The 63,490-nt window shown below is 63.5% G+C and overlaps 2 protein-coding genes across 3 annotated transcripts; both read left to right on the top strand.

The window, feature by feature from the left end:
* Positions 1 to 3,480: 3,480 nt before the first annotated feature.
* Positions 3,481 to 33,995, top strand: QSOX2 (quiescin sulfhydryl oxidase 2; the record flags this gene model as incomplete). The annotated part of the gene is made up of 12 exons (XM_047093712.1): positions 3,481 to 3,880; positions 17,604 to 17,704; positions 19,605 to 19,653; positions 20,319 to 20,424; positions 20,570 to 20,660; positions 22,191 to 22,336; positions 23,631 to 23,765; positions 24,024 to 24,153; positions 25,660 to 25,782; positions 26,625 to 26,775; positions 29,312 to 29,500; positions 31,329 to 33,995. Coding segments are annotated over 12 exons (2,169 nt in total), but the record flags the coding sequence as incomplete, so codon positions are not given.
* Positions 33,996 to 35,613: 1,618 nt separating this feature from the next.
* On the top strand, positions 35,614 to 42,860 carry LHX3 (LIM homeobox 3). 2 transcript variants are annotated; one of them, XM_047093891.1, is made up of 6 exons: positions 35,614 to 35,701; positions 39,689 to 39,860; positions 40,407 to 40,609; positions 41,162 to 41,313; positions 41,403 to 41,574; positions 42,374 to 42,860. In XM_047093891.1, exons 1-6 carry the CDS (start codon positions 35,614 to 35,616, stop codon positions 42,790 to 42,792), a joined length of 1,206 nt encoding a protein of 401 aa, XP_046949847.1. In that variant the 3' UTR covers positions 42,793 to 42,860. The 2 variants fall into 2 exon arrangements, with proteins under 2 accessions (XP_046949847.1, XP_046949846.1); XM_047093890.1 differs by lacking the exon at positions 35,614 to 35,701 and adding an exon at positions 37,406 to 37,499.
* The last annotated feature ends 20,630 nt before the right edge of the window (positions 42,861 to 63,490 follow it).

Raw genomic sequence — 63,490 nt, 5'->3', positions numbered from 1 at the left:
CAGACCTGCCCACGTTGGAAGCACCGCGAAATCAGAGCGCGTCCTTTGATTGGAGGCATCTGAAGATGGCAGTGGGTTTCCTTCCTTAGTAGCATCTGCGATCGTGGTTCATCTTACGGTGGCCCAGGGCCGAGCGCCCCCTCCGTGCAGGTGGAGGAACCGATCCAGGGGGTCTCCAGGGTGGGGTCACGGGCTTTGAGCCGGCCGGGAAAGCAGTGGAAGCTTGGAAACTGCTACCGCTGCCTTGTCTCTCAGACCCTAAGATACAACCCCCTCCCCCACACCCTGTTTTAATGTTTCTGAGTCTGGCTGCATTTTACAATCAGTGGGCGCTTTTCCTAAGAACCTTCTAGTGAATCGACACGGGCTGCAGGGCCAGTGGCGCTCTGGGTTTGAGAAACGACCCGTGCTGTGTTCAGGGTGCTGAACAAAGTCCGGTGCCACGGGCCCCATGCCGCGGAGCAGGTGTGGGGTGAAGTAACACCCGGCCACGCCGACTGCACCGCGGGGTGGGCTCACGGTGTCCGTGGCGCCAGCCTTCCTCGCTTCCCGTGGGGTGGGGCTGGTCCTGGGGAGGGACACCGTGCTTCGACCCGCCTTCCCACAGCAGGAAGGGGGCACTCCTCCAGCACTCCCCGGGGGGATGGCTGGCAGAGGAGGGACCAGGAGACCCGAGTGGCCCTTCTGTGGGGCCAGCACGCACGTCCTCTGGCTGCCCCTGAGCCGCCCCTCGGGCTCCCTCAGCACGTGGATGGGGACACACAAGCCCTGGGGAACGGTTGTGACAGCATGACTTGCACCTGGGTGGGGGAGGGGCACGGTCCTTCCAGTGGCTTTGGGCGTTTGCTGTGGACTGAACTGTGTCTCCCCAGAATTCATTCATGGAAACTTGCCCCCACTGTCACGGTGCTAGGAAGCACATCAGGGTTTGATGAGGTCACGAGAGTGGGTTCCCACGATTGCCCTTGTGCCCTTATGAGAACAGACCCCAGAGAGTTCTCTGTCCCCGAGAACACACAGAGGGACGTGAGGACACCTCGAGAAGGCGGCTGGCGATCTGTGGGCCAGGCAGCGGGCCTCTGGGAGCTGACCCTGACGACCCTGATCTGGAGTTTCCAGCCTCCGGAGCTGTGAGAAACAAAGGTCTGTCGTTTAAGAAATGCCTGTGCTGGGGCGCCTGGGTGGCGCAGTCGGTTAAGCGTCCGACTTCAGCCAGGTCACGATCTCGCGGTCCGTGAGTTCGAGCCCTGCGTCGGGCTCTGGGCTGATGGCTCGGAGCCTGGAGCCTGTTTCCGATTCTGTGTCTCCCTCTCTCTCTGCCCCTCCCCCGTTCATGCTCTGTCTCTCTCTGTCCCAAAAATAAATAAACGTTGAAAAAAAAAATTTAAAAAAAAAGAAATGCCTGTGCTGTGGGGTTTTGTTACGCAGCCTGAGCCGGCTGAGACAGGGTTCAGAGTTAAACCCCTCCGGGAAGGGTGGGGAAGGGTGCCTTGGGCCTGAGTGCTCAGAACCCACCCAATAGCCCGCCCCTGACAGTCTTTCTCCACTGGATGACCAGAGCTGGTCTGGCGCGCAACAGTGGTCATGTGACTTCGTGGCCACGCCCCCGGGCCGAGGCCGACAAGTCAACCTGGTCGCAGGTGGAGGGGGGCAGGGACCGGTGAGGCTGAGATGGGCTCCACCCCGAGGGCAGCAGGGGACCCCAGGGGCACCCAGCAGAGCGGGAGGGCACCTGGAAGTATAGGCTGCCTGCGGGGGCTCCCCTCGGAGGCGGAGGCAGCACCTTCTGCGGAGAGAGGCGGAGCTGCTCAGGTGCAGGGCGCAGCGACCCCTTCCAGCCTTGTGTCCTTTGCGCCCACGCACCCAGGGGCCACCTGCCTCCTTCCCCTTGCACTCCACGAGGCACACCCTGGCTCTCCCCCACCTGTTCCCTGGCGGGCCTCTCCTTCCCGCCTGGATCTCCGCTCTCCTTCCCCCACCACCTCCCGAAAACCTCCTGGGCGGAGCCACCGAGCCTCTCCTCTTTCCCTCCACCACCCTTTCTGTAAACGCCTTGTCCCTACGCCCCCCCAGAACACCTTTGTCCAGTCGCTAGGGAGCCACGCCCCCCCCACCAGGCATCTGTCATTCTTTCCTCCCCACATCTATCCTTCACCTCCGTCTCTGCCCTCTCCTGTCCTCCTCCAACCTCCAGGTTGCTCCTCTGCCTCCCCCGCCCCACCCCATTTGCTTCAGTCCAGGGCTCGGGATGTGGCCAGTCCTCTTCTGTCCCCGTGGCCTCCTGTGGTGACCTCAAGCGGCCCAACCTACCCTCTGAGCCCAGACTCTCACAGCCAACCAGTGGCCTGGCACTTGCCTCAGATGTCACAAGGTCAACAGATCCAAAACAAGCTCGGAGTTCCACTCTCACCCCAACCTCCGTCAAGTGCAGCTTCCTGCTTGCAGCGGCTCCGGCCAAAACCCTGCGAGAAGACACGACCCCTCCGTCTACACTCGGGATTTAATCCACCGCATGTCCTACCTTCCAAACGCACCCTAAGTCTGACACTGTCACTAACATTGCCACCCAACCCTCACCTGATTCCCACCATCTCTTGGAGGGCTGTGACAGCCTGTCACAGCTTTCCCTCCTGCCCCTAACACACGGCAGCCAGAAGGGCAGAACCACATCTCTGCTCAGAATCCTCCGATGGCCACCGTGGCTTTCAGAGCCAGGGGCCCTAATCTGCAGCCTGCCTGGTGAGGCCCCTCCCTGTGTTGTTCTTGGCCGCTTCCCTGGTTCCCTCTCTTCCCCTGGCTAACTCTGCTCCAGCCACACTGGCCTCCTTGCTTTTCTTCGAACGCGCTTGTCCCTTCTACCGCAGGGCCTTTGCACACGCAGTTCCTCTGCCTGGCGTGTGTAGGAGCCAAGTGGCCCGAAACAAGAATTTGAACTTCCAGGCCAATGACTGTTGCTGACTCATATCCGCTCTGCGACGTACTTCCTTTCTTTTTTGTTTTGGTCACACAGTTCAGAGAAAATGTTGATATGCATAACAATCAAGAATAGCAATGTAAAAACCAGGTCTCCTGTTGAATTAAGCAGAAAGTCACAGGAAGCTTTACTTCCTAGGGCTGCAAAGGTCACCTGGAAAGTCCTAAACTTGGGCACCATAACACATCTGAATCTGTGTGGATGTCTTGCTAAGTTTCCCAGAGATAAAAAATCTCATATTTAAAGGTCAAGGTCAGGGGAGCAGACACTCTGAAGCCCCAGGTGGGGTTTCCAGATGAAGCGCAGGACCCCCAGTTAAATGGAAATTTCCGATAAGCGGCCAATCGTTTACGAGTCCAAGAACTTCCCGTTAAATTTGCATCTCAGACACGGGGCATTTTCGTTTGCTAAATGTGGCGACCCTGGGGTGGGGAGGGGCGGGGCCAGGCCCTCGGGGGCGGGGCCTGGAGGGCGTCTGGGAGGCGGGGCCGGGCGCTCGGGGGCGGGGCCGGGCGCGCGCGGCGCACGTGACGGCGGTTGCCAGGGTGAAAGGTCAGGCGCGCCGCGGCACTCCCAATATGGCGGCGGCCGGGGCGGCGGCGGCGGCGGCGGCGGCAGCGGCGCGCAGCCCGGGAAGCCCGGCGACGACGGCGACCCGAGCCCGGCGGCTGCCTCCGCTGCTCGTGCTGCTGGCGGCGGCGGCGGCGGCGGCGGGCCCGGGGGCGGGCGGCGCGGCGCGGCTGTACCGCGCGGGCGAGGACGCCGTGTGGGTGCTGGACAGCGGCAGCGTGCGCGGGGCCACGGCCAACAGCTCGGCCGCGTGGCTCGTGCAGTTCTACTCCTCGTGGTGCGGCCACTGCATCGGCTACGCGCCCACCTGGCGGGCCCTGGCCGGGGACGTGCGAGGTGAGGCGCGCCCGCGCGGGACCCCCGACCCCGGCCGGCCGGCCGGGCCCGGCCCCCCCCCCCTCCCCGGGCCCCGCAGCCACCCCCCCCCCCCCGGGACAGCCCGGCACGTTGGCGGCCTCGAGTCGCAACGGCGAGAAGCCCTCTTCCGGCCCGCACTCCGCAGCTGCGGACCGGGGAGCCCCCCTCCCAGGGTCTTGGGGAAGAGCGTCGGTGCCTCCCCCCAGCCTTTGTCCTAGCTGTTTTCCGACGCACACCCCGTCTCCGTGCCTCGGAGCCCCCTTCCCTTGAAGTCCTGCGCCGTCACCCTCTTCTGGCCTTATGGTGGATGCTCAGAGCGAGCCAGCAACTTAGACAGACGTCCAGATGCCCCGCAGACCTCTGTGGAGGCAAAACAGGACCTTCGGAGCCTGTCATCGGGAGGCGCCTCGTTCCTAGAGGCGCAGCCCGTGGTTGACCGGACATCCACCGAGCTACATTTTATGTTGTTGGCAGTTTCATCAAGCTGCCAAGTGCTAATCAGTCCCTCGTTACTCGCCTGCCCCGGTGGCAGAATTGGGGGTGGGGGTGGGGGGCGGGTCTGCGGCTCCCTTCGGCAGGCCGGCCGGGCTTTTACATGGCATGTGAATCGCTCTGAAGTCCGTGCTGTCCCCAGCGAGAGTGAGGTTTGGCAGGACCCTTGCTTTGCTGGTGCTCAGCTAACCTCTAATTACATATTTCCGCGGGCCAGAGGATAACAAATTGCTACACTCTCTTCCAGCACTTTTGTTTTTTAAGTCTCCTTTCCTACTCCGTTGTGATTTTCTCATAACTAAACAGGTTCCCAAACTTCTTAAAAGCCTAAGTAGGGGTTTTGTGCAGAATCGTAAAAGATTGTCTTTAAGATGCATTCTCGTATTACCTCGGGGAGTTGGGGCCTTTTGATTCTGAAGGGCCTGTTCTTTGATCTCATGTTTTCTGAAGTCCCAAGTGTTTGGCACTGTGGCCAGAACGGAGGTGGACAGACAAGTCCTTAGTGGGCTTTCTCAAAGCCTTCGCTTTGGGAACAAACAAACTTTCAGAGTGCAGAGAACTTCTCAGTTCTCGTTTGTCACTCAGTGGCAGAAACACAGATGTGCAACTATTCTGTAGTTGAACCAGCGTGTAAGGAGCCTTGAAAATGGCCCCTGGAACTTGGAAGAAAGGTTTCTTCTGGAAATGAAAGCGGCAAAACCCATACCTGATGGTGTGATTCACTCAACCCTTAGCTAAGTAAGGTTATCTTAAAAGGATTGGACGCTGCCCGCGTCGGGCAGGATGAAGGCCTGGGACGGAGGGAGATATGGCTGAAAGTGAAAAGCAGCTGTGGTCTGAAAGACAGTGGGGACAGCCGCGGGGCACCTGGGCAAAGCGTCCCGAGAGCCAAACCGCTGCTGGAGGCAGGGGCCTCAGCACTGGGGAGAGTTCCACATGGCGTCCCCAAAGAGAGGTCACCTGGGGACTTGTTAGAGACGCACCGTCGGTCCCAACCCGGGTCTGCTGGGTCTGAAACCGGGCGTGAGGCCCAGCATCCTGTCAGCACAAGCCCCACGGCTAGAGGATCACCGTTCTCAGGGACACCAGCACCCGTGGCCAGGATACGTGGCATATGGACTCCCCCTCGTGGATGTCCCAGTACACAAGGATTCCCCAGAAAAGGAGTCCCATTAACTTTTTTTAAACAATTTTTTTATGTGTGTTTATTTAAAAAAATTTTTTAATCTTTATTTGTTTTTGAGAGAGAGACAGAGTGTGAGCAGGGGAGGGGCAGAGAGAGAGGGAGACAGAATCCAAAGCCGCTCCAGGCTCTGAGCTGTCAGCACAGAACCTGACGGAGGTCTCGAACCCGCAACAGTGAGATCACGACCTGAGTTGACGTTGGATGTTTAATCGACTGAGCTGTCCAGGCGTCCCCCTTCCTTTTTTAAATGTTTATTTATTTTTGAGAGAGAGAGAGAGAGAGAGAGAGAGAGAGAGACAGAGCACAAGTGAGGGAGGGGCAGAGAGGGAGGGAGACACAGAATCCCAAGCAGGCTCCAGGCTCCGAGCGGTCAGCACAGAACCCGACGCTCGAACCCACGAACCATGAGATCATGACCTGAGCTGAAGTCAGACGCTCAACTGACTGAGCCACCCAGGCGCCCTAATGTTTGTTTGTTTTAGAGAGTGATACACAGAGCACCCGCGGGGAGGGCAGAGAGAGGGAGACACAGAATTGGAAGCAGGCTCCAGGCTCCCAGCTGTCGGCGCTGCATGGAACCTGACTCGGGGCTCCAGCTTGAGGTCGTGACACTTAACCGACTGAGCCACCCAGGTGCCCCTGGAGTTCACTAACTGAAGCCTTTGCTCCCTGAGTGATCGACCACAGGGCTCTTTTTGTGCCTAATCCTGGCCCGCTCCCAGTGGAACCGCTGAGAAGCTGCGGCCGCCCCCAAGGGAAGCAGGTCCCCACTGCCCCCCATGTCCTGTGTGAACACAGGCTTCACTCCCGTTGTCACCCCTTTGGTGCCGTCAGTCACCCGTGAATTGGGCTGTCCAGTCCCCGGGGCACGCGGACCTTGCACTGGGCCCCCATGGGTGCCCCTCCCCACCCCTCCTGAAATGGAGACCACCCAGCTGGCGCGTTTCCCCATCCACTGCTCCCCCCCCCCCCCCCCCCCCGCCTCAACACTGTCTGACTTCTAGAAGGTGGGACAGGCTCTGCTCCCCCGTGAGATCGCCTGGGGTGGGGGCAGCGCTGTTTCCCCTGCGGTCCCTCCACCATCACCTGGGGGCGGGGGGGGGGGGGCGGCTTCCATTTGCTCAGAATGGACAGAAGAAGGCCTGAGGGGTGGTCTGGAGAGGGTGAGGCTCCTCCCCCGCTCCGGAAGCGTCTTCTGCTCAGAGCTGAGGGTACTTTGCTTTCCTGAAGGACTTAGATTGAACTTTGGCAATTAACTGACATTTTCAAGATTTTGAAAATAAATGTTTTTCCTTGTAACGAGGCGGCTTAACGAACAAAAGGTCTAACGTTGGGTGTAGCCCAGAGTTCCTGCAGTGTTTGTGTGGATCTGGCTTACGCCTGTCACTTCTGAGTCCTTTGTAAGACAAAACCCTGCTGTGTTCCCGGAAATCATTTAGCCTGGAGCTGTGGTGTTAGCGGTTTGTGGTGCCACCTCCTTTTACGGACAGGAGACACCTGCGGCCCCCAGCAGCACCCCACCATCGCGCTGCCTTTGAGGTGTCTCCGTGGAGACCGTGGTCACTGGAGGAGCGCCCCTGTCGAGGGTCACCGGGGCCTCCCTCTCCCTTCTTACTGGTCTGGAGGAAACAGGGGCACATTTCCTGTAATGGGTCCTGGAATTCTAGATGAGGCAGGAAGGGGAGGGAGCCTGAGACTCGGTGGGCAGTCACCGACAGCACGCACCTTCTCTTCCCGTCCTGCAGACGTGAGCGGGTGTCGCCCTGGGGCCCAGTGAGGCCGGGTCCTTCACTTTGGGTCGCGCAGCTGAGCACCAGGCCGGGTGGCCCCGGGGCCCGTGGCTCTCTGTCCTGGCCGCTCCGGTGTCCGTGCTCTGGCTCGCCCCCCTGCAGCTCCTCACTCACTACCGGGTCTGGTCTCTCTGCCCACCTGGCTAGGCCACAGGCTCCTGGAGATGAGCTGGCGTTCCCCCACGGGCCGCGTTCGTGGGGGGGGGGGGGTGACGGCGCACCGCCAGCAGGGGTGTGTGAGGCAGGGAGCCCCAGGAGGCACCGGGAGCTCCCCGCCTGAACTCTGGAGAGGGCCGTCTGGGGGTTGGAGGCAGGCAGTGGAGATGCCCGCTCGTGATGGGCCCAGGAAAGGCCGCTGTACCCCCTGCCCCCTGCCTGGGCAGCTGTGGTTTCAGCCCAAGGGAGACGCGCCAGGGAGGCCCGGTTTCTGTGATGACCACGGCCAGAGGAGCGCCACCGGGCACCAAGGTCAGCGATGCCAGTGTGAGAACACAGGTCATCAGTGCGGCCGGGAGGACGGGCCGGGGGCTTTTCCTTTCTCCCGAGGCGGGGTCGCCAGGCTTCAGCAGTTCGCCAGGAGATGCGCTGGGCATGGGGATGGCTGTGTCCCGTCGAGCGCTCCGGACGGTGCGGGGCTAGTTTAAGGCCACTGCGCCGAGGGGCGAGGGCGCCATGGGTAGCCCGTCCCGCCTCCACTCCCAGAGGAGGCTGAGACGAGCGCCCAACTCTCCAGCCACCCCCAGTGACTTGTAGCTAACTCTTGCTGGCCTCTGCTTGTCAGTATGTGGGCTCAACTTCTACCCAGACCTCTAGACCAAACTTGCCCTTGAACTTGAGGTTTGTCTGAAAAGACCTTGCTCACCCAGGACGGGGCCTGCGCTGGGGAAAAGAGCGTCCTGTGGTGGGTGGACCGTGGGCATCCATGCACCTCCCCCCCCCCCCGCCCCGCCCCGCCCAGCCTGCACCACGACGGAGAAGCCACGGAACAGCCCTGCGCCTTCCAGACAGCCCTCCTCTCGCTCCCTCTTAGACCTTGGAGGTTAATTACTCTGTGCTGTAATCATTTTCTAGAACTAACCGATGCCGGACTGTAAATCAGGCTTCTATGGACATTTTCATGAGAACTTGACCAGTACTGGTAAAAGGCTTAATCCTGAAGGTCAAGTGATAGGGTCCCTTGATAAGTAAACTTGCAATAAATATTAGTTTGCTCTCACAGAGAAGCCTAATTATTTCTCAAGGATTTTTTAAGCCTGTGGTACTGAAAACAGGCTTGTGAGGAGAGCAGAGCAGGACTTGCGTTGCGACCCCCGCCCCCATGCCCCCAGTGGATGCCCCTGGAGGCGCGTGCCTCCCAGCTGGTGCCCTTTACCCCCGCTTTAGGACTTTGTCCCCAAAGCAGGCAATTTGCATTCAGTTTAGAGTGTTTCTCTCCTTTGTGTGGTGGGATCCAGACAGGTGGGAGAGGCAGGAGGAGGGGAGGGTACAAGTTGAATGTGGCCAACACCCTGAAGCTAGACCTTTGAGATGCTTTGCATTTTACTTGATGAAACGGACTGTGTCTTTTGTGTCGCCCTGAATGCCTCCATCTGCCCGGGCAGTCTGACTGCCGGTGTCTCTGTAACCGAAATTCTCCCTCATCTGCTTCCCTCAGGAGCCTTCCCGCCTAGCTTAGCCTAGCCTAGCGTGAGCAGCCTTCCTCCCCAAGACAAAGGCCTGGTGAGGTGTCAGCACCTCCTCCCGCCAGGACGGCCAGCCCAGCTTTGAACCGGCCGAGCGGAGTGCTGTGTCGAGGGGCGCTGTGCAGACGCGCCTGGTGGCGGGGTGCTGAGGAGCCCGGGCAGGCGGCTGCCCCTGTCCTCGGCCCGTCCGTGCTGCCTTGAGCCCCCCGCTCCCTGTGCGAGTAGAGCCTGATGTCTGCCCTGCGTTGACTCTGCACGTCGGGACCTGTCCTGAGTTGTGCGCGGCGCTGGCAGGTGCGGAGAAACCGTGAACGACCCTGGGAAGGTCCGAGTGGGGCCCGTGTTCCAGAAGAAGGGGCGCTGACGGAGACACAAACAAAATGAGGTTGACCGCAGCTCCTAAATCCTGGGAAAATAACCAGGATGATGGAATTGGCACGGGGCTGCGGGGGAAGGCCTCGGCTGGCATTCGACACTCAGCAGATGAGGGGCGAGGGGCACGGCCAGTGCCAAGGCCCTGAGACAGGCAGGACGGCAGGTGTCCAGAGGACTGTGCACGTGGCTGTTGTGGCTCCAGGGTGGGGAGGTGGGGAGGTGCCCGCGGGTGGAAGCCGGCGGCTCCGGGTCCAGAGGCTGGGCGAACCGCGTCCTCATTCCTGAGCAGCGGGAAAGCAGAGTGGCTTCAAGTAGGGGGTCATTTGCTCTGGTGTCTACGTTAAGAAATCTGCGCCTGCTCCCTGGAGAACCAGGGCCAGCGGCCGATGGGGGTGGCGGTTGGGATGGGACGATGCGGGCCAGACTTGGGGTGGTGGGTCTGGGCGGGAAGGAGGACCGTGGTGTTTCGGCGGGGGGGGGGGGGGGGGGGGGGCGGCGTCTCGGAGCGGGCCCTTCAGCGTTGTAACCAGGTGGTGGTCCGGTTCTGGTCAGACGTGCCGAGTGAGGTGTCTTTCCTTCTGGGAGCAGGGCGGGCACGGGGACTCGTGGCCGCTGTTCCCGCGCTCGGCGGATGCCAGTCGCTTTTCCACAGTGAGCTAGTTTTCTTCTAAGTCCTGTCATCAAGGAACGTCTAAAACCTAGAAATGTGAGAAGAAGGTGGGTCTCGCGTCCTCAGTGTCACCGGGGCCTCGCCTCACAGGCTCCCCCGAGGGCTGGCTTTCCGGGGGAACGTGTCTGGGTTTGACCTTGCGTGATGGCCGTGATTAAGGGCTTTGCCTCTGAGGCTACGCGTTGGCTCACAGACCTTCTCGGTAGAGGAACGGACAGCTTCTGTCCGGAAGAGGAACCCCAAACGCTAGGGTTTTCCTGCCCTGTCGGGCGCTGGAGGGCCTGTCTCGTAGGCTGTTCCTGGTGGCCCTGGGCCCGGTCCGCGCACCCTGACGGGGCCCTTCGGTACCTGTTCATCCTGCGCTTTTCCGAGTCATGCCTTTAGCTCTTTGAAAACTATGCCCTGACACTGGCCGCGGGTGGGTTCGCTGTCTAGAGCCCTCACGCTGGTGAATTTACCGAGTGCCTTTATCAGCGATGTCGGAGCAGAGGTTCCCGCAGCCTTACGCTCTCTTGGAGGCCCTGCAAGGCATTTCAGAAGCACCGGGCTTGCCAAGCACCCTGCTTCTCCGGGCGACACTGCGACTCTGGCCTTTCGCTGTTGTGATGAGAAGAAGCAGTGGGTTGAAAACCCGGCGAAACCAAGGTTTCTCTTTATCTTTTTCATCTTGAAGCCCCCAGCGGTTGTGCCCTATTTCAAAGGGCAGGGTCCACCCCCCGGGTGCCTGGGAAAGTCGAAGGCGCTTGGGAGGCTGAAAAACCAGCGTTGGTGACCTCCGTCTGCACCGCCTCGTTTCTCTGTGGCGGCATCTGCGGCCCAGACCGAGCGTTTCCCACCTGTCTCCCCCTCACCGGGAGAGCAGCCGGCGCCCCCCCCCCCCCCCCCCCCGCCTTCCCAGGACACAGCGGGTGGAGGACCCAGGGGCCTCTTTCAGTCACGTTCCGGGAGGTCGAGCCTGGGGCGCCAAGTGGAGACAGCAAGTGGGCAGGGGTTGCCCGCAGCCTGGGCTGGGTGAGGCCCGCGGGCAGGGGTCCGGGGGGCTTGACCTGCTGAGTCAGAGCCCTCCACCCTCGCCCTCACCCTCGGCGCCTTTGACGGAGAATGTGGCTACTCTGCCCGTGACCTGTGCCCGGTTCCTCCAGAGTCTCTGAGGCCAGAGGTGGTGGCCGAAAGTGAACATCCGACTGGCCGTGGGTCTCGGGCTGGGCGGGGGCGCCCCGTCTACCCAGAATCCGTGTGCTGGGCTGCGGACAGACCGCAGAGGAGCCGTCTCGACCTCTCTCGCTGGAGCTGCCGGAGCCCCAAGGAAGGCTGCCTCCCTGATGTCACGAGACACCGAGAGGGGGGAGGCACGCACTCTGTGGCCTCTCTGACACCGGGACCCTGTGCTGCTGCCATGGTGACGCCGTCGGTCACTCACCACCTGCAGGGGTTTCTGGGTTCCCTGTGCGCGTCAGTGCCACCTGGGACAAAGGACAGGCCCCCAACACCTGCAGCTTCTCAGGGACTGGCCCCACCGCTGACTCTGGAGCTGTTTGCATGGCCGCCCTCCCTGCCACCTGCTGCTCTCCACCCAGAGCTGTCTCCCCCCCCCCTCCCCTCCCCTCCCAGGCGGTCCCCAGTGTCCCCTAGGATGGCAGTGCCTGGGGTCGTCGGGAGTTCGCCGCTGCTCTGCTGGCCGTGGTGAGCGCTCGGAGCACATTCTAGTAGCAGACGCTTCCCAGCTGCGAGCGGGGTGTGGCCGTTAGCCCGTCTGTCCTCGCGGCCCCCTTAGCGGGTCATTCCCTGGCCTCTGTCTTACAGGTGCGGCAGCTGAGTTACAGACACTGGTAAGTTGTCCAGAGTCTCCAAACCTGGTAAGAGGCAGGGCAGCACGTGGGCTGCGCATCTGCCTCCGGACGGGGTCCCCATGTCACGTGGCACGCCGCTGCTGAGACAGGCCAGGCCTCTCGGGGGCACCCGGAGGGCCAATGGGAACGAGCTCAGTAAAGGGCGCAGAGGCCAGGACCCGCCGGGACGCGACTGACTGGGAACCTGGGCGCCTGTGCAGTGCGGCTGCTGGGGGCAGGTGGCGGTGAGGTGCACCGGGGCGACGGGACCGGCAGAAAGCGCTCGTCTGGACTGTGGCTGGTTGAGAAGGGCCCCGCTCCCGGGACCCTGGGGGCCGTTGGGGGCCGTTCAGGGCCGTGGCCCGGCCCCGGCTGGCTGCCACCCTCGGAGCCCTGACAGGGGCGGGCTGCCCGAGCCTGGATGGCTCCCGGGGTGCTTCTGCATGCCGCTCCCGCCCCGGCGCAGCCGGCCCCGGCCTGCCCTGACGCCCTCGCCTGCTTCTCCCTCCACCCCGGTGTCTCCCCCCACCCCCCGTCAGGCAGGAAAGATTCCCCGCCTTCGCGGGATGGGGCGTCGTCAGCGCCGAGCCGGGAGAGTTGGTCTGCCAGTCGTGCGTGGCTCGCCCTGCGTGGAGCTCGTTGGAAAAGCAGAGCTCGGGGGAAACGTGTCACGAGTGTCCTGGAGAGGAAGGGGCCTGGGAGGTGAGGACCGTTAGCCGCCTGGTACTTGCTGTGCCTCCCTAGTTACTTACTACCTCGAGGTCAAAGGATGGCTCCGCTCAGGCGCAGAGGGCTCCTCGTGGCCGGGGCAGCCAGGAGGCCAGGGCGAGGGGGGCAGACGCCGGGCACCCCTCACTTACCCCTGGGGCCTTTGAGCTTGGTTCCGTCACCTGTGGAGGGGGAGTGGTGACAGTCTCATCCCAGGCTGGGATGTGAGGCTTAGCTGGGACGGCAGGGACCAGAGCGCTTTTAGAGCACTGAGTGCGGGACGAGGCGCCAGAGGTGATCCGGCCTCCTCGGGCTGGGGCTCCGCACCCTCCCGACACGGTTCCTGCCCGTGGGGATACGGCCACCGTTGGAGGGAGAGGCCGTGGGAAATATGCTGGGAATGCGAGGAGAGGTCGTTTTTCCAAAGAATGGGTTTTCTGTGCATTTAAGAAGGAAGCACGCCGGGGCGCCTGGGTGGCGCAGTCGGTTAAGCGTCCGACTTCAGCCAGGTCGCGATCTTGCGGTCCGGGAGTTCGAGCCCCGCGTCGGGCTCTGGGCTGATGGCTCGGAGCCTGGAGCCTGTTTCCGATTCTGTGTCTCCCTTTCTCTCTGCCCCTCCCCCGTTCATGCTCTGTCTCTCTCTGTCCCAAAAATAAATAAAAACGTTGAAAAAAAATTTAAAAAAAAGAAGGAAGCACGCCGTGTGCAGGGGCTCCCTGAAGAGGTGGGTGCCGTTGGTTTCTCCCACGCGTGAATGTGTGGGGTCAGAGGAGTGGGAGGGGCGGGTGGGAACGGGGAATGTCTCCTGTCTGTGGGCGGTAGGGTAGAGGGAGGAGACTGTTGTGGGAAGACACCCACAGCACGTTGAGGAACTTGCCGGTCGGTGGACACCTGTCTCATGCGCTCTACGTGCCTGTGACAGTGGGTGACGGGCAGCTGGTTCTGAACCCTGGGCGGATTCCTCAGCCTCTCTGACCCCCAGCCGCCTCTTCTGTGACGTCCTGCCTGTTTCACAGAGAGACTTCCGTGGTGGATGACGTGGTAAGAGAGCATGAGGCTCTGTGTAGTTTACTTTGTTCTGGAAGCAAGGCTGGTAGGGAGCTTTTCTTGTCATGTTGACTGTGCTTGGGCAGGGAATCAGGGAAGGCCTCTCTGTGGAGGTGACGTTTGTGTTGAAGTTGACAATAAAGCAGCAAGTGCAGATCAGAGGCAAGTGTGCTGCACCCAAGGAAGAGCGGGTGCAAAGGTCCTGGGGCAGGAGTGTGCTCAGACCCGTCTGTGGCTTGAGGGGAGGAGCGAATGAGGGAGAGGAGGGTACAGGTCAGCTGATGAAATGTGCCACGAAGTGCTCCCTCGGGAAGGTCCCGGGGACACACAGGAAGTGGTCTCACCTGCAGACCCCATGCCTTGCTGGGGGCTGGGCACCCTCCGGGCCCCTTCCAGCCAAGGTTGGAATTGAAGGAGTCACGTAGTTCAGTGCTAAGAAAGGACGTGCTCCTCCTTACGGCGGAACAACCAGCAGATGCCGGGGTGGGGGAGCGTGAAGTCTACTGGAAGGGTCGGTAGCACAGGAGGCCTGGTGGGGACGCCGCCCAGGAACACGGGCTGTATCCTTCGTGCTGAGAGCCGGCCGTGCGCACGTGACGGGGCCAGGGTCCTCCCGGCCGGCTGCTGCGTCCCAGGGTCCCAGGGTCCCAGGGCTGGGGGGCTGTGGAGGCGGGCAAGGGACCGGGGGCAGTTCCGAGGCCTCGCTCTGGTCTGGGCCAGCGGACTGAGCCTGGGAGCAGGTGCTGCGAGCCTGACGGGCCCGTGTTCCCCAGGGTTCAGTGCCCGGAGTCTTGCCTTCGGGGTTACAGAGTTGTTGGGTGCGGGGCTCACAGCCGTTCCTACCAGCCCCGCGTGAAGTCTGCGTGTTCGCGTGGTCTCTTGGTCTCTCGTGCCGTGGGACACTCAGGAGGGTTGTGAAAATGTGGTCGGCACCACCGTGGCCTTGGGTCCGATTTTGCTTCGCGTCATTGTCACCTGCCGCGTCGTGACCCGTGGCGGCTGCTCTGTGGGGTGCCGTGTGCAGCCTCTTCACGCCGAGGACTCCAGGAGGGTGGGAGCTGAGCAGGGGTCACAGAGCCAGCAGATCTCGGGTGCACGGGACACAGTCTCCGCATCCTGGAGGCTCGACTGTGGGTGTGTTTGCTTTTGCCCACAAGACGTACCTAGTGGGGAAAATGTGAAGAACGAGGAAGTCGGACCGAGTCCCGCCGTGAAACCAGACCGTAGTGAGCGTCTCGGAGCGCATTCTTAGCGTCGTTTTTCTGTTTCTGGTCCGGCTTGATTATTCGTCGGGATTATATCCAATGCTCAGTGCTGGCCCTCAGGGCAGTTTTTCATTTTCCTACATACCTTTTCTGGGTAGCGGGTGCTTTTCCTTTTTTTAAACATGAAATGAAAGCACGTCATGGAAATTGCGTTTGTGAGGCAAGAAAGAGGCAGCAAATAGGAGGCGCTTTGGCAAGATGGATGGGAACAGAAGCAAAGATGACAGGCGGGGAAGGGCTCCCCCCACAGGGCCGCTGGAGGGCGGGGGGCCTCGTGGGCGGTGGGGGGCCACGCGTGGAGGGAGCCCGCGCTGAGCCCCGCGCGTTGGGCCATCTGCCGCACTAATTGGATGAGAGTATTAACTGTTCGTCCTGAGTTCCATGTAATTCGAGACTCCGGAAAGATGTGGCCTGTGATTCGGGAAGGTCCCGTGACTCCCGTTCCCATCCACGGCCTCGGGACCGGAGTTGGTTTCAGGGGAGCCACGTAAGCGGAACAGGACTTGGCCATCGATTGCGAAAGACGGCTGTGGTTTTTTCCACTCTGTCCTCTGCGTCGTGTCAATACTGGTAAACCTTGGGCACCTGGGGGGCTCGGTCGGGTGAGTGTCCGACTCTTGACTTCGGCTCAGGTCGTGGTCTGAAGGTTCACGGGTTTGAGCTCCGAGTCGGGCTCTGTGCTGACTGCGCGGAGCCTGCTTGGGGTTCGCTCTCGCCCTCTCTCTGCCCCTCCGCCACCCCCCACACGTGCGCGCTGTCTCTCTCTCTGTCAAAGTAAAGAAACTAAAAAAATACGTACTGGTAAATCTTTTTTATAACTGTGGGGGAGACAGGCGTGTATTTTTTAAAGTCGAGGAGAGTTTTAATCCTCTGCCACTTCTTTTTTTTGTTTGTTTGTTTATTTCTGAGACAGAGCATGAGCGGAGGAGGGGCAGAGAGAGAGGGAGACACAGAATCTGAAGCAGGCTCCAGGCTCTGAGCCGTGAGCACAGAGCCCGACGCGGGGCTCGAACTCACAAGCCGCGAGATTGTGACCTGAGCCCAAGTCGGTCACTCCACCGACTGAGCCCCCCAGGAGCCCCGAAAGGTGTGTATTTTTAAGCACAAGTGGCATTCTCGCTCCTTCCGGGCATATTGCTGATGTAACCTCTGAGGTTTAGGGTCATAGTTAGAATCCAGAACAAACCTGTGACGTGATTTGTAACCAGGTCACTGGTTCAGGCCAGTGGTGTCACATCCGAACACGAGGCAGCAAAGAGCCCGGTCGGTGTCTCGGGGACGGCCGTGCGTCCCCACTGAGAAGTCATTGGACTGCAGGACACCGTGAGGGGGACCGGCCCATCCCCCAGGGCAGCCAGTGTGTGGGGCGCCTGGGTCTCCACCTGGGCTTTGTCTCCCCGCGACCTACGTGCAGTCCCCTCAGGAGCCAGTGTGCGGGTGCTTGGCTGTATAACCGGAACCCTAGGGAAAGGGATCAGATGTTTGTGTTTTTTCTTTTCTTTTAATTTTTTTAAAAGTTTATTTATTTTGAGAGAGAGAGAGCAAGTGAGCACTGGGGAGGGGCAGAGAAAGAGGGAGAAAGGGAGAGCCCCAAGCAGGCTCTGCACTTTCAGGACAGAGCCTGATGTGGGGCTCGAACTCACGAACCGCAAGATTGTGACCTGAGCTGAAACCAAGAGTCAGATGCTTAACCAACTGAGCCGCCCAGGTGCCCCAGGATCAAATGTCTCAAAGAGAGAACCTCACTTTTTGGAGGATGTCAAAGTTGTGCCTTTGAGGCTGGTGACCACTGGGCCCAGCCGAGCACCTGTCTCCCTTGTGTGTACCTTGCCTCAGGGTCGCCGTGAGCTAGGTTCCTCTGTACAGCCGTGTCCCGCCCATAAGCGAAGCAGGGATGAGATGGGGCACCCCGTCTAGCTGCAGCCCTCAGGAGTTCGTGCGTTCAGCGGGCCATCAGTAGGAAGGAGGGCGGCCAGGGGTCCCCCGCCTCCTGGTGGGAGCGCGCATCGCCACCTAGGAAGCCGTCTCCCCAAAGGTGTGCAGGTTTCAGAAGATCCGGGGGGAGGGGGTGCAGCCACACAGCCCGATGGTCGGAGCCGCAGGACAGAGGACCCGGGGTCTTCAACGAGGGTGTGCGGGGTTCGCGGAGCAGTGGGTGAGACACCTGCCGCTCGGAGGCGCCCCGTCAGACTCTCACGGGGCAAAGGGAGCAGTTAGGGAGCCGTGAGCCCGGAGTAGAGCGCGTGTCTGTGTGACTCGGGGTGGCCGGGGCCGCTGCTGGCCATGACCCGGCAGCGGGGCCTGGCGGGAGCAGATGGCCGTCGATGCTGAGCTGAGGGTCGTGGCGTTGCCGTGGCGTCACCTCGGTGGCATGCACGTGCAGGACTTTTCCGTAACAGACGGGAAAGGGGGAAGCACTTCCTAGAGAGACGGCCGGTCCCGCGCTGGGGGCCTGTCTCTCACTGGAGCGCGTGCCTGGGAGTGTTGGCACGAAACGTCCCGGACCCGGTCTGCGTCCTCCGCGGGTGCACCTGCTGCCTCTGTGCGTCTGGGATGTGCCCGGTTAGGAGCGGGAGCAGTTTGCCGCGTGGTCGGGGACGGTGGCCGCGCGGATGCGGGCCAGACCGCCACACCGAAGGTCACGTTCCTGCCTTTCAGACTGGGCTGCTGCCATCCGGGTCGCCGCCCTGGACTGCGCGGAGGAGGAGAATCACGAGGTGTGCCGAGCCTACGACGTCCACTTCTATCCCACCTTCCGGGTGAGCACCGCCCTGCCTTCCGTGGGCGGGCCGGCTCCCCGCCCGCCCTCTGTCCTCCCTCCCTCCCTGCGATCACGGGGGGGGGGGGGGGGGGGGGGGGGGGGGGGAGCCGCGGCACTCTGGCAGGCGCGGGCCTGTGGCTTCAGCTGAGAGGAGCTCGTTGGCCCGGGGCCCCCTCTTGTGCTCCGCCCCTTGTGGGCTGTGCACACGCACGCACGCCCCGGGCCCCCACTGGCGCCCCGCGGGAACGGGGGAGGCGGGGTCTGCCGACCCGGCGGGCACGGGGGTGCTCGGGAGCTGCCGTCGCAGCTCGGGGGGCAGGTCTCTCCACCCCCTCGCGTCCGTGTCCGGCCGGGCCTTTCCCGCCTGCACGGGGCCGGGCCAGGTTGTCCCAGTGACGCCTGGAGACCCACAGGCGGGTCTTACCCGTTTCTTCCACTGGGGGCGGAGGGTGAAGGGATCCCTTCCAGGTGTGAAGGGGCGTGGCCCTTGCCGGCACGCGAGTGGGAGTGCGTGGGGAGGTATTCACTGCCCAGAACACTCGCGGTGCCTTCAGAAGTCCCCTCCGAGGGAGCTTTGTGTCCCCTCCACTCCCGCTCGGCGCTCGAGCCCTGTGCCCTGTGTGGCCTGGCGCCCCCGCCCCGTCGCGTCTCGTGAGCCCTGCGGAGCACGTCCCCTGCGCTCTCGCCTGTTTCGTTTTGTTCTCGCTGCACACGTGCAGCGTCGCGCTGGGTGTGAGCTGGGCCTTGTCTCTTGTGAACAGGGTGCGGCCCGGAGCACCCCCACTGCAGGGTGTGGCGGAGGCTCGTCGGCCTTAGTCACCTGGGAACCTGCCCACCCCCACCCCGGGTGCCGGTGGCACCGCTGGCACTCGGCCTGTTCCGGGCGAGGCTGCTGGGAGCGCTCGCTCGAGTCTGACCCATGACCACGGCCACGTCTTTTGTTCATGGGCCCGGTGTCCCCCCTTCTTCTTCTTCTTTTTTATTTATTTTTTATTTTTTTAATATTTATTTTTGAGAGAGCACGAGCAGGGGAGGGAGAGAGAGAGGATCCCAAGCTGGCTGCCCGCTGTGAGTGCAGAGCCCGATGTGGGGCTCGAACCCATGAAACCGTGAGATCGTGACCTGAGCCGAAACGGAGTCGGACACTCAGCTGACTGAGCCACCCAGGCGCCCCGATACTAACATTTTTGTTCCAGTTGTGAGAACTGGAAATGTCTTCACCCGGTTTGTGACGGTCTTCTCACTGTCTTTGATGTCTCTTTTAGTAAAAAAGCTTTTCTTCTGCTCAGAGACATAGCACCTGGCACTCTCCTGTAAGTCCTTTGTGTCTTAGAGCGTTAGAGCCAACTCTTAGGATGCGCGTTTGATTCCACGAGTCAGGGAAAGTGCCTGTTGAGCCCTCTGGCCTCTAGCCCCGTTGGGTCAGAGAATGTAAACAGCAGAACTGTGGTCAGTCCTCACCCCACACAGGGTGAGTCTGGTCGGAAACACTGACATCCACAGACACACATAGAAACGCGTGGTTCGCTATCGCTTAACGTCATCTCAAGCAGATGAACTAAATAAAGCTTTCTTTAAGATGACGGTCGCTCTCCAGGGATGCCTGGGTGGCTCAGTCGGTTAGGCGTCCGACTTCGCCTCAGGTCACGATCTCACGGTCCGTGGGTTCGAGCCCCGCGTCGGGCCCTGTGCTGTCAGCGCAGAGCCTGGAGCCTGTTTCCGGTTCTGTGTCTCCCTCTCTCTCTGCCCCCACCCTGCTCTCGTTCTGTCTCTCTCAAAAATGAATAAATGTTAAAAAAGAAGATTTTTTTTTTAAAGCTGATGGTCATTCCCTTGCTTAAATATTTGCACAGACACCAGATGAGGCTCTTTCTTACTTGTCCTGTTTTTCCTCTTAGTATTTCAAGGCATTTACAAAGGAGTTTATAACTGGAGAAAATTTTAAAGGTAAGGACATAAGCTTTCTATTTCACTCTCTCAGCATCGCTGCCTAAAGCCATTAAAGCGGGGGTGGTTTCAGGGCACAGCGAGCCCCTGCTGGGGTCTGTCTGCCCGTCCCCCCTCCCCCCACTCCGACACCCCCCCCCCCCCCGACACACCCGCATCAGTCCTGTCCGACCTGCCTTTCCTTGGAGGGTTCCAACGTGCATCCTGTCAGCGAGAATTTTATGCTTTGCCTTGGCCCATTCGGTGGTGGAATTTTTGTTTTTAAGTGAACTTTTTTATTCACAAGGCATTTGGAGAAGTGCACAGATCACACACAAATGCTCACCTCACGTGTTTTATGAGACAGCCACCCAGGTAGCCAGCGCCCACCCAGGTCAGGCTCCAGCACATGACCGGCCCGTCCCCGGGCGGCAGCGGCTCACGTCAGAGGTCACTGTGCCCGTTGGGAGCGTGGCGTAGGTGGGGCTGAGGCACGCCCGGCCGCTTCGCCTCCACGCTGTGGGTGGGGGATTCGCCCCTGTTGCCCATCGGCTCCCACACGGGTCTCCGTGCCGTCTCCTGATGTGCGAGCCCACCGCGGTCTCTGGGCGGCCACCGGCGAGCCCCTCTGCGCGCCCTGGGGGGCCCTGGGGTGGGCGGCAGTGATGCGGTGTGGTTCCCCACAGGGCCCGACCGAGAGCTACAGACGGTGAGGCGGACGATGATCGACTTCCTGCAGAACCACACGGACGGACACAGGCCCCCTGCCTGCCCGCCTCTGGGCCCCGTCCGGTGCGTACTTGTGCGTAAACGGGGGCGTTGGGGGTCGAGAGTAATTGTGCAGAGTGCGGGTCTGCACGAGTGACGCGGGCCCTGGCACACGACAGCCCGCTCACTGCTCTTGAAGGCACTGAAAGCCACTTTTTTCCCCTAAAAGGCCCAGTGACATCCTTTCGCTCCTGGACAGCCGCGATGGCCGTTACGTGGCCATCCTGTTCGAGAACAACAGCTCCTATGTTGGACGGGAGGTAACTGCGTCTGTTGCGTCTGTCTTTCCCCGTGGCACCTCGTGCTGTGATCCGGCCGCTCTGTGGGAATGCCCGTGGCCTCTGCTCGGTGCTGTTCCCGTTCGTCCTTGTTGATTCCTGGAATGCAGGCGCGGCGTTGCTCAGCACGGTGGCGGATTTACGGGCCGTCGGGAGGGCGGCCCCTCCGCACCCGTTCCCAGGACACGCTGCCTTTTTCCTTGAGGCCCTTTATTTCTTATGCGCTGCCATCAAGATTTTTTCTTGGCTGTGTCGTGCACGCCCACTTGTTTTCCCAAATCCAAGACTCTAAAACGTCATTCCCGTCGTGGACCTTTTCTGCTCTGGTCTCTCACGTGCGGCTCTGAAGCCTTCGCCGCCGGCCCCAGACACACCGGGGGGGGGGGGGGGGACAGGAAACCCTCACCTCCCAGCCGCGCCACCCCCCTCCGCGGGCTCTGGAAACGGGGCGGGAGACCACGTGCTCCCCGCGGGAGCTCCCGTTGACATGCACTCGGGCCAAGGCTGCGGACGTTAGCGATCGCCCGCCTCGCCGCCCCTCCTCCCCGTGCCCTCCGAGTCTGGTGGCGACACGACTCGGTGCCACCTTCTCTGGGCCGGCTGGGACTCCCGGTGGGGGGGCCGGCGCAGCCACTGGCCACCGCACGGCATCCTCGTGTGCCGCCCCCACGCCGTCCCCAGGCTGCCTCTCTCACCGGCGCTCTTAGGCTCCCCCACATCCCGCACGCAGGCCCGAGCGGGGACCACTCCCCCTGGGGCAGGCGGCCCGACCTCTCCCCGGAGGGCCGCCCGCCGCTGGGCTCGAGCGTGGCCAGCTCCAGCAGATGCACTCAGCTCACCGGAGTCCGGTGACTGCCGCACTGCGTGAAGCGCCCCGTTCAGGACACGCTGGTTCTGTGGCTGAGAGGCCAGGGATGCCGCTTCTGCACCTGATTGTGGCGGCACATGCCAGGCCCGAGGGGCGCCTTTCACGCCGTCCGGCCCCCGACTTGCCCTCCTGGGGTCCTTCTGCTGCCACATCCCCGTCGCCGTGCCTTCGGCCTGAGCAGGATGGGACAGGGGCAGGTCGAGGGAGGCACCGGCCCGCCGGAAGCCTGCCGGCACTTCAGGGGGCCGCCGTCCCGGGATGAGGTTGGCCTCCTGGTGCGCGGCCCCCTGTGTCGAGGGAAGCTCCGGGCCGGGGCCGCGGCCCCGTCTCCCTAAGTGGGGGTGAGTGTGCTCGTCCCCTGGACGCCACTCCTGTGGAGGACGTGCTGGCCCAGGAGGCCCAGGGCGAGTTCTCGGGCAGACACTTTCTTTAGAGTCCGTGAGCTTGCTGAGTGGGGCTGCCCTGCCCTGAGAGCGCAGTGAAAATGAAGATGAGCCTGGCTCAGAGAGCAGATAAATACGGATTTATTCTGAATGACGTTGTTGGTGATTTCTGCGCTCACGCTGCCTTCGTACTTGGTCAAGGCGGCGTTTCCTGAGACGCGGCCGTCCACAGCCCGGTGACGCTATCTCCTCCTTGCCCAGGTGATCCTAGACCTGCTTCCGTACGAGAACATCGTGGTGAAGAGAGCGCTGGACACAGACAAAGCCTTCCTGGAGAAACTTGGGGTCTCTTCCGTTCCCGCCTGTTACTTGATTTACCCAAACGGGTCACACGGATTAATTAACATGTAAGTGTAGTCTGGCCTCAGGAGCGTTTGTGACGCCGGGTGGGATCTGGGGAACGCTTCCAAGCGTGGGGGCCTCCCCAGGGCGAGTTGCCACGCACTCCTCGCGGCTGCGACCACGGAGCCCATCCGCACGCCGTCTGCCTGCACCGGGCCCACTGAGCCGCAGACGGCCTCAGGCGGGGTCGGGAAGGTCACAGGTGAGCAGCCGAGCCGACTCCAGGGGCCTGTGGTGGCCTCCCCGGCCCCAGCCTCCTGTGGGTGTGGGTGCCGAGGACCTGCCGGACCCCACCCAGCCTGTGCGGACCGAGCGGTTCCCGCGGGGTCTCCGTGGGCCGCTTCCTCCGCCCTGGGGCTCCGGGTTCAGCTTCTGAGAGGTGGCCTCCCCGGAGCCTCAAACCCCAGGCCCTTGGGTGTGCTTCTGTTCTCAATAACCGGAAGTCAGGGAGGGATGGCGGCCTCCGTGGAGCGGGTCATCTGCTGTCAGGCTCCGTGAGCGAGGTCCTCGGGCCGCTCCAAGCACCCGGGCCCACACACTGGGGGCTCCGGCCTGCGGCGGGGGCGGCCAGGGCCAGGCCCACAGCAGATGTCGCCCTCGACGGGCTTTCCCTCAACAAAATGCCATTTTTTTTTTGAAGAAAAACGCTCGTTTTGTATGAAAGCGTCGCCTGTACGACTCGTTCGTGTCGAATGACTTGAGAGTTTTACCTTCTCTCTTTGGGAACGAGAATGAGCCCTCGATGCTGTTGATGACCCACAGCCACTGTGGAGATGTCCTAACGGCCGTGACGCGTCCCCAGAGCGCATGCTCCTCCCCGTCCGTCGAGGGGCCCCACGGCCCCTGCCGCCCCCCGCCGCCCTGACTCCCGGGTGCCCCACTCGGAGGGCGTGCGGAAAACCCTCCCAGCTGGAGTCCAGCTGGTGCTGGCCGCTGCTCAGACCAGCCTTGCATACTGTCCAGATGTCCCCACTGAACAGAAACGAATCGTCACACTGCAGCTACAACCCGGTCATCTGTGGCTCTGTCTTCTCCGGGAGGGCCAGCTCCCCGACACCCTGGCATAGCCACCATCCCGGCCCTCCCCCCTCAGTCCCTGCTTCAGATGCCCAGAGAGCGGGCGGGCTGGGAGGTCCAGGCCACATGCCTGCATCTCGGAAGGAGAGCCCTTCTCGAGGCGCAGGGGAGGGGGGCCGCACAGGGGACTGGGTGCCCTAGTGCACAGCTCAGACACCTGCGGGTTGGCCAGGCCGGGAGGCACCCTGGCTCCGAGCCCACACCTTTTCCCCTTTCTCGCAGCGGAAAGCCTCTCCGGTCATTTTTTTCTTCTTACTTGAAGTCGTTGCCAGATGTGAGGAAAAAAGTGCTTTCGGTGCCTGAAAGACCCAGCAAAGCAGAAACTCCTGAAATCGTGGTTTGGAGAGAATTTGACAGGCAGGTATTTCTCTCGGACGTGAGCTGCCCAGGGGCGCGCGTGGGCGCGGGCCCGGTGCAGACGCGGAGGGCTGCGGGCTGCGGGGCTCCTTTGCAGGCGGGATTCAGCGGAAGCACCCCGCCCTGAGCCGTCAGCTGTGCGGGAACGACCAACATCGGCCTGTGGGGAGCGGGGGTCCCCGTGGGCTGGGAGCGAGGAGGGGGAGCGTTGGGCACGAGGGACGTGTCCTGACCCGACCGAACGCTGTCTCCCCTCAGGTCGAAGCTGTACACGGCTGACCTAGAGTCAGGGCTACACTACTTGCTGAGGGTCGAGCTGGCCGCCCACAAGTCCCTGGCGGGAGCCGAGCTACAGACGCTCAAGGACTTCGTCACTGTCCTCGCCAAGGTGCATGGTGCCTGACCCGGGCTGTGAGGGGCCGGGCTCCGTGCCCTGGGATCCGCGGGGAGTGACACTGGCCTCAGCTGGGGGACTGCTCTTTCCTCCCGCTGCACGCGCCTGCCGGGTGCCCACCCAGTTCTGGGCCCCCAGACGTGACAGGGCCTCAGAAGGGGCCGGGACCGTGACGCGCCCGACAGGAGGCACTTTCGGGGGGCCGGTGGTGCTCGGGCGGGGAGGCAGGGCGGGCTGAGAGGAGAGAGGCTGCGGGGCCTGGGCGGGGAGGCCGCTCAGGAGCCATCCCTGTGTGCGGAGTGGGCCCCGGCGGCCGGGACCCGGAGCCGTGGTGGTGCACGTGTCAGTGGCCGCTGGGAGGTGAGGGGCCGTGCTGCCGGGACTCTTCGCTCCGGGGCAGAGAATCCAGGCCTCCTGTCTCTTCCTTGGGTCAGAGCCTCGGGAAGCGGGAGGGCATCCCTCTCCCCTGGGGGGCGCCTGGGGCCCCTCTGCTCTCTCACCTTGGGAGGGCTTCTGTCACAGTGGCCTGGGGACAGAGCCCTTTGCTCCCGCATCTGGTGCCCAGCTCGCCTGTTGTCTAGAAGGTCAGGAAGCTTAGTTTTGAAGGACTTCTCTCGGGGTGCCCGGCTGGCTCGGTGGAGCACGTGACCCTGAGTTCGAGCCCTGTGCTGGGCGTAGAGATGACTGAAAAACGAAATCTTTAAAAATAAAAAAAATCAAGGACTCTTCCTGCTAAACGTCAGGTGCTCGGTACCGTGGTTCCTGGTCAACACTGTCGTAGAGGCGGTTTGCTTGTGTCGTACTTCTGGGGTAAAGCGTAGGAGGCGGAGTTGATGGCGGACGGGACGGTGAGCCGCACAGCGTGTCTCCAAGGAAGAGACGGAGGCTGTATAGACGGGCGTGTGCCCCGCTGTGCCCATCAGAGTTCAGAGGCCGCGCCGGCCTCCTTCGCTTTCAGTGAGTCACAGACTGGCTGACTCCTCGCCCGCCACCTCCTCTGTGTCCTCGGCGTCAGGGAGGGGTAGAGCTCCGCAGCCCAGGAGGATCACAGATTACCCGGGCCGGTTCCTCTAAAGCTCGCCGAAAGCGGCAGTCCGGCGCTGGCGAGTTGGGAGCGGCACGTTGTCACCGGCGCAGGAAGTGGGGTTTTGCAGCCTGGACTGTCCTGTCCCTGCTGCAGCAAGTTTCCGCTCAGGTTTCTGAGCCAGTGGCCGCCTTTGTTTCGCACACTTAGCAGGCGACACGTAGGGCAGGGCTGCACCACGGGGGTGGCCGAGCCGGTGGGCGAGGTGCAGGAGTCCAGGCGGGTGGGCCTGTGGGCCAGAAGCCTCTGCCTGTGATCCCTCCCGTCCCCTGCTCTGTGTTCTGGGAGCCCCCCACCCCAGTACCGGGAGAAACCCGTGTCAGGCAGACGCCACCTGGTCCAGGTCCCCAGGGACGGCGCTGCCGTGGGAGGCGTCTTCCCGGACGACCTCTGAGCGCGGGTCCTTCCTTGCTCAGCTGTTCCCCGGCCGGGCGCCAGTCAGGAAGCTGCTGGAGACGCTGCAGGAGTGGCTGGCCAGCCTTCCCCTGGACAGGATCCCCTACAACGCCGTCCTCGACCTGGCCAACAACAAGATGCGGGTGAGCCCGGCCAGAGCTCAGGGCCCGCCCACTGCCGCCACCGTCTGGGTAGCCACCCCCCCACCCCGCGCTCTCCTCCCTCCGGGGCCCCACGCCCAGCCCCCAGCCCGGCGCGTGGGGAAGGAGGGAGCTGGGCTCGGGTGCCATGGCACAACGCCTCCCCGCACCGCGTGGGAACGCCGTGTCCCTCCGCGGTTTGCCGTGGTTCGTCCTGTTGCTGGGACGCTTTCTGTGCACCCCCCCACCCCCGCCCCCTGCCTGTGGCGCTGTCAGCTCACGGGTTGGCGGGAGGCAGGCCGCGACGGAACGGGCAGCTTGCTCGGGTGGCGCGGTGGTCGGGCTGGTGTGTTATTTCAGTTTTCAGCAAACTCCTAACTCCCGGCCAGAAGACACAAGGCCCGCGTGGACGTGGGGTGAATGCTTGAAGCTCCCGCTCGCTGCGGGCACGTGCCTCCCTATCCGTGGTGGCTGAGAATGTTCCACAGCTGGGCTTCTTAGTAGTCTTGGTGGGGGGGGCGGGGAGGGGCATCCTTCAGGCTTTTCTAGTGTTCTCGTTTGTCCGGACACAGAGGAGCCCTTCCCCCCTCCCCGAAGGCAGGGAGGAACAGGCCACACCGCCCTGTTTGGAGACCTCCTTTCTTGGTGTGGACACTGTGCTGTCTCACGTGTTTGCTGCTGAATTTAAACACACAACGTGGTCAGATGTGCAGTTGGTGAAGTTTTAATAAACATACAGTCTGTGTAACCACCACCCGCTCAAAGCAGAGGACGCTCACCAACGGTCTTAATTTTTTAACTATTCAATTATCTCTTATTCTATCCGCCTCCCCCCCCCCCCCCAGATTTCTGGAATATTCCTTATTAATCACATAAAGTGGGTTGGATGTCAAGGAAGCCGACCAGAGTCCAGGGGTTACACGTGTGCTCTCTGGAAACTGTTCCACACGTTGACCGTCCAAGCTGGGGCCCATCCAGAAGCTCTGGATGGCACAGGTAAGCCGTCCCCGTGCCGGTGCCTGCCTGGCATCGTGAGAGGCTGTATGCAAGGCCACACGTCACCGGGGCTGTCCGGGGGTCCCCTGCTCCAGAGGGGGGTTGGGGAGCTTCTCTCCACATCTTCTGCCCAGTCCCCGGGTGGGTGCTCGTTGCCCCAGAGACCAGCCTGTGCACGGCTGAGCCGCAGGAAATAAATCCGAGAGCGAGAGCACGCTGGCCAGGAATTCCTCTGCAGGGCAGACCCCTCATTTTTCTGCTTCAAAGAGGATGAGCGTCAGCGAAACCTATTTGGAGACGTGTGTTTGTTGTCTCTTGCTGGGTAACGACCCTGCCGCTTAGCAGCTTAGTTTCATCTCAGAGCGTCTGTGGGTCAGGAGCTCAGACGTGGTTTGGCCGGGGTCCTCTCCCTGGCCTGTGGGCCCAGTGTCGGCTCAGGCTGGGGTCTCACCTGAAGTCTCCACTCGGAAGGGACCCTTCCCCAGCTCGCTGGAGGGGTGGTGGCCGGTCCGGGGCCTCGCTCGTTCCTCACCGTGTGGCAGCTGGCCTCGTGGGCCGGCCAGGGGGAGAGGGCGCCCTCCTCGGCGTGGTGTCCGTCCCGTCTGTGTTCCCTGGGTGGGCGGTGAGGCGCCAGCCCAGCCTGCCTGGGGGTGGGGGGCTGTGACGCCGCCCTGAGGCCGCCTGCACAAGAGGTTAGAAACCACAAAAGACTGACTTGGCTTGAATAACTTTGATTATCAGGAAAGCATGGTCGTGTTTTGTGCCCTGCACAAGACACCGAAAACTGGGCTGGGCTGTTTTATCCACCTTGGGCTGGGCTGCGTGTGCCCTTCCCCTGCGAAGCGGGCCGCTGGCGGCCATGGGGTCGATGGCCTGCCCTCTCTCTAGCTGTTGGTTCAGTGAGGCGGCTTCGCTGTTTGTATCGAGCAAAGGCTGTGACTCACACGCCCGACACTCTTTCCAATGAGGCCGTAAACTTCTGGTTCTCTTTTGCTGCGTGACAACCTAAAGCAAACGCTGGGGCTCGGAAGAAACACCCTTTTGTTTGCTTGGGCTCCTGTGGCTCGGCAGCGTGGGCGGCCCCAGCTCCCGCGTGGGCCCCGCTCAGGAAGGACCTCGGGGCCCAGGCGAGCCGGCACAGGGCATCGCTTCTGTCGCATCCTGTTGTCCCGCCCAGATCCACGGGGGGTGGGGGGAGTCCGCCCGGCGCCAGGGAGGCGGCAAAGTCAGGTTGCGGGGGGCGTGTGCGGTCTTTGCGAACCCCTGCCACCCTGGCGCTCCTCGCGGTGACCTTGGACCTTGCTGGGGGAGGTGGGGAGTGTGCCTGCTGACGGGCCGTCCAGGGTGCTACGCGGGGGCTCCCGGCACCGGCCCCAGTGCCGCGGCGGAACGGCGGCCGAGCGACAGCGCACGTGGTCAGAAAGATCTCCGGGGCGCAAACAGGCCGTACCCGAGGAGCGGGCCTCATGCCACACGCAAAGAACTGGGTCAGATGGACCCCACCGGATTAGGTCTTGGAAGGTTTTTCCTCTCCTTCGTGCCTGTTTAAACCCCATCGACTAAAAAGCCGCCGCGCTCTCTAATCCCCCACAGGTAGGGTTTATGGTCCTCGTCCACTCTGAAGATTAGGGTGGCCGGCCGCGCAGCAGTCCGGCGGGGAGAGGGAAGGAGGATTACCCAGTGATGGGCGGCAGCTGGCGGCCGGGGAGAGGCGGGCAGGCGAGCCGACCATCGGGGGTCCTCCCCGCGTGCCCACCGTCCCACCCTGCACGCCATCCGCCGCCCTCGGGGACACGCCGAGCGGAGGAGAAAGTGGCCGTGCGCTCAGTGGGGGCCTTCTCTCGGTGAGGCCGGCGAGGCTGACGACAGATGTGGGGACCTGGGCCGAGGCCGGGCCCTCCCACCCAGAACCACAACTAGCAGCGAAGGAAGGGCTCACGTGAGCCGCGAGGGGCTGCTGTTGATTAAGACGGATTCCGTCTCAGAAGCGCGTCTTTTTTTTTTTTTTTCCAATTATTTTGCTGCATTTCTTTTAATGCCGACGTTTAATCTGTTCTAATCTCAGTCTTGTTTGTTGGCTCAATCCCCGTATTAGTTGTCTGAAGGGAACCGCGGGCGCCAGCCTCATGCCCGCCCCCCTCTCGCTGACGTGAGGGGTCCTCATTTCAGTGAGGTGCGGCTGTTTCCTTCTGCTGTCGGGTGGGGGGGGGGCGGTTGTTTCCTGGAGCGAGCGTGGTGTTCCCGGAACGTCTTTAGGGCAATGCCGGGGCGCCCCTCGCCGGCGGGCTCAGCCAGCCCGCGGCCCCCGGAAGGTCTGACTCGTTGTCCTGGGTGCCGGGGCGCGTCCCGGGGCGCGTCCTGCGTGTTCGGGCCAGCCCCCCCCCCCACCCCCCCCCGCCCCGGGCGCAGGGCCGCTCCTTCTGGCTCGGAAGGCGTCTGGGCTCAGGCTCCCCGCCCGCCCGAGCCCGGGGTTCCAGCGGAAGCCCTGGGACGCACCCCACAGGGCTGCCGGTGTGTGTCCCCTCTCTCGCTGCAGGTTTCGAGGGGGACCCACAGGCAGTGCTGCAGAACATCAGGAGGTACGTTCGCACCTTCTTCGGCTGTAAGGAGTGCGCCGAGCACTTTGAGGAGATGGCGAAAGAGTCCATGGATTCCGTCAGAAGCGCAGACCAGGCGATCCTCTGGCTTTGGAAGAAACATAACTTCGTAAACAACCGCCTGGCGGGTGAGCAGAAGCCACAGCGGCGTGGCCGGTGTGAGTGTGGCTGCGCGCATGGGCCCCCCAGAGCGCGTCCTGCCGCACACGCACTGATGACACCTGACCTCTGCCACCATGCTGGCTGCCCCGGGGATTGCCAAGGGTGACCCCGCCCCTCCAGGCTGCCAGCGTCCTTGGCTTTCCAGACGGTTCTCCCCCTTCTGGGGCTCCTGGGCTGCGTGGAAACGGACACGCCGCCTCCCCCTGGGGTCACCGCCAGGCCCCCGAGGACGTTTGGTGCTGGCAGTCGTGGATCGTGATCACTTGTCAGTAAACGGTTTTTGTGCGATTACAATCTGCTCTCAGACTGGGAGCAAACCCCTTGAAGCAGTTTTGTTCCAAGACCAAATAGGGTGCATATATTTTCTCAGAGTTAAGTAATTCAAACTGTTCCCAAATCAGTGGCAGATTAAAATTAGGCTTAAAAATAATTCCACTGACAAATAAATCTTAATAGAGATGAAGAGAAAATTCCACTAAACTATTGGTTTTTGTTTAATCCACCGCATTATAAAACATATTATAACTAAAGCACTAAAGAAAATTGGTTTTTCTTTGCGCTCAGAGCTGACCGCTGTGGCTCCGGTCGTGCGGCCACAGCGCCTCTGTGTTTGCCGGGGGTTTGCCCGTGGCCGTCAGCTGCAGGGCAAGGCGTGTCCCCCGCGGCCCGGGTTCAGAGCCCCCACGCCTCTGCGTGTCGGGCCCGCCCCGCTCCAGGCGCCCTGCGCGCCCCCTGAGTCATCGCGTCCCTCCTGGATTCTGTAGCCACCCTCCCCCCCCCCCCCCCCCCGCCCATGCTCCCCGGTCCCACCTCTGGCCTCCGGATTGGGACCCGGGCTCCCTGGAGGCCCCGAGACCTGCCCGGACCTCCCCGGGTCTGTAACGTGAGTGTGTGTCGGTCCCAGGCAGGGCGGCTGGGCCCCCGTGGTCCGCACGCCCTCCCGCCCGTGCCTGCGGGCAGAGGAGAGGGTCTCCGTGGCTTCAGACCCATCAGACGGAGGCATTTCGTCCACGTTTACTTGCAGAAGCACCGGCAGGGCCGCAGGGCGGGGGAGTCCGGGAGCCGAGGGCCACTCTTGCTGTGCTCGCGGCCCGTGTGGTCCTCGTGTCCGTCTGGCAGAGGCCCGGGGCCGGCCGACCCGCGGCCTTGCGCGCACGTGTGGCGCTGACACGCGTCCGGGCACCACGCAGGCATCGGCACGCGGGGCGGGTTCATGTTTATTTACCGTGTGGAGCCCGTGCCGGCCAGAGGGCGCATGCACGTAAAGCCGTGCTGCGTGGTTCCGTTTTGTGACCGCACGTTTGCACGTGTGGAGGGGAAGGGCTCGTCCCACTGGTGTTGCGTCTGGAGCAGAACCGGGAGCGGGCTCTGCCAGGTTTTCTGCACACAGGCAGCCAGGTTTCCCTGTCGCGGGCGGGCCTCACGCCCAGAGTCGTTTTTGGAGATCCTCTTGGGGTTTGGGGAGGGTCGGGGGTGGGGGGGGGGCTGCACACGCCTGAAGCGCCTTGGAGCCGTCTGCACCGCCGGCATCCGGGGCAGGCGTACGGGTGCGGGTGGGACATGCACCGGATCACGTGGGGGCCTCGGGGTCTCGGGGGGACAGAGTAGCTGCGGGCGGGGGCAGGCCTGGCCAGGCGTGGAGCCTTCCCACCATCGTGGGTACCGGGGGGGCCAGGCGCCCGTGCAGGAGTGATGGGAGGTCACGGTGGATGTGGGGGGACGGGGGAAGGGTTCACGGGGCACGGGTCAGGTCATCAGGAGGCACCTCGACTGTCGCTCTCTTTCCCCTCCTAGGCCATCTGAGCGAGGACCCCAAGTTTCCGAAGGTTCCGTGGCCCAGCCCGGACCTCTGCCCAGCCTGCCACGAGGAAGTTAAGGGCCTGCACAGCTGGAACGAGGGTCAGGTGCTCCTGTTTCTGAAGCAGCACTACGGCAGCGGCAACCTCGTGGACACGTACGCCGAGGACCAGGGAGACGCCAGCGACGGAGGCGGCCCGCCCGGGGGCGGGGAGCGCGAGAGGGGCCACGCTTCCCCAGAGAAGCCTCGGGGGGACCAGCGTGCCGAGAGTGCCCGTCCACCCAGCGTGCTGCCTCCCAGAGCCCGCCTGTCCGAGGGGTCACAGCTCGGCCTGGACGGGAGACTCCAGAGCGTGAGCTGGGCTGAGGGCCGCAGGGAGGCAGAGGCGGTCGTGCCCTTCCTCGGGATGGGCTTCTCCAGCCTGGACATGAGCCTCTGCGTCGTGCTGTACGTGGCCTCGTCCCTGTTTCTGATGATGATGTACTTCTTCTTCCGGGTGCGCTCCAAGCGATGGAAGGTCAGGCATCACCGCCCGTCCGTGTAGAACCGAGCGGGACCACAGAAGCGCCTTGAGAAACAGCCCCACCGCGCCCCTGCAGCTTTAACGATGACGATCAGGGATTTTATAAACACATCAGACCTGGTTTCATACCAGATAGCGTCTCGGGCCCCAAGTCCTCGTTTAATGAACGGTTTTCCTGCCGAGGACGAGCCGCTGTTTGTGGGGCTGACTGCTGTCCGGGGGTCCTCCCTGGACGCCTCTACAGATCCGACCGCAAAAAGACATCTGTATTTTTACCCTTCTAGATCTGAAAACACGAGTGGGCGTCCAGGCCAAACGGACAGAATTCTTCCCGCCTGCCTTCACCCTGGGTTTCTAGACGCACGTCGCGTTCTGCACCCTGGCTTGGGGTTTGGAGCACAGCCAAGCCCTTCCCTGCACCGGGAGGCCACCGGGCAGTGTCTTGCCACCAGCCGCGGCCGGAGCAGAGAGGGAGCTCGGCCGCCAGCGCACCCCACCCCCGGCCGCCTCTCGAAGCCAGTCGGGTCCTCGGAGATTCGCTTGTGTCTGCGCTTTTCAGCTGCTTGGTTGTTTGTGCCGAAGCCGCTCACAGCCAAAGGGACGACTTCTTCGTCACCCTCGTGCTCTGCAGGCACCTTTTGCTGCAGATGCAGAGTCTGGAGAAAGAGGGAAGGGAAGAGGAGGGTTCGCGGTGTTGCTGCATTGCAAGAAACACCCCCCCAGGCCGCTTGGAGCGGAGGCTGGGGACAGGATGGTCGCAGAGGCAGGGCCTGTGTTAATCTGGTGGCAGGACAGCAAACGGCCCGTCCCATGGCGCCAAGGGCGGAGGGCGTGGGGGACACACTCCTCCGGAGGGGAGTCCGCAGGGGGACGAGCCCCTCACCCTCTGTATCACATGGGGCGGCGCCTGCAGGATCTGCCGGTGACCTGAGAGGGTAGGACCTGAGGGCCCGGCGAGACGGTGACGCCGGTGGCCCCCCGGGGGTGGCCTGTCCTGTCCTCAGCATCTTTAAGGCCAAATTTCATCCCCCTGAAGCTGTTTTATGAAGGGTCCTGGCACAGGGCCCCGGTGCCCCAGGTTTTGGTGATTGGCTTTTTTACCGTTTGATGATTTTAGCACATTATTCGTCAAACCCAAGTGATTTAGAGGTAAGTTTGCCTCTGAAGACGTCAGCGGACAGAACGGACTGTGCCGTTCTCGTCGAGATCCTTTGTGACTGTCGGTCTGTCCCACAAACTCAGATGTGTCTGTGCTCTCGTGTCCGTGAGGTTCTAGTCTTTCCCACTCTGCCTAGTGTGTGCTCTGTGTTTACTGACCACAGTTGGCCACCGGCCTGTACGTGTTCGGGTACCGCAGGCTGGGGGCGGTGGGCTCTCACGGCCACGGCCTCGAGGCCGGTGGAGCTGGGCCCTCCCTGGGCGGCCATCAGAGCTTTCTTTCTGTTTGACACCTTTTTAACCCCCAGAAGCCTGTGTGTTTCGTACGTGGTCGTGTGCTTGGGTTCCTGAGGACCCCGTATTGTTTCCTTTCATTTAAAAAACCAGGCAGATTTACACACAGAATCCAAGGGGAAACACTTAGCACCGTTAACTAAACTGCCTTTTGGTTCACGTCAGATGCTTTTTCCTGCCGAGTGAGTTTCCTCACGTGGTGTGAACCGGCACCAGGTGGCAGGACGCGACCACTCCCAGAAGCGCCACGAAACCCGTCGGAAAGGCAAGACTGGCTCTAGGGTCCCTCACAACATCGCAGTCGAGGTCACCACCGTTTGAGGGACAAGTCTGAGGCTCCCTGAGGGGCCAGGCTTCCAGTAGTCCGCGGGCAGTCCGGGAGAGGTGGTTTGCCGAGACGGCCCCGCACGCGTGTCCCGCGGGCGCCTCATGTGGCCTGCTCAGAACCGGGCAGTACGTTTAGGCAAGGTTTAAGGTCTGTTTTCTAAAGTTGTAAGTATTGAGACTAATGAATTGACTAGTTCGGTAATTTAAATGGGTATTTATTTTTAATGGAGGGATTTTGATTAAAAAGAAGCTAATTGACATGGAAATGTCTGGAATTTCTTACCTGCAAGGAAAGTGAACGTTTTGTATTTAAGTGAACTATACTGTGCACATTTTTTAAATAAATAAATCTGACATTTGAGAAGATTGTAATTCTTTCGAAACTGTGAGCTCCCTGGAACAGTGATAGGAGTCGGGGTGCGGAAGGGAGCCCTCCTTCCCTTCCGGAGTTTGTGGACCGGACAGCTGAGATTCCAGAGCCTCTTGTACTGAACCAGACGCTGAGGTGGAAGGCGAAAACCGGACGATGAATTATGGATTCTCTTCCTGGGGTTGATCTAGCTGGGAGCCGCCCGCGGGACAGCGGTTTTGGTTCAAGTCACGCGGCAGGCAGATGGACCGAGATGGGACGACAGCTGAGACGCATGTGAATTGCAGGACTTAGGGCACCAGGGGCGCCCCGGTTAAGGGAGCCTCTGAGGAACCCTGGGAGAAGGGAGCCCCCAGGCACCTGTTTGTTGCCTCAGAGCCTGAACTGGTTTGGTTTCTTCTCCTGCCTCTACCTTTTTTTGGGGGGGGGGGGGCTGGGGGGTCCCCAGTCACATGTGGCTTCCCAGAGACCTGCTGGCTGCGGTTGCTGCGGATTCACCTTCCCAGCCAGGCCCTGTGGAAGCTGGTAGGTAACCCCCTCCCTGGCACAGGCAGCCCCTGGTGGTGCCAGCTGGGCAGGGCACTGACCGTTCACCACTCCCGGCCTGTGTGGTGCTGGTGTTCGTGTAGATCCCCCACCTGGTGACCCCTTTACAGCCCTGGAGTCCTGAGGAGTGTCTGTGGGGGTCTCTCCGGGTGCTCCTCCTCAGCTGTCCTGGGGGCGTGGGGTGGGGGGCCTGCCAGCAGGAGATCTGGGCGAGAGGTTGTGAAGGCAACAGGTTCCTCAGGCCAGCAGCAACAGCTCATTGCTGAGCCACACGTGGAGCCAGGGACTCATGGGGGCCTGGGCTGGAGGCCAGTGGGGCTGGAGGGGCCACCTGCCGAGTCCTGGACTCTGCCACGCAGGGCAGGGTGGACCGCCCACTCACTTCAAACCCCAAGCCTCTGGGCTGGCCTGGAGCTCAGGGCAGAGCCGGCAGGACAAGCTGCCTGCAGCGGCAAAGGGAGGGGCCGTGGGGAGGGGATAAGCCTGGCTGAGGGACTGAGGGTCCTGGGGGGGGGGGGCGGTGGGGGTGTGGCCTGGAGCCTGAGGAGAGGAAGTGGGTAAGGAGGAATCTGGGGGAGGGTGGGGAAGCTGGTGGAGAGACCAGAGACCTAGGGAGGTGGGGAAGTGAGGAGGAGGGGCTGGGTTAAAGGCAGGCAGAGTGGGGGTAGGGGGTGGGGGACAAGGGCCTGGGGAGGTAGGGACATGGGCAGGGCAGGGGGGAGGTTGGTGCAAGGACAGAGGACCTAGGGAGGTGGGATGGTGGGGAGGAGGGCTGGGGGAAGAGGGTGGTGGGCGGAGTTAGAGGACGTGGGGAGGGGTGGGGGACAGGGGGCCTGGGGAGGTGGGGAGGTGGGGAGGTGGGCAGCCGCGCGCCTCCTTCAGCACCGCGGACAGCGCCCGGGGGCCCAGAGTCTCCCGCCTGGCCACACCGCGCACCACAGGCTCGCCGTTCCGAGGCTCCCGGGACCTTGGGGAGCTCCGAGCCCTCCCCCGGGGTGGCAGAGGAGGAGGGAGGAGGGCTGCCCGGGGCCACTCGGGCCTCATCTTCGGCCTGGTGGTCGCCATGCTGCTGGAAACCGAGCTGGGTAGAGACAGAGATCGGCCCGGGGCCCCCGGGGCCGCTGCCGTCTGCACCTTCGGTGGGACTCGGGGTAAGGACCCCCGTGAGCCCCTTGGCCTCCAGCCCGAGCAAGAGCACCCACAAGGGGAGAAACGGCAAGGGTGGCAGAGCCAGGCGGAGGGACAGCGGGGAGGAAGGGGCCCAGGACAGCAGAGAACAGAAGGGGCCCTGCAGGCGCTGCTGGGGCGGAAGGGATAGGGCAGAGTGAGGGGGCGCCAATTTCCTCCAGACTCCACGCCCCTCAGCTGTCCCACACAGACCTCCTAACCGCCCAACAGTGCAGAACTGGGACCCCTGGGCTGGATCTCCCGCCTGAACCACCCTCCCTAAGGGCCACTAGATTGCCATGGACGTTGTGAAATAATGGAGGCATTGCCGGCTGGCTGGCCAGATGCTGAGCGTGTGGGGCCGCCGCCACCTCCCGGACCCGCTGTCTGCTTGCCCCTTCCCCCCTCGAACCACACTCGGTCCCTCTAGGCAGGCCTCTGCAAGCAGCTGACACTCAACAGGCGACACCCCAGCACACCCAGCACCCACTCGGCTCCCTAGCGTGTGCACCCTTGCCCTGTCCTCTGGGTAACAAGTGTCATATGAGCCTTCGCTCAAAACCGTGAGACTTCGGGTCTGCTGGGATCTGGGAGGCGCTGTGTCCTGCCCACATCCTTCCAGGCTGGTCCCCTTGTTGAAGCGCACAGACCCGGCAACTGGAGGCCAGGAGAAGGAGCGTAGGACTGCCCACTCTCAGTCCCCGGTGGAGGGACCTGAAGGCTGGCATAAACCCCGCGCTCCCCAGCACTGCCTGGGGTGCCTGCCCTCACCAGCCCCAGCCCACAATGGCCCCACACTGCTGTGTCTTAATTATTGGACCGGTGGCAGGATATTGGAAAGTTAAGTGTGGGACCTGCATTCTGGGCAAGCTGGGGCGCTGTGGGTGAGGAGGAAAGTGAGGGCGGACCCCGACTTTCCCAGCTCTGTCCTTCCTGACCTGAGTCTTGGCCGCGTGTCCAGGCCGAGGACACCGGGTGTATCTGCCGGGAATCGCCCTTCTTCTCTGCGCCCATTCTGGTGGCGGTTCTCAGGGTGGGGCTCAGAAGCTGGTCAGTGCGGGGAGGTCTGAGGTCCTGTCTGGCTCCTGGTGGCTTGGCTGAGAGCCTTTTGGCGCCACACTCGTCCTCGCTGGGTCTCGGGTCGCGTTCTTGCCGACCAGACGTTGTCACCAAGCCTCCCAGCCCCGTCTCTCAAGCGGCTGTAGGACTCGGCTCCTTCCGGGACCGCCCTCCCCGGACCCCGAGCCTACCCGCGAGCGTGCACGCCGGAGCCCAGGCCTCAGCCCGCGGCTCCGGGCAGGTTAGCTGCGGGACCGGGGCAAGCGCCCGCGGGCAGCCCTGGCCCGGCTCCTCCCGTGACTGTCCCCGCCTTCGGGCCGGGCACTCGGGGGGCGCCCGGGCACCCGGAGTCCCCGCGCAAAGGCGCGCAGAGCCGGCGGACGGCTGGGGCGCGTCTCAGCGACCCCCCCCCACCCCGGCCCCGCCCCGCCCCGCGTCGCGGCCCCGCCCCCCGGCCGCTCCGCCCTCCGCGCGGCCTGAGGCTCCGGGCCCCAGGGCGGCCCGCGGGCGCGGCGCCCAGCAGCGCGGGGAACAGCTCGGACACCAGCCTGGGGCCACCGAAGCCGTGGCCTCGCCGGGCCCCGGGAAAGTTCGGGGCGGGAGAGCAGCGGCGCCAGGAGACGGGTCCCATGGAGGCGCGCGGGGAGCTGGGCCCCGGCCGCGAGTCGGCGGGCGGCGACCTGCTGCTGGCGCTGCTGGCGCGGAGAGAGGACCTGCGCCGAGGTGGGTGCCCAGGCGGAGCGGCCGCCGCGGGGACAGCCGGGGGTCCTCGCTCCTTTCCGGGCCTGGCCACGGAGGTGGCGGCAGACAGGGGACGGGGGAGGCCATGGGTGCAAGGGCCCCAGCAGCGAGTTAGCGTCGGGGCCCCTGGAGCTGTGTTGTCGGCTGCGTGGTCGCAGCGCGGCACTGCTCAGGCCGGAGAGTCCGTGGGGTCCCAGGACCGATTGAGCAAACCCTCTCCCTTATCAGGAGAGTAAATGGATAGAACCGCGCAGCTCAATGACCACGGGGCAAGAGGATCCCCGAGAGGGCCGACCCCACCCAGACCCTCCACACTTTCGGGGGGGGGGGCGGGAGAAAGAGAGGCAGAGGCAGGGGCCAGGGGGTAGAGCTGGAGCCCGCTGGCAGGTCGCTCCTGGCGGGGATCTTGTCTGCACCCATACGCACCTGCTGACTGGCCGGCTCCAGACGGTTCTCAGGACCGGTCTACAGGAAAGACCCAGCTTCCCGGTCCAGCTTCCCGGTGGCACCAGCCTTGCCCCCCGCTCCCCTGTGCACTGCTTCCAGAGGAGGGCCATCGGCAAACGTTCTCCGGCCCGGGAGACCACGGGAAGGAGACGGAGGCGGGCCTGGGCCGGCGGGGAGTGGCAGGGACCGAGCAGGTGGGAAACAGGTTACATCCAGGCTGGGGGGGGGGGTGGGGGGGAGGCTCATCCGTCCCCTACTTATTTATTTATTTATTTTTCCGACGGTTCCTGGGAGGGGTTGGCCGCAGGGGCTGGGAGGAAGGGGTGGGAGGGCGGAGGGAGAGGGAGGGAGGGGAGGCGGGCTCCGAACGCGATCGCTCAGGAGAGCTGGCGGGGAGCGGGCGGCCGGGCCGAGGCTCCGCTGGGCCCCGCGGGTGCTGAGGGTAGGAGACCCCGCCGAGGCTGGAGCCGCCATGCAGCGTAAGGCCGGGGTCGCAAGGCTTGGCGGGGAGCGCGAGGGGCGCGCGGCGGGAGCGGCTTTTGCAGGACGCGGGGCCGGGCTGGAGGGGGGCGGGGGGCGGGCGAGCTCGGCCGGGCGCTGTCCGGGCCGCGGTGCTGAATCCGCGCGGCGCGGGCCCGACCGGCCACCAGCTGTAGGCCGGCTGCCCTGGCGGCCCGCGAGGGGGGCCCGGGACGCGCGGCGGATGCCCGCGCTCCTGCACCTGGGGCCGCGGTTTGGCCCGACGCGGGATCGCGTCCGTTTGGAGTTTCCCGTCGCTGCGGACGGAGGTCGATCCCGTTCTTTCAGGAGGGAGGCCCTTCTCTGGTCCCCCACGCACTGCGGGCCGGCCTGGAGCGGGAGGGGCCGGCGGCTGGCCAGGAGGGCACCGCGAGGTGGGCACGGTGTTTGCACTGGTTCCAGTCCTGCCGCTGGCTCTCCTCTTCGGAAGACCTTTTCTAAATCAACGGGGACACTCAGCCCACGGGCACCCTGCAAAGCCCTTATGGGCCAGTGGCTCCCAGAGGCCACTCCAGAGTTTCCCCAGCCTGGCTCCCCCAGAGGCCCGCAGTCCCGGGGCAGCAGGACCAGGTGTCCCAGCAACTCTTGCCAGGCACCGGCAATTGAGTCTGGTGACCAGGATGCATTTGTCCAGCCCATGCATAAGTACCCCCCAGGGTTCCCAAAGATGACAAGGACACCAGTGTTCACGTTGGTGCCTGCAGACAGGGCCACGGGGCTGGGTGGCCACGCTTAAACAAGCAATCTCCAGCTGCAATGATATTTAATTGTGCAAAATAATGATGGGGGTTGGGTGGTGGGTGCCCCACGACCATGCCTTGCCTCCTGGTGACGGAGAGAGCCCCTAGGGCGGGATTTTCATTTGAGCTCAACGTGCACCCTCCGTGCTAACTGGGAACACTTTGCAATCGACGGTGTCTGGCCTAACGGGGCGGCCTGGGCCCCTTCCTGCTCAAGGGCACACTTCTAAACCGTTTTCAGTTTCCCCCAATTTTAACCGTGGGCCCGGCTCTGGACTTCGGTGCTGGGCACTCGCTACGCTTGGCAGGCCAAGCAGCCACTCGTGCCAGCTGGGGAAGAGGGGTTGCGGGGAAGGGGGTGTCCCTTGGCAGCCCCGGCCGGCCCCGGAGCCTGGAGCGGGAAGGTGACTTCCATGCTCCCTCTCCGGGCGGCACCCCTGACCGTGGCGGCTCCTCGGCCTGCAGAGATCCCGCTGTGTGCCGGCTGTGACCAGCACATCCTGGACCGCTTCATCCTCAAGGCGCTGGACCGCCACTGGCACAGCAAGTGTCTGAGGTGCAGCGACTGCCACGCGCCCCTGGCCGAGCGCTGCTTCAGCCGCGGAGAGAGCGTCTACTGCAAGGACGACTTCTTCAAGTGAGTGCGGCCGAGCGCGCCGGCGGGGAGGGCAGGGGGGAAGTCTGCTCCCGCCAAGCCGGCCCCTCCCGCCACCCATGTGGGGAGGGGGCAGGGGCAGGGGTTGGGGCAGCTCCACCGCAGCCCCGGCCTGCGAGGCCGGGCGCCTAATTTTTCCTAGGTAATTAATTTTGTAAATCATGGGAACAGTCGTTCAAAAGATAACCCCGGTTTGCAGAACTTGATTGGATTTACTCCCTCTTAACTCTGGTCTTGTTTTTGTCCTTAATGCTCGGGAGGGGGTGCTTTCCAGGCACAAGCCTCGGGGTCTAAGGGACCTGGCCCACGGATCCAGCTTCCTGACCCGGCCCCCAGGGACCCTGGGTCCCTTCTCGGTATTCTGTGCGGCTCCGCCGAGGCTGCCGGGCCGGTGATTTAGAGGCAGGGCCGGGGTGAGCCTCCCTCCTGAACCGCCCAGCGCGGCGCCCCGCTCGCCGCTCTCCAACCCGCTCCGGGCGAAAGGAGCCGCCAAACGCCGCGCTGAGCCGCGCCCTGTGCGTCCCGCAGGCGGTTCGGGACCAAGTGCGCCGCGTGCCAGCTGGGCATCCCGCCCACGCAGGTGGTGCGCCGCGCCCAGGATTTCGTGTACCACCTGCACTGCTTCGCCTGCGTCGTGTGCAAGCGGCAGCTGGCCACGGGCGACGAGTTCTACCTCATGGAAGACAGCCGGCTCGTGTGCAAGGCGGATTACGAGACGGCCAAGCAGCGCGGTCAGTGGGCGGGTCCACCCACCCTCCTGTCCCCGTCTGCAAAAGGAGGCTGGCGCCCGTCGGGTCGGGGCGCGGAGGGATCCCCACGTCCAGCGCCCGCCGAAGCGCGCTCGCTCGGGGACGCGAACTTAAGCGCCTTCCCTGCAGGCCTGGGGTGGGGACTGGGGCTGGAGCCGGGTGGGGACAGTTCGCAGAGCGGCCGGGGTCTCGGCGGCCTCTTCACTCGCGGGCGCAGGGAGGCTGGTCTGGCTTGGGTGGATTATCACCCCTGGTCTGAGTTATCGCCCCGGACCCTTGACCGCGAGGATCCGGCCTTACCCACAGCCTCGGAACAAAGAGCAACCGGGAGGAGGGGAGGTGGGAGGCGCGGGCGGGCGGGGGCCGCGCGTTCCTCCTGGCGGCCCAGGTCGCGGCGCAGCCGCCCCTCCGAGCGGGCCCGGACGCGCGCCAGGCGCGTCTTTCCCGGGGTCCCCGCGCCCGGCGGGGTCGGGGGGTGGGTGGTGCGTCGGGCGGCCGAGGCGCCCGGCCTCACCCCAAGCCCTCGCGGTGCAGAGGCGGAGGCCACGGCCAAGCGGCCGCGCACGACCATCACGGCCAAGCAGCTGGAGACGCTGAAGAGCGCCTACAACACGTCGCCCAAGCCCGCGCGCCACGTGCGCGAGCAGCTCTCGTCCGAGACCGGCCTGGACATGCGCGTCGTGCAGGTCAGCGCCCCGCGCCCGGCCGCGCCCCCACCCCCTCCGCTCCCCGCCGCCAGGCCGCTCGTCACCCCCACCCCGCCCCCGCCCCGCAGGTGTGGTTCCAGAACCGCCGCGCCAAGGAAAAGCGACTCAAGAAGGACGCCGGCCGGCAGCGCTGGGGCCAGTACTTCCGCAACATGAAGCGCGCCCGCGGCGGCTCCAAGTCCGACAAGGACAGCGTCCAGGAGGAGGGGCAGGACAGCGACGCCGACGTCTCCTTCACCGGTAACGGCGGGGCGCCGGAGCCCCCGCATCCCCGGGAGCCGCAGCCCGGGAGTCCCGCGGCACCTGGGCCCATTGGGCGCCCGGAGCCCGCAAACTGAACTTCCTCGCTAGGGGACCGTTGATGGACCCTGGCCCCCACCGTCCCCCAGCCGTGGGGTTTGGCCCCTGGGGCGCTGCTCAGCTGCTGCCCTGGGGGTGGACAGCCCCCGTGGGCCACGTGTCCCGCAGCAGGCTTTCTCATGGGGAAAGGGTCCAGGCCAACCCTCTGGTTCCTGGCCCTTGCGATGATTTTTTTAGGAAAGTGGGCAGCACAGTTCTGGGGTAAGTGATGAAAAGTCTTGGCTGTTTGGAGAGGGGGGAGCCCACCCTCCTCTGTGGGGTCTGATTGTCTCAGTCTCGGTGCCAGGGAGACCTCTTTCTTACCCCTTGATGCCCGTCCTCAGACAGTTTCTGCAAGAGATTCTTTGGCTGCACTGTGACCTTGGGCAATGAGTCACGCTGCCTCTCTGAGCCTCAGTTGAGCTGTCTGCAAAATGGGATTAGTGGACTCTGTGCTACCTTTCCCAAAGCCGTCTGGGGACTGTCCTGCAGCTCTGGGTTTTGACTGGTTTTGCTCCCCCCAGGGGATCCCACTGTTCCTCAGATGCTGGGTGGGATTGAGCTGCACAAGCCCAGGGGCCGAGGGCAGCAGGAGTTCTAAGTGCAGAAGAGGCGGGCCGGCCACTGCTGGGGGAGGGGCACTGAGGGCAGGAGGGGGAGGAGGGCGGGCCCTGAGCTGCACAATCCACTTCCGTTGCAGATGAGCCGTCCGTGGCCGAGATGGGCCCTGCCAGCGGCCTCTACAGCAGCCTGGGGGAGCCCACCCCAGCCCTGGGCAGGCCCGCGGGAGCCCCGGGCAGCTTCCCGCTGGAGCACGGAGGCCTGGCCGGCCCGGAGCAGTACCGCGAGCTGCGGCCCGGCAGCCCTTACGGTGTCCCCCCGTCCCCAGCTGCCTTGCAGAGCCTCCCTGGACCCCAACCCCTTCTCTCCAGCTTAGTATACCCAGATGCCGGCTTGGGCCTGGTGCCCGCAGGGGCCCCAGGTGGGCCCCCGCCCATGAGGGTGCTGGCAGGAAACGGACCCAGCTCTGACCTGTCCACGGGGAGCAGCGGGGGCTACCCCGACTTCCCTGCCAGCCCCGCCTCCTGGCTGGACGAGGTGGACCACGCTCAGTTCTGACCGAGGCCCCCGGCTCCCCCGAGCGCCGGCCATGAGGGGTGAGGGCTGCGGTGCCGCCCCCCCCCCCAACCCCCGGCTGGGTGGCCTGGAGCCGCACGGCCCTCCTTTCCCGAAGTCCTGGACCTCCGCGGGATGCAGGTGCCACTGGCAGCAGTGGGGGACAGGATGAGGGCCTCGAGAGAGGGCCACACCCCGCAGCCCCTCCCTCGGGCGCAGAGGGCGTCCCCCTCCCTGGACACGGGGGCCGGCCCGCCCGCGGCCGCCCAGCGAGCCTTGTTTTGTAAGCAGATTCCTCCCTTTATGGACCAGTTAACTGGACGCTTGCTGTTTCTAGAGCCGAACCATCACCCGCCCAGGCTGGGCCTTCACTCCGGGCCTCGCTCCACACCGTCCTCAGGCGGGAAGATGCTTCTGTTTCTAAAATCAAGAAAATAGCACGAACCGTGCTTTTATTTCCCAAGCTCCATCTGCCTGAGCTGTGTAGCCCCGCGTGAGGTCGGAGATGGGTCGGTCTCCTCTCTCCAGGCAGGCGGTGGCCGAGGGGGGGGCCACGCCTGTGTCCTTCCTGGTCCCTCCGGGAGCCTCCCTGACCCCAGCCCCCACCTTCCCAGGACCCTCCTCTCCCCTCTTCCCTGGGGCTGCTGGCTCAGGATCTTTCTGTTCTTGACTCCACTGCCCCTCCGAAGAGACGCCACTCCCGGGCGCCCTTCTTCTCCACGAACAACCTTTAAGGCCGTGGGGACCTCCCTCCCTGTCACAGCCGCCCCCAGGCCCTCAGCGTCCAGGCCACGCCCAGCCCACCGATTTCCGTTGCCAAACAGCCTGCGGCTTTCCCTCTGGGAGCCGCTCTAACTGCCTGAGGATGGGGCGCCTCCTCCGCCCCCGACAGCGACAGCGTGTAGCCGCCCGCCCCAGACTCACAGGCCGGCCGCGGGTGAGGCCCAGCTATCCCCACAAACGTGCATCCCAAGCTACCTGTTGGTTCTGTGGACGTCCCGTGTTTTTATTTACTCTTTGACCGTCAGCTCTTTCCAAGACTTCAATAAATTTGTCGGTTATGGTCTAGAGGGTCCGTGTGTTGAGTGGGGCTAGGGGTGCGTGGGGCAGAGGGGGCAGTTCTCCGGAAACGGGGAGGCCGGTTGGAGTGGCCGCAGCTCCTCCTCAGGGGTGGCACCTGGTGTCATTGGGCCCCTCTGTCCCTGGATCTTGGCCAAAGTTCTGAGCACCGGAAGGAGACGTGGTGGGAGAAATGGGGGGGGGTGCTGGGGCCGGGTCCCTGGGAGAGACAGGGGCTGGGGTGGCCCGGGAATGTGTTCACAGCTGGAGCGGCACCGGCGGTGAGGACGGTGTGGAGTCAGCTGGTCAGGAGGTTCACGGCACGTGGTCGTGGGGGTCTTGCCAGCTTGGACTCCACTCCTCGCCATCTGTGACTTGCTGTGTGATGCTGGGGAAGTGAGCCGCCCCCTCTGAGCCCTCCTGCGGCGAGGTGGAGACAGAGGTGGCAGCCCCTCCAAGGGAGATGTAAGGAGAGGGTCTGTGCGCTTGGGGCCGCCCCTCGCCCGGCAGGTGCGCCACCGGAGGGCACGACCCGGCCCTGTGGGCCTCCACTGCATTTGGGGCACCGGGGCGGTCGGGGGAGGGGGGGCGGATGAGCAACCAGTGCAGGGAAGAGGGGTTGACGCTGGGAAGGAGGGGCGGCGTTCCTGGGAGGAAGGTCCCGGCAGCTGCAGGCTCACGTGCCCCCACAGGGCAGCCCCCGGGACAGGGAACGGGGAGGCACCAGGAGAAGATTCGGGGCAGGACGCAGGGGCCCCGAAACCATTCCGTGGGGGGGGGGGGCAGGGAAGAGCCAGGTTAGGGCAGGAGGGTCGGAGGCACCTACCGGGAGCAAAGGCGTGGCACCCGGAAGTGTGAGTGGTTCTGGGTTAGTGGGGGGGGGGGGGATGGTGCTCAAAGGTCAGGGCCACCCAGGGGGTGGTGGGCGGGGTCCTGGAGGGGAAAGGGCGCCCCCGGGGAAGAAAGAAGCCTGCTCGGAGTCGGGATCTGGGGGCCCCGGTGGCGCAGGAGCCGGCGCTGTCTGACCTGGTGGCCCCGAGGGGGCGGCCGTAAGTCCTCAAGTCGCCCCCTCTCCTGCTCGAGCCCCTCCCCCAGGCCGCCCGGGACCTTTTAGGCGCTGACAGGTTAATAAAGTGCTAAGTGTCCCCGCGGGGCCCTCCGCCTGTTGGCAGTTGCTGCCGAGCGCGCTCCAGCTGGCGGCGCGTCGATAATCCCGGAGCCAAGTCAGTGCCGCGGAGCTGGGGGCGGGCGGCCTCCCCCACCCCCGAGACCCCCGGGGCCGCCCAGCCCGAGCGCGGAGGCCCTGGCGGGTGTCGGAGGGGACACGCGCGACGTACCCAGGCACCTGGCAGATGTGCTCGGCCATCAGACCCACAGCCGCCCCGTCCCCGCGGAGCCCCCCGTCCTCCGTCTCCCCATCCGAGCAGAGCGCCAGCTGGGCAGAACCACAGCTCCCACGTCCCGGGACCACAAAGCCCATTAGCCGGGTGGGTGTGGGCGGCCCGGGGCTGGTGCGGCGGCGGGAGGGGTGCCCAGGGGGACCCTGCCCAGGACGACCCGCGTTGCTGGTGAGGAGGAGGGCAGCCGCCCGGCTGGCAGACGCTGGGGTGGGGGCGCCCTGTCGCGGATTCGGGGCCCCCTTGAGCTCGCGAAACTTTTTGTGGGGAAGGGCGGGGTCGTTCACTATTTTTTTCTTTTTTCCTTTTTGAAGCAGGCTCCACGCGCAGCGCTGAGCCCAGCTCGGGGCTCGAACTCACAACCCCGAGGTCAAGACCTGAGCTGAGATCGAGTCCGAGGCTCAACCGACTGAACCACCCAGGCGCCCCTGTTAACTTCTGAACCCAGCGATGTATTACATTATCAAGCGTGAATACCTGAATAGTGTAAATGATAACATCAGCCGACACATAAAGGGTCTTCCCTTAAGTATAAAATTTGCACAGGGGACATCTCCCTCCGTGAGACCCGCTCCCCTCCCTGCTTCACCTCCCTCCTCGCCACCCCACCCCCCGCAGGACTGGCCGGCTTGTTGGGGGACCGGCCCCCCAGATGTGGGCAGGAGGGGGTTGGGGTCCACACCCTGGGGACTTGCCTGCTTGAGTAGCAAGGCTATAAATCAGTGGGTTTTCAAAGGAATCAGTCTGGAACGCTAAATCCCAGGGGCTGTAATGATCAATTCTTTAAGCCCATAATTGTTCAAATTACTCTGAGCAACATAAAACATTAATTTTAAGAAATTTAATAGAAAAAAGCTCTTTAAATCCGCAACGAGATAAATGACACCCAGCACTGCGACCTTTCTCCATACCTTGGTGACATTGAATAATCTGAAAGGTATTCACATTTTCATTCTTCGTGGAAAATGTTGACAAGCTTTTGGCCGTGGGCGAGGTGTGCGGCCGTGCGGAGGGCCCCCTCCCCCTAATTAATGGGGGAGCCACGGCTTCATGAAGCAGGATTTTCATCAGTCTGCCTGGGCGACGTGGCAGAACCCACCCCTCTTGGAGCTGAAGCAACATGGCTCATTTTTTACCATAAAGATATTCCCTCCTGACCGGCGGAACCCCCTCTTGGCATTCAAAAATAGACAGGGCGCTAAGAAGCCGCTGTCACGCGGGCGGAGCGTGCGTGGGGCCCGAGGCCAAACCTGAGGGAAAACTTCGGGTTCCGCAGGCCCCAGAGTCAGGGACGCGCGCGTGTGCGATGGGCGTGCGTGAGCCCGTGGGTGTGGCCGTGGGGCTCGCCCCTGGAGGGGTGGCCACAGGCCCCCAGGGGCACGCACAGCCCTCAAACCCTCGGTTCCATGCGCTCCCGAGAAACCGTCCAGGGGAGCTGCCGTGGAGGGCCACCCGCTGACACTTGCCGTGGGGAGCTGGGGCTGAGCCAGGTCCTGGAGAAGGCGGGAGGGGGGGGTGCCCCTGGCTCCCTGCCGAGCCCCTCACGTCTGTCCTTAGGGGCCTTGTAGAGCCAGGCACCAGAGCCCAGGGTCGGGGCGAACTGGCCCAGGCTCCTCCCAAGCTGTGTGACCTCGGGCACTGGCTCAACCTTTCTGAGCCCGCACACAGCATCACGCCCTGGCTTCCCGGGTCACTGCGAGGGGAACAGGCTACGGGCCCGGATGAAGGGCTGGGCAGAGGTGGGGACGCAGAGGAAACAGCCCGGCCAGACCCGCGGCGTCCCCGAGACTCGGGGCTCTGTGACCGTGAGCACGCAACCCCCGCTCTGGGAGGACAGGGCTCTGAGCCGTGGGGGGTCTGGGTCGGGGAACCTTGTTGGGTTGTCACAGGGGGTCAAAAAGCGCCTGGCCCGCTGCCCTGACTGTGTCACATCAGAGCTGCTCCGAGAGGGGGGATGGGCGGGCTGCCCTGGGACCTTCCTCCGTAACCTGTAGGTCTTGGTGGCTGTGAGGGAAGCGGGCTTGTGTGCACAGGCCCCTCCCCACTTCCGATCGGAGCGCCCAGGTCGAGGTGTCCTCTGAGCCAGGTGCCGGCGTGGGGGGCCCAGGCCACCGCAGGAGTGTCTCATGTCCTTCTGCCCCCCTCCAGCCCGTGTCGGCCCCAACAGTGGGTGAGACGGAGGCAGGGGCGGGATTGCTGGGGGAGGTCATGCACTCAAGGTGATTGGTCTGGAAAGACCCCAATCCAGAGGAGACGCTGTCGCAGAGGGGTCCTTCTCTCTGAAGGGTCCCCTGCCCCTGAGGGTCCCCTGTCCCCGAAGGCCTCTTGTCCCTGAAGAGTCCCCCATCCTTGAGGGCTCCCCGTCCCTGAGGGGTCCCCATCCCCGGGGGTCCCCCATCCTTGAGGGCTCCCCATCCCTGAGGGGTCCCCATCCCCGGGGGTCCCCCATCCTTGAGGGCTCCCCATCCCTGAGGGGTCCCCATCCTTGGGGGTCCCCCGTCCTTGAGGGCTCCCCGTCCCTGAGGGGTCCCCATCCCCGGGGGTCCCCCATCCTTGAGGGCTCCCCATCCCTGAGGGGTCCCCATCCCCGGGGGTCCCCCATCCTTGAGGGCTCCCCGTCCCTGAGGGGTCCCCATCCCCGGGGGTCCCCCATCCTTGAGGGCTCCCCATCCCTGAGGGGTCCCCATCCCTGGGGGTCCCCCATCCTTGAGGGCTCCCCATCCCTGAGGGGTCCCCATCCTTGGGGGTCCCCCATCCTTGAGGGCTCCCCATCCCTGAGGGGTCCCCATCCCTGGGGGTCTCCGATCCTTGAGGGCTCCCCATCCCTGAGGGGCCCCTGTCCCTGAGGGTCCCCAAACCTGAGACCATCATCCTGTCCCCCACATCCACGGCCTGTCAACTGTGGGCCGAGAGGTGGCTCCTCGTCCGTGACGGGGTGATCTAGTCAACAGCTCAGGAGGAGGCACGCACCAGGGGCCTCGAGGGAAATCGAGTCAGAACCGCAGTGTGAGAAGCCACCGGCGCCCCACGGGACGGCTACAAAGCAGGGCAAAGCGGACAGCAGCAAGTCCTGGCAAGGACACGGAGGACCGGGGCCTGGCGTGCTGCTGCCGGGGACCTGGGGCCGCAGACCATGGGGACGGCAGCCCCCCGCCTCCTCAGACACCTGGCGGTTCCACGCCCCCGAAGAGCTGAGAACAGGAGCCCAAACAGACACCCGAATACGAACGTTCATGGCAGCACAGCAGCCCAAAGGTGGACACAGCCCGACGGCCATCAGGCCATAAATCGATAGGAAAAGCGGGCCCGTCCTTGTCGTGGCAGCCGTGGCGTAGCACCAGCCGGGAAGACAGCAACGCGCCCACGCGCGCCACGGCTCCACGGACCTTGAAACAGCCTGCGGCTGAAAGAAGCCGACACAGAAGGCCACGTGCTGTGTGATCCACGTTACAGGAAATGCCCAGAACAGGGACAGCCACGGACACGGGAAGACGCGGGGCCGCGCGGGCGTGGGGTGTGGGACGTGGCCGCCGACGTCGGCCTTGCGCGGTGCCGGAAACGGCCCCCGGAGCGCGGAGGGCGCGGGCCACACGCCGCGGCACGGCCGATTTGACCACGTGGGCCTGTCACCTGCGGGGCGGGGAGAGAAGGAAACCCAGCGGTGCCCGTGGGGGGTGTCCCCCTGCTGGGTGGCGGGGAGGCCCCGCCGTGGTGGGACGTGCAGAGTCCACGCCGCCCTGGGCCCAGCGGGCGGTGCAGGGGGGCGGCCCTGGCGGCAGAGGGACCCTCCCCCGATGAGCACAGCTGGCCTGGGACTCAGTGCCCCCTCCCCGGGAAAGGGCCCGTGTCCGGGGAGGTCTGACCCGGTGGCTGAGCAGAGAGGGCATCTCCAGCCCCCAGACGCACCGGCCGCCGGCCTGGTGGTCGTCGACAGAGTGGCTCCGTCCTGTCCCCTAGCCTAAAGCTCTCCCGGAGACCCCTGACCATTGTCCCGAGGGCCAGCCCGCCCTGACCACCAGCTTTGTTTGAACTCCAGGAAGGGCAGGGGTCGAGACCCGTGACGTTCCAGGGTGACCCGGCGAACACGCCCTTTTCACGTGCCCCCTCCCCCATTTTTTTCTCTGCTGGCAGAATGCGGGCTGCAGACGGGGCGGGCGGAGTCTGCACTCTGGAGAGGCTCTCCTCGGCCTCCCTGGAGGACAGGAGGCGGGTGGTCAGCCGCCACCAGCTCTAAGCCGCGGGGGCCTCCTGTCCCCCCCCCCGCCCCCCACGACAGCTGGCAGGGCCTAGAGAGGGATGGCGGAAAGGACAGCGCCCCTTGAGCCCCACCGTGTGCTGGCATCTCACGTGGTACTCACTCTACTCACTCTTCCTGGAGCCTGAGGTCGCTGTGTCCACAGCCACCCCGCCCCAGGGCCCTGGCACCCTGGGGCGGGGTTTGGCGGGAGCCCCCAGACTGTTCCCCTGGGCGAATGCCAGCCCCCCCGCCCCCCATAGCCAGGCCCATCCTGGGGGCCGCCTTAGAGGGCCTGGTGCTGCGAATCTCCTGGTCTTCCAGAAGATTCCTTCTCAGCTCCCTCAGCCAGAAACCCCTCTGTAGTTTACAGCCAAGACCCCCAACAAGCCTTTCCTTGGGGAGGGGGCAGCGGCTCCTCTCTCCCTGACAAATGTTTCCATCGGAGTTCTGGCTAATCTTCAGAATGACAAGGTTTAAAATTTAATTAGCAGGTTCCTCTTATGCAAACTCTCCTCATTAAACTAAGTGTCCTATTAGTTAAAACGAAGCCCCGTGGGGGTTGGGTTTGGATATATGGCTGGCAGGGCAGAGACCGACAAGCAGGCAGGAAATCCGATGGTGGGTAGGTTGACTCGGCTGCTGCCGGTTGGGTCGTAACTCAGGGGGGTGGCTTCTCTCCCAGTCCTTCCGGTGGTGACGTCAGGCGTCAGAACCCGGGGCTGGTGGTGGGGCCACTGCCCAGAGGGAGGACGGCATGGGTCCCCACCAGGTCTCCGAAAGGCGGGCAGGCGGCTGGTGGGGGCTGCCTCTGTCCCTGAGAGGCCACTGGGTCCTGCTGCCCTGGGCCCCTCCCTGGGGACCCCTCCCCTTCCCCCGGCCCATCTCTGCCCCATCGGCCCCAGGAGCTGGAGGGCATCCGATGGGGCTGGGGGCCAACGCCAGGGGGTGTGCCCCGGGAAGAGGCCTGTCCAGGCTCGCACCCGGCCCGGTGGCTCTCATCCCCCACCCCTACATCTGGCCGTCCTCTCGCCCATCTGGCCCTTTGTGCGTGGGCCACAGGCTGGTGGGCAGGCACTCCACGAGGGTCCAGGAGGGGCCGCGGCCCGCCTCCCCCAAGGGGCCTGGCTGGCCCGCCTCCTGTCACCGTCCTTTAGCAAATCCTCTGAGGAATTTCTCAACGGAGCTGTCTCTCCCGACTTCAGGGGATGAGAGGAGCTCCGGGCCCAGGGTGGAGGGGGGCGGTGGTGGGGGGTGGAGAGCTGGGCAGGGGTGGGGGGGCTGCTACCTCCAGCCCCCACCCATGTTATTTCCTGCTAACTCAGAGTGTAGAACCGTGTGGGATTAAGGGACTGCATACACGGCTTCCTGTTTTTGTCTTGGTCAAAATAACTCCAGCCCAGTAGTCTGTGATTCCAAGTAAAATGTTTAATTAACTGATTTCAACTTTTAGGTTAATCTCTTATTAACTTCGGGGGCCACACTGGAAAACAAGAAGACCGGTCTCTGCGTTTTTACGCTTGGTGCGTGTTTAGACACATCGTGACTCGTGAGACTCCTCCCTTTGCGTCCGGCGGCTGAGGTGACGCAGCTCGCAAGGTTGGAAGCTGTGGGTTGGGTTAAATGTTTAAGAAAACTGAATCGAGGGGTAGAAGTTCCCTCACATTGTTCTGAGAGTTTCCTAAGCTTCATAATTGACTCGTATTAGTAAATTAACTTGAGAACTTAGCAGACTTTCAAGTTAATCAGATTTTTGAAACACCAAAATGATTACACTGAATAATCTCTTTTTTTTTTTTTTAACATTTATTTATTTTTGAGAGAGAGAGACAGCGTGAGCAGGGGAGGGGCAGAGAGAGAGGGAGACACAGAATCGGAAGTGGGCTCCGGGCTCCGAGCCATCAGCACAGAGCCCGACGCGGGGCTCGGACCCGCGAACTGGGAGATCATGACCTGAGCCGAAGCCGGACGCTCCACCGACTGAGCTACCCGGGTGCCCCTCGAGTCACCTTTTTTTTAATGCTTAAAACAAGGAACGTTTGGAAGCACACTGTCCTTGGCCACCCGCTTTCCCGGCCGCGAATGCAACTTCGTCCCAGCCCCCGGGGCCCATGCGCAGGGACTTATGTGGAAAGGGCCATGTCATTGAGTTGAGATGAGGTCACACTGGGTCGGGATGGGTCCTAATCCAGTGACTGGTGTCCTGAGGGAGAGAGAAATTGAGACACGGACACACACGGGAATGTGGCTTCAGGAGGACAGAGGCAGAGACAGAAGGTTCGGGGACAAGCCAAGGGCCGCCAGGGGAGGCCTGGAACCCAGGCCTCGGAGCCCGAGGGAGGAACCAGCCTGCCCACATCGTGATTTGGGACTTGTGACCTCCACAGGTGGGAAAGAATGCAGGCGTTTTCATCTACCCTGTGTGTGGTACTTTGCCAGGGGCCCTCCTGGTCAGCCGCTCGGTGCTGACACCACCCCTGTGGTGTGGGTCCCTCTAGTCCCCACTGCCTGCAGGCCACAGGGTGAGTAGGCCACAGGAAGGGGCCCAGGGTACCTGCTGGAGTCCCCGGGGGGCCTGGTGCTTCCTTCCATACCAGCTGGGTTGGTCCTGTCCCTGTCCCAGGCTGTCCCTCCCTGGCTGTCCCTCCCCCTGCCCCAGGCTGTCCCTCCCTGACTGTCCCTCCCCGGCTGTCCCTCCCCCTGCCCCAGACTGTCCCTCCCCAGGCTGTCCCTCCCCCTGCCCCAGACTGTCCCTCCCAGGATGTCCCTCCCTGGCTGTCCCTCCCCCTGCCCCAGACTGTCCCTCCCCAGGCTGTCCCTCCCCCTGCCCCAGACCGTCCCTCCCAGGATGTCCCTCCCTGGCTGTCCCTCCCCCTGCCCCAGGCCGTCCCTCCCAGGCCGTCCCTCCCTGGCTGTCCCATGCAGCCTGTGGGCATCAACTCCAACCTGCCACCCAGTGGTGCCCTGGCCCCTTCCCGTAGGCTGAGGGGGTGGGGAGCCAGCCCGTCGGCTGACCGCCCCCCAAAGAAGGCCCCGCGACCCTGCCTGGCCCTCCCCAATCCGCCAATATTAGAAAGGATTTGTGTCCCCGATAAATAATGCAAAGTTAAATTACATCCGCTCCGGCTTAAATTTTCATATTCCTGTCTCTCATCTCCATAAAGAAATGCTGCTCCCGGGCCTCGCGGCGTGGCCTCTGCCAGCTGCCAGGAAGCTCCTAATGAAATTACTCCTCCAGCGACAGGCAGCCCGGGCAGGGGGTGGGGGCTGCCCGCCTGCCGGGGGAAAAGGTAAAAGGCCGGAGTTCAAATTATTTATCTCCCTAATAACGTAACCGATCGCAGGCATCGAGCGGCCTCGGGCCGGGGGCAGGCGGGTGATGCATGAGGAGGCGGGCTGGGGAGGCAGGCGTGGGACCTTCCCGGGGGTGACCCCACTGCAAGGGCACAGCAAGGGCGTGCCTTAGCAATGGCCCAGAGCAGGGGATGTGGGGGCCACATCCAGGGAGAGGTGGGGTCAGCGTGACACTTCCCGGGCTCAGGCAGTGAGCACAGCCCCACGAACCCTTCAGAAAATTCAGGACGGGCCACAGGCGCTTCCTCGGGGTCCTTGCCCCTCTGTCACGGCTGAAGTCAGGGGCTGGCTTCTTCAGACTGGTTTTCCCAGACCCCGGACAAAGCCGGTGCTTAGAAAATGTGGCCTGCACGATGTTGCCCAGCTGAGGGGCCTCCCAGGGTTACAGGCAGGAGGGGAGACCCTGGGCCTGCCTCGAAGGTGCCAAGGGTCCAGACAGAATGACCTGGAATCCCAGGCAGGATGGGGAGAGGCCCCTGCTGGCTGGCGTCCTTGGGAGTGCCAGGCCCGGGGCTGTGGATGGCGGGAAGGGCGGGGGGGGGGGGGGGGGGGGCGGGGAGGGGAGGAGGTCCCCAGCAGGGAGTGGCCCTGGGAGGCAGGGCACGTGGTCAGAGTTCCTGAAGGAACCAGCCAGGCAGACCGCAGCACAGGCCGGGAAGCCCCCCAAACTAAGACAAAGACCTGAAGAGAGAATTTAAACCCTTTGTTACCACTGCAAGGAACGGGGTCCCCCTACCCCGCGCGTCCTTCCCGACTGCAGGGGAGGTCACTGGGCCCCTCGGTTCTGTAGACTGCGTCCCTGGGCTAGGACCAGGGGTCCGCGGCTGGCTCCCGCCGGCCCTGGCGGCCATGCCCCGGGCCCCCCTACCTCCGGAGGGGGCAAGGCGAGCCAGGTAGCCTCTTTGCCCCGTATCTTGGTCCCGCACCCCACTTTTCTTCCCAGCCGGGTCCGGCACCCCTGGTCGAGCCCCAGACCCTCGTTGCACAGGCAGCACCACCCCGGTGTCCTGCCTCGCCCTCCGCCTGCTGCCCCCTCCCCTCGTATTTATGGCCACTTAATCTGTGTGAGCGGCCAGCCCCAATATATCTCCAAGTATTGATCAGCTTTAGGCTGATAGAAGTTCAAGCTCACAGGGCCTCGCTCTTTGACCCCCAAATAGGGTATGAATCTCAATCGGATAGACTGATATTCGCACACGGCTTCTACCCTGGGCTAGAGGCTGCGGGAAAAATCAATGGAGAGTGCTAATGACTCACGATTTATAGAACACCTGCCATTTTAATATTAGAATAAATGTTATATTGCGAAGGGAGGGGACACAGGGGGTCTCAGGGAAAATATTTCTTAGAGAGCCTTTTCTGCTGGAAAATGATGTGCGTGGAATTTTATGAAGTCAAATTTATAGACCTCATTTAGGCTTATAATTTAAAACTGCTTAGAGAAAGACATTCAGTAGAGAGCGGGGGTAGGGGCAGGGGTTGGACGGGCGGGTGGTCCCAGAGCTGAAGGGGGCAGGGAGGCCCAGGGAGGGCGGCCCTGGGGCCCAGGGTGCCAGGCTGTGGCTCCGCCGGGGCCTGAGCAGCTGGGCGTCTTGGGGGTGGGCGTGGGGGGCAGCCGGCATGGCAGGATCGGTCCGGGCCAGGGGCCAGCCGCGAGCGGGGGTGGGGGCGCCAGCCCGTCTCCCCTGCCCGGCCCTGGGCTTGGCAGAGGAAGGAACACCCCAAGAAGGTGAGCCTCCCGGCGGGTGTCCACACCCACGCGAGGCGAAGCCAGGCACACGTGCACCCACACCCCTGAGTCCGCGGGCGAAGGTCTACACCCGTGTTGGCCGCTGCAGGTGCGCACACACCTGCTCTCAACAGCCTCTCCTTCACCTCCTACTTTAAAGCCACGTCTCTGATTCCTCTGCTGAAGAAAACTCTTGGCCCCAAGCTTCCCGCCCTTAGAGGGGCTCAGAGTCACCTGTGTCCTGGGCTGGGTGGAGGTCAAAGGGGTACCCTAAACATTGTTACTTAGATACACTCTGCCGGGCGTCTGGGGCTCCGGGGACACCGCCGTCTGGTAGAAATGGGCAAAGGCCAAGGAGGGCGTCACCATCCGGCTGATACGAAGGCGAGAAGCAGCCGGCCCTCCAGTGGCAGAGGAGACGACCAGGAGGGCTTGTCCACGGGATACTTGGCCCATCCCCGCCGGCAAGTCCCCCCCAAGGGTCTGTGCGTCCTTCCCCTCTGGGCCTCAGTTTCCCCAGCTGCACCCGGAGCGTTTCCTCATCTGATGGTCTGGGAGCCCCCCGTCCTAGGCTCCAATCTCTGATCCTAAGGAGGCTCTTGTTGGGACCCCGGTCTGATCCCGCAGGCCCCCTCCCCGGAGCCCACGTGCAGTCTCCCCGCGAGGCCCGGCCTCTGGGGCTGGCATTTCCGGACGGCCGGACAGGGCAGGGACCGGCCTTTTCCTAAGTGGACTCATCTTCCCCGGGGAGGCCCCTGCAGGTGTGGGGCTCCCGGCTGAGAGCTGGGGAGCCGTCTTTCAAGGGCGGGAACCTCGCCCAGCTCCCCCAGCTCCCATCCAGAATCGCCACCTTCCCTGCCAGGCGCACAGGCTGTCACTTAGCTCACAGAAGCGCGGCAGGGCCGCTTCGTCCAAAAGGAGGTGACCGCTCCCTCCCCTCCGTGTGCTCGCAGCACGCTGCCCGTGGCGCCCGGTGTGGGACGGGCGTATTTTACATTTCCGACTTTATTAAAGGTGTGTGCGGAGCTTGGGAACCGCTGCCTTCTCTCTGTGGTCAATTCCGCTCCTGGAGGCCATAAATCTCCGGGCCTATGATTTGTGACTCCGCACTCCCGATAAATTAAATCTTTCTTGATGAAAAGGTTGGAGCTCCCGGCTCTGCTCCCGGTCACTGTGCTCGTCCAGGGTGAGTGGTGAGGGGCCCGGGCGGGGCTCCCCGCTGCCCCCCACCGGCTGCCTGCCCACAGCGGGGAGCAGGTGTCACGGGGGGGGGGGGTGGGGGGCGGGCAGCCGGGCAGCAGGGTCGCGGCTCGCTGGCACAGCCGGGCCCTCGGTGGCGTCCTTGCAGCCAGACCCGCGGACCCCCAGCCGCCAGTGGACGTTTGGGCTCTTGGTCTAAAATGTCTGCCGATGTCCAAAGTAAGAAGAACAAAGCCGTTCTCGGTTTTCTCAGATGGAAGGGTCGCCAGGGACGGGGCCCGTCCGGGGAGGCCTGCGAGTGCTGCCCGGGCCCTGCAACGGGGCGGGGGGGGGGGGGGTGGCAGCCCTGCACGGTTCCAGAATTGACTGTCAGGGATCTTTGCCACCGGGGCGTGGGGGGCAGAGGCAGAGTCTGACGGCTGGGCTCCCCGGGCGACACGTCCCGCCACGCCTTCCGGCCTCCCCGGCATTCTGGGTCTTCTCTGGGACACAGCCCCAGAGAGCTGGTGTGGTGCTGCACCTGCCAAGCCACCGGCTGTCAGGCCGGGACCTACAACTGCCCCAACTTCTCCACGGAGAGGGCCGGACGGGGACGGCCAGACTCCTGCATGGCGGCTTCTAGAACCAGCGAGGAGAGCAACCATCCTGCCAGCCCCTCTGGGTCGGAGGTCTGTGCCAAGGACAGCCCGAGCCTGGCTGGAAGGCGGCGGGCACCCTCTTGGAACAAGAGGGCGCAGACAGGCCCTCTGACCCCAGGAGGGTCCGAAAGCGGTTCACAGAATCATCCAGGACTTCTGCCCCGCTCTGCGAGTATCACGCAGATGTGTCTCGGAAACCAAAGGGAGTGAGGTCTGCATTTTGGAACAGAAAGATTTACGGCCTCGGTGAAGAGTTGATCCCAGGGAAAGTGCTGGAGAAATCGCTCTCCACAGAAACGAGATCCCACGGAGCCTGGCAGACGGAGCCCAAGTCCACACAGCGGCCCCAGAGCTCCGGTTTCAGGGTGGTGTCTGGGCGGGGAGGGGGGGCACATTCCTGCCTGGTAGGGGCTTAGGTGCGGGCACCCCAGACAAAAGCCCTAACCCCTGGCTTCCTGGGGCTCCATTATGCTGATGAAGCACTCAGGCCTTTTTGGCTGATTGCATGGGATGGGGAGGGCTCCTCCTCATCAGGGTGGGGTGGGGAGCCGTCCAGGGTCGGCGTCCTGGCTGCTGAGGGGAGGCCCATTTGAGCACCAATAATGCCCCGGTCTAAATACAGATGTGCCTTTGTCCCTGCCCCTGCTGAGTTCAGGGAGGAAAGGGAGGCAGGAAGCGGCCCCTGGCAGGGGTCAGGGGCCCCCTTGGGTCCAAAGTCCTGGACGGTTCAGGGTTCCCGCCCAGCGAGGGAGGGGCTGATCCGGCCACTGGGCTTCTAGTCCGGTGGCCTTGCTGGACAGACTGTGGGTGAGGCTGAGACGGACGCAAGGCTGGCCCGCAGCCGCCCAGGCTAGCCCCAGGGGCTTTCTGACAGAGGCTCCTGGCTGTCCAGGGGTGTGCTCAGGAAGGTCACCCCGGACAGGCCCCTACCCCGCTTCCCAAAGCCTCCGTCCACACCTGCCACCTCACTGCCCCGGGGAATTGGGTCTGCCCTCCCTCAGCCAGGAGCCCACCTTCTGGACAGCCCCAGCGCCCCTGCAGCCACTAGGTGGGAAAGGACTGGGGCTCTTGAGGGTAGGGCAGGCCTCCTTCCCGTTCGCCACCCGCTCTTGGCAACAAGAGCCGGCCCTGCCCACTGCCCGGTCCCTCACAGCCCCGCTCGCCCAGCTCCGCCGCACCCCCCAGCGCCTTAGCCGCTTTCTGACTCCCTGGCCTCAGGGCCTTTGCACCTGCTGTGTCCAGCGGACACCTTGCGTGTGGCTCACACCACCTGGAGTCGCTGGGGTGGGTCCCAGTGCGCAGACCGTCCCGTAGGGCCGGAGCGGGAGAGCCTGGGGCCATCGGAGGGGGGTGAGACGTGGAGAGGGGGCTGGTGGCGGGGTTCAGGGTGCGCGGCTCCCAAATACCATTCCTGGGCACACGAAGAAGCTGGCAGTCTCTCCCTGAAGAGGCTCTCTCCTCGCACCTGGGGACGGGAGCCCCCTGGCTCCAGAGGCCAGGGGACGCCAGGAAGCACCAGGACGGGCAGGCCCTGCCCAGTGTCCCCCGCTCAGCTCGCTGACCGGTCCTGCCCCTCCGTGACCGTCCGCTCTCCGTCCAACACGCGAGTCAGCTGTCCCTTGTCACAGAAAACGTGCGCTAACACGTGTGTGTGCCTTTGTTCCGTTCGTCTGTCTTGCTCAGTTCACCTCTCAGACCCGCCGGGGACGCCGAGGGGGCCAGGGAGACTTCCTCCTCCGGTGCGCTGGCCTGGGCCAGGTGCAGAGCCGGATTGCAGGGGTGACAGGGGGCACGCGCGCCTGGGGCCCCCGTAACCATGACCACACCCCGGGGGGCTTCAGACAACGGGAACTTACTCTCTCCCGATTCTGGAGCCATAGTCCGAAATCAAGACGTCCACGGGCCGCCCTCCCCCCAGCGGCTGTAGAAGAGGGTCCTTCCTGCCTCTCCCAGCTCCTGGTGGCCCCAGGTGGCCCTTGGCTTGGGGCCACATCACCCCAGTCTCTGCCTCCTTCTTCACGGGCTTCTCCTCTGCGCCCGCCCCTCCCGCCTTCCTATAAGGACGCAGGGCCCGCCCGAATCCAGGAGGGTCTTGACTCTGAGATCCTTAACGGGTTACATCTGCAGAGACCCTGGGGCTGCCCCTCGCGGGGTGACCACGGGCCCTGGCCAGCCCAGTGCCTCCACGTGCCCCTCTGTAAGGTGGGCCTGACCGTCCTCGCTTGGAGAATCGGCAGCCTCTAAGAGGCTCCCTGACCACTTGCGTGGACTCTGGACTGAGATCAACGCCCCTAACAGCCCGGTGGGCCCAGGATTCGAAGGCCTCGGGGCCAAGCCGACAGATCTGGTCTCCCGTGTGAGGCATTTAGGTCTCAAAGAGGTGTCTCCACGCGTCTGCAGAATGCCCCTGGGGCCAGCTGGAGGGGAACCATTGATTCAGGCGAGCTTCTAGAAATTTCTGCACTCTCAAGGCATCAGACAGCGGGGAACGGATGGTTTTGTGTCCACAATGATTAGCCCCGTGGGGGGAGCCGGCCACCTCTGTGGATCACTACGGGGGCCTCAGGCAGCCTCTGCTGACGCCCGTGGGCCTGACGTCCAGGGACCCTGCTCGGTCCGCCCGCCCTGCTCTCACCTGCTGGGTTTGGACAGAGGACCAAAGGCTTGCTCAGCCCCTGCTGCTCACCCACAACCTCTTCTGACTTGCCAGTGGGGGTCCCTACCCCATGCCGCACACGCTCATGCCTGCACGGGGCACGTGGGGGCTTCTCGACCCCGACGACGTTCTTCTCACCAACAGCAGGGGCGTGGCTACCAGGCGCGGGGCGGGACTCTGCTCCGCACCAAGGGAAGCCCGAGACCCTGGGCATCTTCGCGGATGCCTGTAGCCGTTTACACCCCCATTTACAGATGAGTAAACTGAGCCTCCCAGAAACGACACTGCTCACTCAAACTTATGGCCGCTTGGGGGGCTGGGGCCGGGGAGCCAGGTCCAAGGTCACTTCCAGCTGATGCTAAGGGCTTGCTGCCCACGCCGTCTCCCCCGGCCGGTCCCCCAGCTGCCCCAACTCCCACACCCACAAGCTGAAGTTCTCCAGCAGAGCGGGAGCCCCGAGGATGGCCAGCACCTCCCCAGAGGCCCCCACCAGCCCCCCCAGAGCAGCCTCCGAGGCCGTGGGTGGAGACAGCCTCCAGGGAGCAGTTTCCAGAGGCCCCATGAATAAGGCGCAGGGGACCCTCGCAGCTCGGAGCTCACCCCTTAGCGCCCCGGTCCCCACAGGCGCCTTGCCCCATCCCTGCCCACCCAGCACCTGGGGAGCAGGTGTGGGGGCTGGGCGGGGGCAGGAAGTCCGGTGTCGGCCGCAGGGCAACTCTGCCAAGGACCTTGGGTGCCAGGCCTGAGCCTGGGGCTCTGGGGGAGGGGAGGGCCGTCCCCAGGCTCCTGGGGTGGCATTAAATTGCGCAGGACGGAAATCAGACCCCGTGCACCTACATCTGAGAAGGGGACATTGTTTGTTTGCTCCTGGGGGGAAATTCCAGCCTCCCGGTCTCCCCTCTGCAGTTCTGTTGACTTAATTTGGCTTTTGTCTGGGTGGCCCTCGGGGGGATTACCTAGGGGTCCTGTTACATTGAGTTCAGGGGCTGGAGGCAGAGGCGAGCCAGAGGCTCGGTTTGCTGTTGTCGTGGTAACCACCTGGCCGCTCTGGGCTCTGGCGGCTGCAAGGCCTGTGGCAGGGGCGGGAGGGGGGGTGGCAGATACTGAGTTGATCAAATGGGCACTGTGGGGGGATGGGCACGCTGGAGTGGAGTCCGCTTCACGGAAGAAAACCCGAGGGTCAGAGCAGCCCAGAGGCAGCATCCTGGAGATGCAACTGAGGGGCTGAGCTGGGATCAAATTCCCCCCACCCCACCCCACCCCCCTGCGGATTTCAACCCGCCTTCCGATCACTGCGGCCACTGCCTCTTCCTGGGTCCCCGGCCAGAGCAAAGACCCCGTCCCACCTGGCCGAGGGGCCTCGGCCTCCTACGCATTCCCCAGCGGGGGAGGGTGAGCCCTGGTGTCGCCACCCCCCACCCCGCGGCTGGCCGGCCTCTGCTGCCCCCTGGCGGCCACCCCGGCCCGGGGAAGCCACGACCCCGCCGTATTTTTTTTTTTTAATTTTTTTTTTTCAACGTTTATTTATTTTTGGGACAGAGAGAGACAGAGCATGAACGGGGGAGGGGCAGAGAGAGAGGGAGACACAGAATGGGAAACAGGCTCCAGGCTCTGAGCCATCAGCCCAGAGCCTGACGCGGGGCTCGAACTCACGGACCGCGAGATCGTGACCTGGCTGAAGTCGGACGCTTAACCGACTGCGCCACCCAGGCGCCCCTGACCCCGCCGTATTTTTACCTCGAGGCTCCCTCTCGGGCCCAACCTGGGATTCTGCAAACAGGTTCACCAAATTGTCAATTAAGTGAAAATCAATCCTGAGTCATTCATCACGGGCGGCCATCGATCGGGGCCCCCAGGGAGCGATTGAGGCCAAGTGCAGCCCGCATCTGCTGTATCAGGGCGGCCTCTGTGATCCATCATCTGGATCGGCCCCGGCGCCCACAGGGGCTGGGGGCCTGGGCCGGCGGGTGGAAACCGGCCCTCTGGACTCAGGACCCTCGTCTCTCTCCTCGCTGGCTCCCGTGGCCCTGCCGGCTCTCTCTCACAGTGCCCGTGAGGACACTGGGGTCTCTCACGAGGAGCCATAGCCCTGAGGTCGTGGCAGGGCCCCAGGAAGTGTGTGGGAGGAGATCAACCTTCCTCCCATGCTCAGCACCCCCCTCCTCTGGCTGGCCTCCCAGCAGTGGGCACCCTGACCTCTGCTCCCCCATCACCTCCGCCCCCAGCACGGGGCTGTAACCCACGTGGCACCTTAATGCACGAGTTCCAGGCACCTCCTGCAGGGACAAAGTCCGACGAGGCCCATCTAGAGGTCCATCTCTGGACAGCAGGCCGGAGATGCTTCCCCAGGAGACCAGACCTCCTCTCCCCCCCACTTCCCCAGATCTGCAAACCCCAGAAACACCAGCTTTCCTTTATACTTCCTTTATAATACAGCACTCAGACTGCTATCGTTATTTTTTCTAGGTTTATTTATTTTTGAGAGAGACAGTGGAAGCGGGGGAGGGGCAGAGAGAGAGGGAGACAGAGGATTCAAAGCAGGCTCTGTAGTGACAGCAGAGAGCCCAATTTGGGGCCCAAACTCACGAAAACTGTGAGATCGTGACCTGAGCCAAAGTTGGCCCCCCAGGCGCCCCCAGGCCGTTATTTTTATGTCAGGACGAAATAAACTATCTCCACACTCCCTGCAGTCAGTCTGTTCCCCGGTCCCTCAAGGGAGCTGCACCAGCCCAGACTTCCGGACCCTCCCAGCAGGCCATGGGCTGGGACCCCGTGCATGCGGTCGGTGCTCGGGGGCTGCACACCCCATTCTACGGGCCGGTGGTCCCCCTGGTGGAGGGGCCCCTCTGGGCACCCTAGTTGTCCCCACTGGACAGATGAGAGTGTGACAGGGCGACCCCCAGGCCCCCTTCCTGGGCTTCAACGTGGAAACCATCCCCTTCCTCTGCTTGAACTCAGGATTTGGGCTGAACGTGGGGACGGTCCCATGAGGACTGGAAGCAGCCCGCTGTCACGGCTCTAGGGCCCCACAAGTGTTGACACCTGTCGGCATCCCGCTTGCACGTCTGGGGTCAGTTCACAGCTGGGCAGCCCTGTCTGCCTTCTGTGAGCCGGGTACTGTGACCGAGAGGTGGGCGGGCCACCCCACTCGCCCTTGTGGAGCCCAGGCAATGAGTAACCCGAGTAGGGGAAAAATCCTTTGATCAAAGGCATGCTTAGAGCCTCACTCATTCACTTATTCATTTATTCGCCTAGAAATATTTATTAAGTCCTCAGAGGGCTTCAGCGTCTATCCATGACAGAACAATAGGAACTGAATTTGCCCTCGTGCTAAGATAAAACAACAGGGAAGTATATAAAATGTGTACGTGGAACAAAACGTGGGACGACAGGCTGCTCAGGACAGCGATCCAAGGAGACAGGAAGCAAGCGACGTGCGCCCCCAGTCCCTCAGCTTGCTTCCAGGCTGGCGTCACGGGGGCACCAAAGAGGGAAGGCTGCCTGGACAGACCCCGGGGTCTCTGGCTGACCTGCCGGGCTTGTGCGTGTGCGGAAAGCGCCCAGGTCTGGACAAGAAACACAGGAGAGGCGGCGTAATCCTTGGAACTCACACAGGGCTGGGGTAGTGTAGGTTTCCACCAACCAGAGCGAAGGGACATCAGGTGCAATGCTCAGAAGGGTCTCACCTCAACACGGGGGCAAAATTAGCCCCAACAGTGCTCTGGTCTAACAGGCCGACTGAGCCCCAGGGCCAGCATCTGGAGGAGCAAAGGTTCCTTTAACAACATCGCGGAACAAAGCTCAGGAGAACTTGGATACAAAATATCCTCACGAGAGGATGTGGTGAGATCTACAATGTCTAGCACCCAAGCAAAAATTACCACGTTGGCAAAGAAGCAGGACAATGCGTCCCGCGGCGCGCAGCCAGGAGCAGATCAATAAAATGACTCAGAACTGAGGCGGGAGAGAGTGAGCAGGGAAGCCTCTTGCAACAGTGACTCCAGGAGGCGGAGGGGAGGCTGAGTGTGTAAGGGAGGGCGTGCGGGACGCAGAGAAAGAAAGAGGGCGCGTGAACTCAGAGACGGGGCGGAGGAAACACAGAGAGGAGAGGCCAGGAAAGCTGGCCGAGTGCACCTGTCTCCAGAGCCCTTGAGGGAGAGGTCAGAGAAGGGAAAGTGCATGAAAAGTAACGGCCCAAACCTCCCCAGGATGGGCGGGTCCTATAAGCCCACGGGTCCAAGGAGCACTACAAACCCCAAACACAAGAAATGTAAAGACAAACGACACTGAAGCTCATCGTATTTCTCAAGGCCGGCCATAAAGGGGGCACCACGAGAGCAGCTAGCGGGGACGGGCACATGACGGTCGGAGAAACGAAGGCCAGCCCGCCCCTCACGGAAGCATCGCAGGTGTCTCGCAGGCCCTGAAAGAAAA

This window comes from Lynx rufus, unplaced genomic scaffold (genome assembly GCF_022079265.1).
Source record: "Lynx rufus isolate CCGP_SWC_20201006 ecotype Redwood Valley unplaced genomic scaffold, mLynRuf1.p SCAF_36, whole genome shotgun sequence".
NCBI classification, from domain to species: domain Eukaryota; kingdom Metazoa; phylum Chordata; class Mammalia; order Carnivora; family Felidae; genus Lynx; species Lynx rufus.
The sequence above is the reverse complement of the archived record's forward strand: the minus strand, read 5'-3'. Positions and strand labels throughout refer to the sequence as shown.

Coding starts and splice junctions, on each gene's coding strand:
- LHX3 (XM_047093890.1), top strand. CDS start 37,406: ATGGAGGCGCGCGGGGAGCTGGGCCCCGGCCGCGAGTCGGCGGGCGGC. Junction 40,610..41,161: donor CGAGACGGCCAAGCAGCGCG/GTCAGTGGGCGG, acceptor CTCGCGGTGCAG/AGGCGGAGGCCACGGCCAAG. Junction 41,314..41,402: donor TGGACATGCGCGTCGTGCAG/GTCAGCGCCCCG, acceptor CCCGCCCCGCAG/GTGTGGTTCCAGAACCGCCG.